Source organism: Sorghum bicolor, chromosome 7, assembly GCF_000003195.3.
Source record: "Sorghum bicolor cultivar BTx623 chromosome 7, Sorghum_bicolor_NCBIv3, whole genome shotgun sequence".
NCBI lineage: Eukaryota > Viridiplantae > Streptophyta > Magnoliopsida > Poales > Poaceae > Sorghum > Sorghum bicolor.
The window spans coordinates 51210281-51282369 of NC_012876.2; the positions used below are offsets into that span (position 1 = coordinate 51210281).

The 72089-nt window shown below is 42.2% G+C and overlaps 2 protein-coding genes and 1 pseudogene across 2 annotated transcripts; 2 read left to right on the forward strand and 1 right to left on the reverse strand.

Moving 5' to 3' along the window:
* Nucleotides 251–7165, forward strand: LOC8070017 (mitochondrial carrier protein MTM1). Its single transcript, XM_002444235.2, has 10 exons — nucleotides 251–698; nucleotides 813–887; nucleotides 1789–1917; nucleotides 2017–2076; nucleotides 2508–2678; nucleotides 2863–2956; nucleotides 3112–3203; nucleotides 3300–3449; nucleotides 3609–3667; nucleotides 6481–7165. The coding sequence occupies exons 1-10, from the start codon at nucleotides 459–461 to the stop codon at nucleotides 6608–6610; spliced, it is 1200 nt and encodes a 399-aa protein (XP_002444280.1). The 5' UTR covers nucleotides 251–458; the 3' UTR covers nucleotides 6611–7165.
* LOC8070018 (mitochondrial import inner membrane translocase subunit TIM17-3) lies at nucleotides 14854–15417 on the forward strand. The gene has a single exon (XM_002444236.1). It carries the CDS (start codon nucleotides 14854–14856, stop codon nucleotides 15415–15417), a length of 564 nt encoding a protein of 187 aa, XP_002444281.1.
* On the reverse strand, nucleotides 19038–22166 carry LOC8070019 (annotated as a pseudogene).

Below are 72089 nucleotides of genomic sequence, written 5' to 3' on the forward strand. Positions count from 1 at the left end.
TTAGGTAAAAGTTATTGCTTATCAATGAGTCTTTTTTTAATCAAAACAGCACAATAGGAATAATAATATCAAAAGAAATATATCTTGCAATCAATACCATCCTCTTCGTAAGTGCTGAGATCACACTCTGACCTAGCCTACAAAATTTTTGGAAAAAAGAAAAAACAGTCGCCGGAATTCAAAGGGATGAAAATCGAGACACGACTACACGATGTCTCCACACGAGAAAAAGAAAACCTAACGCCCTCACAGGACTCTCTAGAAAGCGACACCAACTGACCAACCCCAACCCTGCGCCTCCCTCCTCCCTGCGCCTCCTCTCTTCCAGGAGCCTCCTCTTCTAGAGAGAGAGAGAGGGAGGGACCATAGCCGTGGCCGCACCGCCAACCACGCCGCCCGAATCCCCCGATCGAGACCGGAGCCGACGTGGCCTAGGGTTTCCGAGCCAGTCGGGCGCTATGGTGGGCTGCTCCAGGGGCTCCCTCCCCACCTGGATGACCGCCGCCGCCGCGCGGGTCGACCTCTCGGGCGGCGTAACACCTTCGCACCAGGGGTCGTCCTCTCCGTCCCCCTCCTCCTCGGGTCCCGCTCCGTCCGCGGGGGCGGACCAGGAGCTCGGGATGTTCGAGCGCGCGCTCTCCGCCGCCGGTGCCGCCTTCGTCTCGGCTATCATCGTCAACCCTCTCGATGTCGCCAAGGTCGGTTCCCCGGGGGCACTCACTCCCTCGCTCACGCAGGTCTCTCCTCCCGGAGAGAGAGTGTTTGTGTGCGTCCTCTTCGGCGTCTAACGCGTTTCCTGTGTCTCGATGCAGACGAGGTTGCAGGCCCAGGCGGCAGGGGTGCTGTACCACCAGCCTGCCCAGATGGCGGCGCTTGGCCCGGATGCGGTGAGGAATCCGATTCATTCTGTTCTGCGCTGTGTGTCGTTTGGATTTGGCAGTGGCTAACTCAGTTACTGATCTCGGCTTCGAGTGCCTACGTGTAGGTTTTGTATTTTCGGTGACTAGGTTAGGGAGGAATCCAAAATGGAGCTTGTGTTTATAGATGTCTATGGGTAGTACTGGGCTGCTGGCATGGTCCCTGTGGGATTGGCCAGGTCACTGGTGTGATGCAAATGTTTGTAGCTATGTTCATCTGCCAGCTATTGCTGTTTTGCGGTTGGGCCAAAGGCATGCACATTTCAGGTCATGGTTTTTGTTATTTTCATGCTTGTCCAGGAAGGCAGGTAAGAAATGACAGATTGGTTTGTGTTTGCGCTAGTGATCAGCTGGCTATTCTACCAACCTGAACTGGGTGCATTGCATAGATTCTTCCGAGTTCATTTCCCTCAACTGCTTGTTCAACAAGCAGGTATTGATACTTGGATAGTTCGTCAGGGGTGTTCAGCTATTGCACAATGTGGCATTTGGCTGCATTTTGTTACTTTTTGGTAGATGTACTGATTATGTTATTTACCTTTCTGTAAGACCACTGGGGGTACTAAATTGTAGTGCTGATTGTTAGGATGAGGTATGCAACCAATTTTAGGACGTGTGTGTGTAGACAACCCATTTTTTAGTTGATATATAGATGGTGCTGATTTCTTAGTTAAAGCTATCGTCTTTGATGACCGCACTTTTATTGGAAAACTGCAATGCTTTTTATGTTGTAAAACAAAATTTCATTTCTTAAAATACTGTTGGTGGTACTGTCTTTTGTCAACAGTCTGATTTCATTCTCATGGATTTGATCCTCAAACCAGTGTATTAGACTTGAGGATTGTTGCTGATGTGTTTCAGCGTTTTCCAGATCCTATCTGAATTCAGATGCTCTCCTTCATGCACACGTGGTCTTGTATTAGGAAGTGAGCCGGTTTGTCCTCCTGATTGCTTTCAGTACAAGGGAACACTTGATGTATTCTTGAAAGTGGTTAGACAGGTAACAAGTGTTCCTTCTTTGTTATATTTTCTCTTTTAAGCAAGTAGCAATATATGATGGACAGATGAGCTCATAACATTGCTTAATTGGTTGTTTTAGGAGGGGTTCGTTAGACTATGGAGAGGAACAAATGCAGGCTTAGCATTAGCTGTACCCACTGTAAGTTCTCTGCTACATTCCATTTTTGTGGTCATTATCTTGTTTTTAAATGTTCTATGCTGCTCTGTTGCCTGCTGAACATCTGTTTAGTAGTTTCAATCTGTCCTATTTGAATTATTCGTATAGTTTTCACTTAGCTTTGAAAGCAAATTCAGCTTTTTTTTTGTCCTTTGTATGATGTGATATGTTTATTTCATTTTTTGTAGAAGAAGCTTTATGGGGTTAACCTCTTGGACTAATTTCCACCTGTCTAACTGATGCACGTAGTATCATAGTTTGTGTTGAGTTTTTAGCCATATCACTCAGCATCCTGTATAACTTGCTATCTCTGTTTCTTTATTGTAGTTTGTACAACGTAATATTCTGAATCTATATTACTTTGTATGTTCAAATCAATTGCACCTGTTACTAATTTCTTTGATCACAAACAGGTTGGGATATACTTGCCTTGTTATGATATATTCCGCAACTGGATTGAGGATTTCACAAGAAGCAATGCTCCTGGCTTGACACCATATGCCCCGCTAGTAGCAGGATCTGTTGCACGTTCGTTAGCATGTATTGCTTGTTCTCCAATTGAGTTGGCAAGGACGCGTATGCAGGTACACCTCCATGTGAAGTTCTTCTATATACGGGCTCATGCCATATGTATAGTTTATAGTTTAGTTATGTCTTATAATGCATTCATCTCAGATCATTGTTTCTGCACAAAAGTTAGTCTTATGTAACTCTTTTTCCATCCATTTAAAATCAAAATATCAAGTAGTCACTAGTCTATGGTAACAGGCATATAAAGAGTTTCGGCCTGGAGTGAAGCCTCCTGGAATGTGGAAAACCTTGGTTGGTGTCATCTCACCACTTGCAAGTTCAAGTCAGAATGGTATGTTGGTTTTAACTGTTTCTGTAACTAGTTGATTCTGCATATTCTTTTTAATTGGATGACATGTCAGCACCATCTTTACCATTTTGGCACCTGTCAACTTCTTGTGTTCTTGTCTTGATTCTAACAGCTTATTGCTTTGATTGGCGAAACAGTACAAAACTACCGTGTTCTGTGGACTGGGGTGGGTGCACAACTTGCTCGAGATGTTCCTTTCTCTGCTATATGCTGGTCAACTCTTGAGCCCGTAAGTTTCTGCCTTCTTGGTCATGGAAACTCATATTTGTTAAATTTATGGCTCACTTTCATGACATGAATCTCACTTTGCTAACACCATGTTCAGATGCGAAGAAAACTGCTTGGTCTTGTTGGAGAAGAAGGCAATGCAGCTAGTGTATTGGGAGCAAATTTTGCTGCTGGTTTTGTAGCGGGCAGTCTTGCTGCTGGTGCCACATGCCCTCTGGATGTTGCAAAAACAAGGAGACAGATAGAGGTTTGTGTATTATTTGGTACTCTTTATTATAATTCACGTTCCATTATTTTTCACCTGCTACTTGTTTCTTATGCGTGCATACTCGTGTGACTTTATTGCTGCATATTGCCATTTCTTGTTCCTGTTTCAGTTTCTTATTCCTTTCTTTCTAAATTTCAGAAGGATACTGAGAAGGCAATGAGGATGACTACAAGGCAAACATTAACTGAGATATGGAGGTAATGAAATACCTCATTCCCAAAATATAAAGTAGCATGTTTGATGGGCTGTACATTTTGCTATTGTGGTTGTGTTGGTTTTCAGTTTTGAACCCTACATATGGCTCATTCATTGGGCATATGAATTATGCTTTTACCATGTTGTCCTGCTGTACCCTGATAGAGTCGCTAAGTTCCAATTGCCTCTATTCAGTAGCAAGCTGTGTTCACATAATTGATTTCTTTTTACAGCCCAGTTTGCAAACCCTAGGTATATGCCATCCTAAATTAGTTCTTCATACATCCCAGTTTGCGAACCCTAGGTATATGCCATCCTAAATTAGTTCTTTATACATCCCAGTTTGCGAACCCCAGGTATATGACATATAGGTTGACCTGAGACTAGAATTCTTTTAAAACTCATCCCTGACTGTATGGCATTCTCATTTGCAGTTTCCATACAGTAATTAAATATAAGAAATCTGGCTAGTCAAATTTGTGTGTAAAATATTCCATGAATGTAAGCGGGGTCTATGGTTAGCCATTGAGCCAATGCACCTGACAGACTGACCAACACTTCAATATTGTGACCTATTTGACTATTTATAAAACAATCAGAAGCTTCTTTTTGAAATATATACCCTGACTGTTTTAATCATCATTACAAGAAATAACCTTTTGGAGATCTTCCATAATTTAAACTCCAGTTGATTTCTATCCTAAATACATAAAAAATCAGGACTCGCTGTCTAGTTTTAGATCATTTGCTTTTAATTGTTGTTTCTCTGTGTTAGATTGAATTGATAGGCTGACATAGTAGTATGTCTCAAAAGCTAGCGAGAGCAAGACCTTAGAAAACTAGATCAAGCTAAGTCAACCCCTCAATCATTCTGATTGTATTTGTTAAACTTAAGTACATTATTGTAGCAATTATTATGCATAATACACAAATAATAATTTTCTAAATTGATCTACTCCAATTAAACAAATAGGATCGTAGGATCAATATGATCAATGAGTATGCTTACTGATTGACTCGTTTGTAGGTTTTGCTTGAATTTGCTCTTGAGAGTTGCATCTTCTGAACATTTATGCGTGAAACATAGAAAACTAAAAAAATAGCAAAATACAAATATTCTGAAGCTAATAGAATATATGATACAAAATATTTGATTTTGGTTTCACATGAGCATTAATGAAGTTGATCGGAGTTTCGATGGCTTGTCAGTGGAAATCTGATATGCCTTGGGTGTTCATTTCATAATAAGCCAGAAACCAGCATTTTTTTCGCTGCTTGGGTTCATGGATCTTTTTTTGGGTGGGAGGGGTTGGGGGGGGGGGGGGGGTTAACTATATAATCCAATGAGATTGACCACCATGCACATGGAAGGTGAAACTGTTTATTAAAAACTTGTAATGTCAGGACCGCTCTTCTGTCTCATACCTAAAGGTTTGGAGCTGGGTCATAAGCTGAAATCCAGTAGGTGAATCCTGCTTGTCATAATATTCCAGAAACAAGTCTTGACATCATTTAGGTTAGTGGATCTAGTTTTTTTGCGGTTAGAACGATTTGTTTGTCATTTTTTATGTGAGACTGATCTACCCAAGGTTCTAAAAGGTGCTAGGCCACTGATTGGTGCCTAGGATGCCTAAGGGGAGATTAAATCCAACGAAACATTTGTGCTTTTTTCTTCTTTGTTTTGTTGCCGGTGTGTTTAAGTGCATCACTGCATCACAGATTCAGTCTAGACAACAACAGGCCCAGCAGATCAGCAGTAGTATTTCCCTTGGTCCAGAAGATGTTAAGGGGCACAGGCCCGGCCAGGTAGTCGCATTTCACAGACTGCAAGGTCTCTGCCCACACATCCAGCCGCACGTCACAAACCGCAAGGTCTGGGATCACTAGGGAAAGTGTGCTGGGGTGGCAGGTATGTGCTGCACCGGCGGCTACTTGAGGAGTTGGTGGCTGCCACTACGGTGCAAGTTTGTGTTTCTTCACGTGCTGCTTCCCACCGCACTCGTGCATGCTACTGCTGCTCATCTCTACACATGCTAGCTTGCCATCCTCCTGATTTCCTCTGATTCTACGCCACTTACACGTTGGCCGGTGTTTAATTGGATGCCTATGGCCTAGGTGAGGCCCCAGGGCTCTGTTCCGTGCTTAAGCATGCCTAGGCGAGCGTTTAGTTGTGTTTTTGTAGAACACTGGATCTACTACATTGGTGCCAAACTGAGCACCAACACAAGTCAACGCTGAGGCTCATGGTCTTTTAGCTGCCGCTGCTGAACCACTTGCAGCCCACCCATGCTGTTTGTGCATTTGCTTGTTTGATTCATGACCTATTCATTCCTACAAAATCATGGTTTGTCAACATGCTGCACTCCTTTCCCCCTTGTGTATATAAATCGTGCTGGGGTGAAATTCGCTGATGTTGAGCCTGCACTTTTTTAGCTTTGAACTTTCACCAAGATTTCTGAAAGAACTTTGTTGAACCTGCACATTGCTGCAGAAAATAATCTGCCATCTTTCATGTAGTTTCCTGCATTTTGGAATAGTATTAAGGAAGAATGTTTTAGCGACTTGCATGTTTAGTTTTGATATTCCTGAGAAATTGTAGCAGGTTGCAGACATTTGATGTAATTAGTTTCCCCAGACGATCTTCCTTAGTTATAGTTTTGCCAGACTTCAAATGTTATGGGCAAAATGAGAGATGCGGACCTCCCTGCTTCCATATTTCTCTCTTAGTTATTATAGTTTAGTAGTTGGTTTAGTAAGGGGCATCTATCATATACTCGTAATTGATTTGCTGCTTGCTTATATTGTTCTCTGGCAGGTCTGGAGGCATGAAAGGGCTGTTCACTGGCGTTGGCCCACGTGTTGCACGCGCTGGTCCATCAGTTGGTATTGTCATTTCCTTCTACGAGGTTGTCAAGTACGCTCTTCATCAAAGGAACACCTCATGACCCAGTTTTGTTGATAAGATGGGAGTCCATTCACTTTGTAAAAACAACACTGTCCGTGGTTTCCCAAAGTAGGCCTGGTTACTCTGACCTTCGGACGGGCATGGCTAGGTGTAACTTGGAAGATCAGAGTGCTCAGCAGTCAAGACTAAACAGGATTTTTCATGGACAATGTCCATTTCGGTCGAGGATGACATCAGTTTTGCCATGGAGCAGGCTCCAGTTTCGTCTGGCAGGTTTTGGACCATCGTCTAAGCTTATGCTTTGAGTGACCTGAAGCTGCTTTGGTTAACTTATTAGGTAGGTCCTGTAATTGAAGGTGTTAGTGCAGATCAATAATACCCTAGAAACTACAGAAGAAATTTTGCAGATCCTAGTCTCATGTCGATGCTTTCTCTAGACCATGTTCGGTTGATGAAAGAGCATCTTGTTGCTGGCTTAGGTTTAAGTTTGCAACAAGTTTATGTTGTCGGTAAGATCTATATGTGCGTGCACGATCGCTGTTCAACAAAGTTATATTGGTTAAAGAAGCGTTTGCAGCGAGCCTATGTGACATAAGTGCCATTGCATTGCACGAGGTGGCTTGGAAAAATTTCAATGGTTCCGTAATTTTTGTATTTGTGGATCTCTGATCGCAGATGCCATCGTGACCCGCTCATGTGATAGAAGTGCCTAAAAATTTGGCAACTCTCTACGAGAATTTTCTTATTGTAAAAGCCCACGGGGATCTCTCTAATTGGCGGAATCAATAATGAATGAGAAAACGGCTATTATAGGACTCCAATCGTTGTGGCTTCTTCTAAATAGGACTCGTAACGTTGGTTTCTCCCAAACAGGACTCTAAACGTTGTTTATAAGCTCTAATGATATTTTGGCTCTTTTTAATTAATTTTGGTAATTCAAAATACATGTATTTTCAGTTAATGACTGTATTGCCTTCAGCCTTTACACAGATTGCAACGTTGCAGTTTCTCTCTAAAAAAAATCGACGTTTCCACCATGAGTCTTCCGTCGCCCATCCTATTCGACTCCGCCGCCGCCCCACCATGGTGCCACCTCTCCCCGGCGATCCACCGTTGCCCGGCGAGCCCCCGGCGGCGGCAGGCGATCTGCTCCCTCCAACGACCGTCGAAGCCCCATCTTGCAGCCTCATCACGCTGGCAGGAGGCCAGACGGCAAGTGACCTAGGGCTTGCCTCGCCGGGCAGGAGACTAGATGACACCAGGAACAACGCGTTCGCGCACATGACCACGGTGGGGCTTCTGCTGCTGGTGTGCCTCGTTTTTCGTCTTGTACATGATATTGATGTCTTGTTCTGTGCCCAGCCCACACTGGAAGTTCTAGGCGTTCTCAGGGTAGGCAGTGACGCTGCTGGTGAAGACGACCAAGGTGGAGATGGCCAAGTACCCGATGTCCAGGTGGACCAATCCCTGCAAATAGATGTCGTTGCCCATGCAAGATCACTGTTGTCTACTTAAAACAGGCAGCCAGGGGCAAAAGCATTATTGCCATAGCCAAATACATGTATTTAGGACTTAAAACATGGTTAATTATATTAAAATGTCATTAGAGCTTACAAATAATATTTGGAGTACTATTTGGGAGAAACAAATATTTATAGTCCTATTTGGGAGAAACCACAACGATTGGAGTCCTATAATAGCCATTTTCTCATAATGAATTGAGCTTGTTTGTTTGAAAACACATAGCTGAGAGTATTTTTTGTAAGAGAAAAATACTGTTGTTGAACGGAGCCACAAAGGGGTTGGTGGTGTCGATTACCCTGGGTCCATGTCTGAGGGGATGTTTGGTTGCTAGCCATAATCTACCACGACTAACTTTAGGCAAGTGTGGCAAGCCACAAAAAGTGTGGCTAGCAAATTGGTTGCCACACTTTGCCATGCCTAAAGGAATCTTGCCACACTTTTTAACTCTATGACATGTGGAACCCAAAAGAATCATGCCTAAACTTAATTGTCAACCAAACACTTGCCAACTTGGTCAAACTTATCTAAGGTAAAGTGTGGCAAACTGTGGCTAGCAACCAAACAGCCCCTGAATCTCAACGACGGTTATCCCCATCACAGTAGAAAGAACGTCGTCGATTACCCTGTGTCCATGTCTGAATCTCAACGACGGTTATCCTCATCACAGTAGAAAGAGGTACTGTTCGAGGTAAAGGGCCTATAATGCCTACCTCAAACATGGACTCTGTTTATAGTCCATGTTTGAGGTAAATCGTTGTGGTTTCTCTCAAATAAACAGAGCCTATAAATCTGTTTATAGGCTCTGTTTATAGTCTATGTTTGAGGTAAAGGGCCTATAATGCCTACCTCAAAGTAGGCATGTTCGAGGTAAAGGGCTATAATGCCTACCTCAAACATGGACTCTGTTTATAGTCCATGTTTGAGGTAAATCGTTGTGGTTTCTCCCAAATAAACAGAGCCTATAAATAAACAGAGCCTATAAATTGCAACTAAACAATGCCTACCTCAAACATGGACTATAAACAGAGCCTATAAATCTAAACAGAGCCTTAGCCCAACTGAATGAGGCTGGTACTGTTGTGTGTTGGTAACCAAGCCACCTCAAACAAATAGGCTCGAATGAGGCTCTGATGGCTCACGGAGCCACCTCAAACTTTGGTGTGCATGGCAAGTTTGGTAAGGCCTTGTTTAGTTCCCACAAAAACCAAAATTTTTTTAAGATTTCTCGTCACATCGAATCTTACGGCATATATATGGAGTTTAAATATAAATAAAAATAAAAACTAATTGCAAAGTTTATCTATAAATTATAAGATGAATCTTTTAAGCCTAATTACTCTATGATTGGATAATATTTGTCAAATAAAAACAAAAATGCTATAATATTAAAATTCAAAAAAATTTCACAAATAAATAAATAAATAAGACCTAAGCAAGTCACCAGCGAGGCGCCGAGGGCAAACATGCTCAGGCCTTGTTTAGTTCCCTAAAAATTTTGCAAAATTTTTCAGATTCTTCGTCACATCGAATCTTTAGACGTATGTATGGAGTATTAAATATAGATGAAAATAAAAACTAATTGTACAGTTTGGTCGGAATTGACGAGACGAATCTTTTGAGTCTAGTTAGTCCATAATTGAACAATATTTGTCAAATACAAACGAAAATACTACTATTCCTATTTTGCAAAATTTTTTAGGCCTTGTTTACTTCCAAAAAAATTTGCAAAATAGGAATAGTAGCACTTTCGTTTGTATTTGACAAATATTGTCAAATATGGATTAACTAGGCTCAAAAGATTCGTCTCGTCAATTCCGACCAAATTATACAATTAGTTTTTATTTTCATATATATTTAATACTCTATACATAAGTCTAAAGATTCGATGTGACGCAAAATCTGAAAAATTTTACAAAATTTTTGGGGAACTAAAAGGCCCGGCCTCAGAAGAATGTCTCGCATCAGCATGTAGCTTGCCTGGAAGCTGACTGCACCTTGTTTTGTTGCAGACTGGTGGGTTGCCTGCCAATCTTAGCCCGGACTCCAGTAGAAAAACGGACGCTTAAAAATTTTGCAAAATTTTTTAGATTTCCCATCACATTGAATCTTTAGACGCATGCATAAAGTATTAAATATAAACGAAAATAAAAACTAATTACACAGTTTGGTCAGAATTGACGAGACGAATATTTTGAGCTTAGTTAGTCTATGATTAGACAATATTTATCAAATACAAACGAAAATGCTCCTAAAATTTTTTGGAACTAAACAAGGCGTTTGGCTCCTGCTGCTGCTTTGCCTGGACCGGTACTACTCGTCGAATGTCTGATTTGATTGCTTTAGCTATTTAGGCCCTGTTTAGTTTCCCACTCAAAAAATTTTCATCCATCCCGTCGAATCTTTAGACACATGCATGTAACATTAAATATAGATAAAAAAATAAACTAATTACACAGTTTGGTTGAAAATCGTGAGACGAATCTTTTAAGCTTAGTTAGTCCATGATTAGCCTTAAGTGCTACAGTAACCTACATGTGCTAATGACAGATTAATTATGCTTAATAGATTTGTCTTGCAGTTTTCAGACGAGCTATGTAATTTATTTTTTTATTAGTTTTTAAAAACCCCTCCAACATCCTTGACACATCCTATGTGACATTCAAAAATTTTTCATCTACAATCTAAACAGGGTCTTAACTACCGTGCATTAGCTAGTACTTAATTAAGGCAAACGTAAATTAGCTATTTTATTAAGGCAAACGTGTACCATTATTGACTTAATTTAATAGGAATAAATATTTTATTTCTATTTTACTATTTTATTAAAGAAGTGTTTGGTTGGAGGTGTTAAAGCTGTAGTATTTTCGTTTTATTTGAACTAATTAAGCTTAAAAGATTCGTCTCGCAAATTATTCTCTAGCTGTGTTATTAATTTCGTAAATAATCTATATTTATTACTCTGTACATGTGTCTAAACATTCGCAACCAAACATGGCCTTAAACAAGTTTAATTATTTATTAAATATAGTTAAAGATGTTTGATTAGAAACATTTTCTCAATTTCATTTTACGGAGAAAACTTTAATATATTTTTAAAATTGGATGCCTGGCTTCCGTTTCTTTGCCTGGCATAACTACAGTTGATGCATTGTTTATTGTTTATTGATACACTCTAATACTCTATTAAATTAAATGAGAGACATGCTTTTCATCCAAAAAAAGAGAGACATGCTATTATTGTTTTTCTATTAGTTTTCTCGAAACTAATCTGCCACTCATATAACATAGCTGTTCATTCAATAAACCATACTAGATTGTTTTTCCTCTCTTTAAGTAAACATAATTAATAGATAATTTTTTATATTTATAAATAATTCTCTATTTATTTAATTCAGAAAATATTTATACAAATATATTTACTTAGTAAAATTGCAAAATCTATATACTAATTATATACCACAAACATTAGTTAACACAATGATACATGAATATCTCCTCTTATTAACGTTCTAATGCACAGGCCTCCAACCAAATTGGCTTTTCTTCATGCTAGAAGCCTCGCCAGGCAAAAACCATTAACTTTTCAGGTAACTCCGAAGCATCACTCTTTACCACACAAGTTCTTCAGGCTTCCAACTATAGGCCCTGAATGTGTTACCAGAACCTGTACCGGAGAGCTGGAATAGAATAAATAATGGTCATAGCCTTTGGGGACGACGAAACTTGGAGGCAGCTGTGAGCCTGTGAAGGATAAATTGCACTTCCAACTCGGAAGATGAAACTCCTGTTAGCTTGGAAAAAATGCTCTAAACTAAAAAGAAAAGGTGGTCTGGGTATCATTAACCCCAAAACTCAAAACTCTGCTCTCTTGCTTAAACACTTAGATAAATTTTATAACAAGGAGGTTCCCTGGGTGAAATTAATCTGGCATGCACATTATTCTAAAGGCAATTCCCTCATGCTACAACCGAAAAATGTTCTTTCTGGTGGAGTGATATTTAAATCTTTGTGATCTCTTCAAAGATATTCCAAACTGCAACATTCGATGGATCTACTGTCCTATTCTGGTCTGACGTATGGAATGACAATGTAATGCAAATCGAGTATCCAAGACTTTTCTCTATTGCAAGGAACAAAAAGATCTTAGTTTCACATTTTTTGACAAACAACAAGCTGGACCAATTTCACCTCCCATTATGAGAACAAGCTTATCAAGAATATCAAAGCCTCCAGGGTTATATTGAGACTATCCACGTTCAGCCGAACACAAAAGATTTATGGCATTACATCCTCAAAATTCACGTGTTCTACCAAGAGACTCGGTTCACATTTGCTGGTTATTTCTCGATGATGAAAGAAACAGTATGCACTCGCTCATCTGGCCTATTCCATGTACGCGTACGTGTTCTAATATGACTCGGTTTCTTGGCCATCTCCAACTCTGACAACCGATCAACGACCCGAGTCGTGTTCTTGCCTTCTTGGAGCCGCCAGTGTTGGCGCCCACCTTCGCTTGACCCACGCTAACTCTGCCATCCTTCCCCATCAATAGGTTTATCACCTCCTTTGTTATGCACAATCTTCAGGGTCCCCGCAATCTTTGCCGGCGACATCTTCTTCTTTCCAGACTTGTCTCCAGGCTTGGCGCCTCCTTTGCTATCCACTTGTAGTCCACCATGGCCTTTGCACGCTGCAATTTTTCTGCCATAGTCCTTTGGCGTTGAGGCCAACATCATCCCGGGCAGAGCTAGCAGCATTAGAATTCTCTGTCGACCCTGGAAAGGAGTCTAGGCCAGACACCCTCTCTTTCTCTTGTGGCCCTCCAGTGCAGTGCCTGCCGAAACGCCAGTGGCTATCTCACCCATGTTGAAAAGTGGGTTATCTGTAACCTTGACGTGGGTCCCATCCACTGCCATGTCGTGGACTCCTTTGGCTAATTCTTCGGTCAGATTTTTATTCAGCTTGCTAACTGATTCTTCAATAGCCTGCGTATCTCGTATCAAAGTTGTGTTGCCATCTTGGTCAGGTTAGAGTCCTAGGCGAAGTTGAGTGTCCGGCTCCTCGCTCAATAGCTTCACTTCGCTGAACTAGCACCTGCAAGCGCCAACGCTTTAGGCATGGTTCAGTTGGCAAAATTTTTAGATTTTGGGTAATGTAGCACTTTCGTCTGTATTTGGTAATTATTATCCAATCATGGATTAACTAGGCTAAAAAGATCTATATCATAAATTACAGGTAAACTGTATAATTAGTTTATGTCTATATTTAATACTCTATACATGTGCCGCAATATTTGATGTGATGGAGAATTTTGAATTTTTTTGGCAACTATTATCCCTCTGCAAGCCTGGAAAGTTTAAGGCTCTGTTCACTCTACTACTAGAAGTTGCCCGCGTCCTTTCTGATGGGGGAAGGACGTATTGACATGTTCCTCATCAGCGAACTCATCCACGTTATGGCCAATCCTGCTGCACTCATAAAAGGCTTGTGCTGACGGTTGACATGTTCCTCATCAGGGCACTCATCCTCGTTATGGCCAATCCTGCTGCAGAGAAAGCAGAAATTTGGTACGTTCTCTTACTTGACTCGGAAAGCCATCAAGCCTTTTTCCCTTGAACGAAATTCTGCAGTGGATTTGCAAAGGGGAAACATCAATCTATAGCTCTCAGAAAGTCATCCACAGACGTCTTTGCTCAACTCTTTTGCTAGCTCCAGAGTGAAGTGAAAGCTTCATTCATCAAAACTTCAGGCACATCATGAAATTGCACTCATAATCCAATCCTGTCCACGGCAATCTCTGATGGACGCCGGAGGCCGTCGTACGGCATGACGATGGGAGCGTCGCCCTTGTGCCTCCATGGACAGACTTCAGCACAAAACGATGCTCCGTGAGCGGCCGTGCCTCCATTGTTTCCTTGATGCCCCAAGCTCTGCTCATGTCAGAGAAAAGAACCTTGACATTGTGTATGGCTTAATTACTGGAGTAGAAACACGCCATCGCAAAGCCACTTCCTCTTGTCGATCCCCCAGCCACTGCCTCCGGATTGAATTCATCATCATCCTCCGTCTCCGCAGCTCCCGCCAGGGGCTGTTGCTGCTTCATCAGTTCCAGGGATTCCCCGCCCGGGGACTTCCTCTGTCGCCGCTGCTACCCCTACCACTGCATTGTTGCCGCCTCTGCCGTCAGGTGATGCGTCACCTCCCATCTGTTCCTTGGTAGCATCAGCTGCAACCTTGCCGTGTCTCCCGCCATCGCTCGATCTTCTCCTGCCATGCCCAGGGGCGTCGCCAAAGAACACGTGAGTACACCACTCGTAAAAACGAGGCTTCGGGTGGGCAATCTCCTCACCAGAGATCCCTCCCGTATCGGGTGGGCCCTGGGTCCGCTGCCTGCCGTGTTCCTAAAGGAAGTCGGAGATTTACCCAAGTTCAGTCGAACACAAAAGATTTATGGCGTTACATCCTCAAAATTCACGTGTTCTTACAAGGGACTCGGTTCATATTAATTTGCTGGTTATTTCTCGATGATGAAAGAAACAGTATGCGCTCGCTCATCCGGCCTATTCCGTGTACACGTACGACTCGGTTTCTTGGCGATCTCCAACTCTTTCTACCGAATCGACGTCCGGCCCAAGTCATGTATGTATGTATGTATATATATATATAGACATCAAAGGCATCGCCTCTTTATATAATTATTATATATAATCAAACCAACCCGGGCTAGTTGACCCTGCCTAGGTCGAGATCGAGATAATAATGGCGATGTACAACGACATCCCGGACCATCGCTATCGCTTCATCAACTTCGTCGGCGACGCCTTTGTGGTCGGCGCCGGTTGCGGCTCTACCTTCCACTTCGTCAAGGGGTTCCGCAGCTCGCCGGCCAAAGGTGGAGGTGGACGCCTGGCGGCCGCCGTCCGTGCTGTCTGCGCCAACACGCCTCGCGTATCCGGGAGCCTCGGAGCCGCCATGGCCGTGATCTGCGCCTTGGAGAGTGCCGTCTCCCTCGCGCGCCAGAGGGAGGATCACTGGAACTCCATCCTTGCCGGCACAGCTTCCTATGGCCTACTGAACGTGCACCGGGGCGCCTCCGCCGCCGCCTTGTCCGCCTTGTTCGGCGCCACCTTTTTTACGGGTCTTGCTGGCGCCTATCTGGCAGCTGAATCGTGGCACGGCCGGCTCATTGTGTCCGGCCGCGAGTGGCGAATGAAGGACGGCTTGCCAGCGCTGGTACCCATCAGGCGTATCAGTATCCCAGCGGCAGCGACCGCCGTGGTTCATGAGGACCCAGCCACAGCCAGCGCCGGCACCGTCGAGTAGTATAGTACAGGTGAAAAGCAAGAGCTGTTTTGTAGCTAATTTCTCTTCGTTTTGCTTGCTATTGTTCCTTGAAGTTGAATTATCTATTTGTTTACTACGATGTTGATTTTGGATAACATGTTTTAGAATGGAATATTTATTAGTATGAATGTACTCCCTCCGTCTGTCCAAGAACGAATCAATTTCTAAAATCCGTGTCGATCGGTTGACTAACTTTATAGTTATATTATATAAAATGCACATCGATAAATCTAATGAGCAGTAATCCCAGCCCAGAGATCTGTACATGTCTCTATCTAATAATTTTTTTCATTATTTTTATTTACAACAAACAAATTAAAGGCAGTGATTTATATTTAATTAAGCCACATCTGCGAAAAAAACCAATACTCTGGGTTTCATCTTTCATGCAGAAACCATGAGATTACTGCTACCTGAAACGATCGATGTTGTTGTAAATATGGCAGTTAGTTGATTCGTTCACCTTTTAATCTTGTGTGATAAAATGGGAGGAGTTTTCGTTTTAGTAGACCCTACTGAAACTACAGGCCCTTGTTGGGTCTAGGCGTCTTTTGGTTGCACGGTTCATAAAAAAAAAAAATATGCGCATGCATACATTGGTTCAGATCCATCCATTCTGTTCTGTGTTTATAAAAGTACAATACATTTTTTTGAGGCAAAAGTACAATACAATGCGCCTATATTTGTGCATCTATCGACGGACTTGCGAGCATGCGTGAGAGCATGCATATTCGATGTGGCCTTGTGAGCAGGCCTGAGGCGCAAAAAGATGCCTGAGTTGGTGTCGCCGAGAAAACAAAATCTGACCCTTTTTAACTCGGCAACGACGGATATAGTGCAAACTCATCTCTCGTGCAAACTGTGCAAACACTAATTTGGATCCTAGGATGTTGATCCAAGGGGCACAGACATAAGATAATTTTGCACTTAACCGCCTGCTCTTAATCATACTTTTACAAATCCCTCCTTCCACCTCTCTCATGCGCCCCCTTGGATCAACATCCTGCGGTTCAGATTATAGTTTACACAGTTTGCATGAGAGATGAGTTTGCACTAGATCCGTTGCCATAACTCCCCCTCGCCCAATATATATATTACAAACAATTATAAGATTATCCGTTACATCGAATCTTATAGCACTTGTATGAAATATTAAATATAAATAATAAATAATAAATTACGCAATTTACCTGTAAATCATGAGACAAATCTTTTAGGCCTAGTTAGTCTATGATTGGATAATATTTGTCAAATACAAACGAAAGTGCTACAGTATCAAAATTCAAAAAGATTTTGGATCTAAACACACCCATAGTCGTTTGCTTTTTGTCCTAAACAAAATAATAGGATATATTTTTTGCATTTTGCATGTCTATATTACTGGGTGCTCCCATAAGTTTGCTTCAAAAAATGCTGATCTTTTTTAATTTTTATGACAATGCTGATTTGTTGGTGCAAGTACATCTTTACCTCAAGGATACATTCACCAATCACCAGTGCACTTAATCATTTAGAACTTAATTACCTGTGTACCAATGCAGAAAATGAGTTTCGTTTATGCCAATTGAACATATTGCTCATAATTGAATTTTTAGTAACTATCGATAATGTTTACAATAATGCAATCTAGCGATTGTGGTTTTTGAAAAAGGAATTTGCAAATATAATAATCTCTGCATAGATTAATTCTTGTGCCAGTGAGAGTTTGTGTCATGCTCGTACACTAGATTGCATCATCTATCGGTGCTCTGTTATTTCTTCTTCGGTAACACTCGTCAAGAGCCTTTACATGCTTGCGATTGATGTTTTATGTTTTGAGGATTGTGAATGTAAAATTATGTCACCTTCTATTCTGTTCATTCACCTAATATCTTTTAAGTATTTATTTATTTTGCCCTTAATTATGTGTAGGTCAAAAGATCATGGGACATCTAATCTTTGTCCCAAGGATACTTGAAGTATTTGCCAAAGGAAAAATTCTACATAACCCCCAAACTATTTAGGGTGGATATTTCATCCCTCAAACTGTAAAATCAGATATTCTACCCCCTAATCTTTTAAAACTAGTCAAATAACCCCCTAGAGTGGTTTTGTCATTTTCTTTTTTTATTTATTTCGGCTGAATCCTTAAAAAATCATAATAAATTGTAGAAAAATCATAAAATAAAAAATTTAATTTGTTAGACTCCGATGAGTAGATCTACACAATGAATATATAATATGGTATACTCTAGTACAAAGTTTTTGCTGTAGCTTTAAATCTATATTTTTCTATAATTAATTTGAATAATTCATACATGTAGTTCCTATGGTCCAATTGTGGTAAAATTTTTATGGTGGGCTCATTATTGTATGCTTGAACTATGGTAAAAATTTCATACTCATTGGATCATGTATAAATTAGTTATAGATAAAGCATATATTTAACAAGAATAAAGCTAAATAATTCTAGAACTAAGTTATACGTGATCCAATGGGTACGAAACTTTTATCATAGTTCAAGCATACAATAACGAGCCCACCATAAAAATTTTACCACAATTAATCCATATGAACTACATATATGAATTATTCTTATTAATTATAGAAAAACATAGATTTAAAACTACAACAAAAACTTTGTACCAAAATATACCTTATTATATTTTTGTTGTGTAGATCTACTCATCAGGAGTCCAACAAAATTAAATTTTTTATTTTATGTTTTTTCTGTGATTTATTATGATTTTTTCAAAGATTTAGGGAAAATAAATAAAAAAGAAAAAGACAAAACCACCCTCTAAAACCACTCCAGAGAGTTATTTGACTGGTTTTGAAAGTTTAGGGGGTAGAATATCCGGTTTTATAGTTTGGGGGATGAAGTATTCCACCCTAGATAGTTTGGGGGTTATATAGACTTTTTCCATTTGCCAAATGACATCAAAGCCAAATCATTCCCTAAAATTACTTAATAACTTTGTTATTACATATATTATTCTTATGAGTATTATTATAATAATGGTATGCTGTTTAGAGAGCAAAGCAACTCTGAATTATAGTGGTGCTTCTTGTAGAGGTCCAGTTTGAATCGGTCTAAACATTTTTCTGTTTTGCACAAGAATTCCCTCCATTCCAAATTATAGGGTGTTTTGGCTTTTGCTATGCGTTTAGTGTATACTAGGAGTCTGCCCGTGCAATCCCACAGGCACATAAAAGTATAAACGCAATTCATCTATATGCAAAGCGCAGATCTCAAAATTAAATACTACTTGTCCTTCAGTAAGCAAAGAATGAACTAAGTGTGGCTTTGTTTACAAAATTGTGTAAATTCTAAGTTGCAAATTTCATGCACCCTTGGACCTCACACTTTTGAGTCACAGACAAATATCACCTTCCCAAGTCAAAACAAACCAATTGAATTTTATGTAGAGTCGTTAGCCCCCAAGCTTCACCTGTTCACACCTCACACTACTATACCAATTATGTTTAGGAACATTGAACTTCTAAACAGCCAAACTGTTGTTGTAAGACAACCTCCTTACCTGTCCAACTATTCAATTCAAAGCGCACATGAAAAGACAGGCAAACAATTAAAGTAGCCAATGATCTGTTGTTAAAAGTACCAACAAACATGCCACATATCACAGTTGTGAATTAAGCGCTTTTTCCTTAGAGCTACGAACTGATCATCCCCATTTATAAGTCCAAGAAAGAGAGAAGATCAGGTTCTCATTCTCAGCTACAGCATTTCCATTCTCACGGTACTATCCAACACATAAGAAGAAAAAATGTTTACAAACCTAAGCACTGCACTGGAAACATCACACATATGTTCGAGGCTACGTAGACATTGCTCTTGCTGAGACAGAAACTTAGGACCTGGCCCCTCTAGAGACCATTCGATGAATTTTGAAAATCATGAATACACATATTGTAATGGGAAACTGAACAGGCGCAGGTGCCGAAGAAATGCTTTCAACCTAACTTAGAATATCGGAAATGTTGTGGTGCCATTCGGACGCCACGTGCCCCCACTCCGCGGCTCACTGTTGCCCCCTCTCCCAGCTGCGTGCCGGCACTCCTTGCTGGCTCCTCGCTCTCGCCCGTCCTCAACATAGGCAGAGCAATTAGATAATCTTCTTGCCCTAAAAAAAGGAGCACACATAAGTGCAAACAGCTTCAAGATTAAAGATACCAGCAATAATTAAACAGAATCCCCAAGTGATTGATTATGCTTTAATAGAAGCTAGAAATCCAAAAGTGGTTTTCATCAAGACTTTTCCTTCTTGGTCATCTTTCCACATTATTTTCCAAAGAAACAAAAGACGAATCACTAGTTGCTAAGAATACTGATATTTGTTAGGGGAAGTCTTTTATTATTTTCAGATGCATATATATTTTTTAGTTCATTTCAGATGGAAATTATAAACTGTCTAAATTCTAAATTCCTCTCCCAGGCCTTGTCGACTTGTCCTATACCAGAGTACACCAGCTACCAAGCTGTCTAAATTCCTCTCAAATAATATACAGTCTGATATTAATCTAGACTAAATTGTCCAATGCAGGTATCTAAATGTAGCCAGAAGCTTTACCACATTCCTTTCCATTTCACCGCATAGTTTCCACTGAAGGTCCCCTGAAGGGCACTGGGCACATAGAACTCGTTTATACCATGGTCTCATTGGTTGCAACTTCACAGACAGGCATTGTGTTGGCCAAGATAACAACAGTCACAGAGCAACAAACAGAACCAAAGGATGGGAAACTGGCAGGGAGCGTGCCTCACCATCTCGATGTCCTGCGCCATCTGAACACAGGGCCCGCACCAGGTCGCGTAGAATTCAACGATGAGCGGCACCTTCGTGTGCCCCCTCACCAGCTCCTGCACCTCCTCGGCCGACACCTTCCTCTGCAACCACGAATAAATGCAAAGCAGCGCTCAGACTCGAACCCACCGACTGCCGAGTGCCGAGGTGCACAAAGATTTGCGATCGAGTGAACCGTGCTGCGTACCACGAGGTAGTCCGGCGCTATGTACTTGCCGGAGCCCCGCAGGCCGCAACCACCGTCTCCGCGGAGGCGTTCCGTCGAAGGGTTGGCGCGCGGCGGGTGCTGCTGGCGCCTACGCCAACGAGGCTGCTGCGCGCGGGGGAGAGCGAACGGGGAGGAGAAGAGGCCCAGAGGTCAGGGAGGGTGCACGAGGAAGGGAACCAGCGGCGCACGCCGACGGGAACGCGGCGGCCGCCGGTCGCAGCCCGCAGCCATGGCGGAAGCGGATAGGGGCGGTGGAGGGAGACAAATCCTATCCGGTTGACTCGGATCCGTGGAAATGGTAGTACTGGCACTGGCCTACAGGGGTTTCAGTTCCACCTGAAGCGGCAAGGCGACAAGTACGCCTTTTACAAGTGGCTTTGTAACCAACGCTCTCTTTTGTAGAGATATTTGAGAAGTGAAGAAGATTCTTTTTTTGACACTTAAACTTTTGTGGTAGTTCAATTGTTTATCCTTACTTTATAAAACTGGATTCTTAACCCTCTCAACTTTTAAAACCATTTATTTTTACATCTTAAACGGTTTTGTCATGTCAAGTTAGCTATTGAAGAGGATAAATCAAACTTGTTTGACATTTAAGGATGTAAAATTAGACAACAACTATTTCTTTTGAATAATTTCTTCCTGGAAAATTTTGCACTACAAAAAGTTCTAAAATCTGGTTTAATCTTAAAAATCTATTGAAAATTTGTTTTGACCTAAAAACTACGAAGCTAATTTCATAGTTTTCTTAAAATCATGCTCGATCTTATCGTGTCAGAATCAATACTATTTGAGTATTCTATGGACATTTTTTGCTTTTAGTTTGCTAGTAGAAGTGCCAAAGAAATGCTTTTAACCTAAAATTAGAATGTTGCACTAGAGGAGAGGAACTGTCATTATATCTGGCTCTGTGTAGCCAGCCTGTTCACTTCTCTTTTCAGCCGTACTTTTTCTGTCAGCCAACAGTGTTTTTCTCTCACAATAAATCAGTCTGTATTTTTACATCTTCTAGGCATCGTTGGTCTGAAAAGTCATGACTGAAATTACTGTTGGCTGATTTATTGTGAGAGAAAAACACTATTGACTGACAGAAAAAAGTATGACTGAAAAGAGAAGTGAACAGACTACACAGATATTCTAAACACCATAAAGGTCGATCAAGTACGAATGTTAGACCATATCTAAGTACCACTCTTTTAGGAAGCATGGTGTTTCACAATATAATAATATATGTTCCTTGATAGTAATTTTTGCTAGATTTAAGCATAATATGTAACTTCATTTAACGGTTGAATTGCAAATCCTAAGCTAGATATGTCATAATACAATCAAACTTGACATGTTTTGACTCTTAAAAAAAGATAGCCGACATCTTTTAAAAAAAGAAAAACAGGCATCGTTTTGGAAAAAAAAAACAAAAAGAAAAAAACTGCACCACGTAGAAGTAGTACTAGAGAAGAGAGGGCAGTTAGGCGCTCATGTGCCAGCTGGCGGTCCGCGGCCCCACCGCTCTTGTGCGAGGCGCATGGGTTAGCCAGCCAGCCGGGTTCGGCGGCCTCTCGGGTCGATCGGATATAAGAGGGGGCAAGCGGCTCGCAGCGCCAAAAAGCAGAAGCGCTCCAGAGAAAACAGAAGAGCAGAACAAATAGTAGCAGTGCAGCGGAGGGCGCTCTCTTCTCCGACGAACGAGGGACCGTCGCACGCCCGGCGGCCATGGGGTGGTACTCCCGTTTTCCTCGTCCGGCTCCTTCGAGGTATTCCTCCCAACCCCCTCCTCATCATCCTCTCCTCTAGCTAGTTCTCGTCTGGTCCTCCTCTCAAACCTCCCGGTGTTGCCGTAGCACGCACCCGAACCGTGCTCCGACGAGCGCGTAGCCAACACGGGGAGCGTCGCCGCTCGCCGGGTTCGCTACCCGCTACTCGGACCACGAGATCCGGCGCGTGGTGCGACACCATCAGATAGTTTGAGAGGAGAGGCCGCGTGGTTGGGTATCGATCCGTCGTAGTCGCCGCGCCGGTACGGTCGCCGGAATTCTGCTTGTGGGAAATCGAGACGAGAATGCACGTGGTTGGGATTTCTTGCTGCACGCACTGGCGCATATGTTGAAAGCGAGGGAGGGGATGCGGCCGTATTGCCGTCGCAACACGCCCCGAACCCGTGCTCCGACGAGGAGTAGCGAACTCGGGGAGCGTCGCCGCTCGCCGAGTTCGGTACCGGCTTGTCCGAGCACGGGCTCCGGTGGCTGGTGCGACACCACCGGCACCGGCGCAGTTTGATTTGAAAGGTGAGGCGTGTGCTTAGCGACCCGTTGTCGTCGGCGCTCGTCGGTTGTTTAGGGTACGGTGGTGGGTAATCGAAACGAATGCTGCTTGTTTGCTGTTCGTCTGCACGACTAAGGGGCTCGCGAGCGGGGGCGGCGGCCATGCATGGGCGTGGGGTGGCGGTGGCGCGGGCTCGTGCGGCGTGTGGGGCGGTGGCCGCGGGCTGCAGGGTGCAGCGCGCGGTCGCGCGGCGGCGGTTTGTTGTTACATATGCGTGCTCCTGTTCAACGTACTAGGTACCAGCTTCTGATCGTACTATTGTGGATGCCGATACCACCAATTGGAGGACTGGGATCATGACTGATCCCCTGTTTAGGGGTCTAGAAAGATTGAATTTCATGTTTAGGATAGGGTCATAGGGAGTTCATTTAAGGATTTGATGGGTGTATATTTTATTCATACTTTCGATATCTTCAACAGCTGCATATCTAGACTGGTGTGCGATCCTTATGTGCCAGTAACTTTTACTGTTTATTAGGCATAAAATTGGTTTGTTATGGTATCTTGGCCAACTGTTAACATTTTAAAATGGTCAGCTATTTTTGCAAGTTAGATGACACAGTATGTGCTAGTTTCAGTCAAGATATTTATAGATGCTCTAGATAGTCACTGAAATGGCTGTATTTCCAATGTGCCACTATCTTTCATAACTCATTTACCCTTCCATCTAAAGAAAAGTTAGATTCACCACCAATTGTTATTTCTAAATCAGATTCACCACCAATTTTATTCTTACTGTATAAGGCTTTTGATATGATGCTTTTCTGGTTATGGATGTATACTCGGTGCACCTGCAATATTACACATTTTACCACATGGAACATTGTCATCAAATTGTCAATAAACACCAATTAGACATCCAGTTTGTGCCTTAGACTAAACTGGCTGAACAAGTCATCTGACTTGTATCGTTGACCTGGCCGTTTTGATCAAATGATTTGCTGCGATTGTTGAGCAATGTTAGAATCTCTTGCTACTGCATCTGACACTATGTTTTGGTATCAAAATGATTTGCTGCGATTGTTGAGCAATGCTTCTCTTGCTACTCTGCCTGACGTTCTGTTTTGGTATCCAGGATCAAAGATCTCCTCAAGAAGCTCGCGGAGACCCTCCTTCCCGGAGACATCCGGGATCTGCCTGCAATGAAGGACAGAGCAGTCGAGCTGTGGAGTACTGTAAAGAGCCGCATTGGCGTGAAGACAAACGAGGATGATGGGATCCGCACCGAGCCTGACGACGAGGATAACAACCCGTTCGTCTAATCAAGTTCACGACGTGGTGAAAGTTTTGTAGCTGATTCGTCGTCATCTTACCTGTTGAGTAGTGCACACAATGATCTTGGGAAGGAACCAAAGGGTTATGGATTTACTTCTGTCGTCTATAGTTCTTCAGCTGCGGCCGTATCGAACATGGTTTTTTCTGAATTCAGATTCTTATTGCTCGATAGTGCAACATACACTTCTGTGATATTGCGATGAAACTTTGTGCTGCTTGTTGCTGCCAAAGTACCATTTGCTGGTTCAGCTGTTGTACTTGCTGCATAAAATTTTGCTGAAGATGCTCAGTTGGGAGCTGTTGCTGTTCCAGACTCTGATTGTGTTGAGCATGCAGGTAATACAGTTGTTGCTGACAATATTGCCCCATTTGTGATGCATACCCTTGCATCATTTGGAGATACTGTTGGTTTCCATGATTCGACTGTGCAAATAATTGATTTGAACATTCTGAGACATTGTAAGCTCTTGCTGCTGCATGTTTTGTGAAAGGTTATTAGATTTATGTGTTTGAGCATTCCGCAACTGGTGTCGAATTGGAGCTTGAAAACCGACATGGTCCGATTTTGTTTTCGCTAAGTCCAAGCTCGAAGGTTTTGCACAGGCTGAGAGTTCATGAGACTGCGAAGATTGAATATAGACCAGTGGCAGAGATTTCCTTGTCACATTCAGTTGGATTTGGACAATCAAAAGACCTCTCTAGGTTTGCAGTACTGACAGACAAATCATGCTCTGAGTACCTGAACCTCCACATGTTGCCTTTCCTCCAGCTCCGGAGATATTTGTTGAATTAAAACTTAGATTAACAGGATCTTATCTTAGTCTAAATATGATCACTAACTAAAACTTATGCGGAAATTAATCTGATACTAACCAGAGTCCTCCGATAGAAGAATCGATGTAGATGAAGTAGATCTTAGTCTTCACCAGATGGACTTGATGCTCCTAGTTGGTAAAGAATGCGATGAAGATCTTGCATTACCTGGATGGACGTAGGTAAACGGCCTTCCTAAACCCTGCAACGCCTAATTGACCAGTTATGTGAAGAGTCACAAAAATTAGAGTCCATGTGACGCCAGGGGCGCCTCTCTTATTTATAATGGCGTTGTGGGTCAGTGGGCCGAACCCTTGGAACTCTAGGGGCTACCGTCGATCACGACAATTTTTATTTAGTTGGAAATAAATGATGAGTGGTTGGACGAAAAATTTAACGCTCAATTAATCTTGTAATTAAGTCACATTCCTATTGCCATGTAACTCAACTTCACCCACGTAGAGTATTAGGACAATAAAAATTTTCACCCTTTTTTTTTATAAGCATAATTGGTCCGCTTAGTAAAATTCTAAACCATAGTGGACTAGGTTTTTAATTTAAATTTTTTAAAAACTCCCTTTGAACTCGTGCTTAGAATTATAGACCCTTTTGTAGTCTAGTGGTTTGACTTCATCACAAAACTTATTAGCACCCACACTTATATATACTTATGGACCTAAGATCATGAAAATTGCTAGGTTTAGAATAACAAAATTCCTCTTCTGATGTGGTCATCATGGACCACAAGCAGTTTAATCACAATAGAGGTTTACTTATGTGCCTAATTATCCACTAATGATTGCTACATATATCTATCGTGGCACACTAATTGACTCTTGAAAATCCATAATATAAATTTTAGTAATTTAAATAGAGGTATACTAATGGTTTATGGCACAAACTGAGATATTTATCTCTTCTCGAGTCATTGATACAGAAAACTTAGTCCGTAACTCTCCAAGATGTTATCTTCCTCCTTTGTGAACTCCCACTAGCTCCCACTAATTTTTGTATTCTCTAGGAATACTTCTCTAGGAACACATTCATCAAATCTTAACGTAGTGAAATAGTTATAATAGTAGAAACACAGTCCCTTGAACTTTGCTCCCACTGATTTCTGTGTTCTCTAGGAACATAATTAGGAGAATCACAATCACCCGACTCAGCTATAGCCTCCGTCTCACGAGAATTTGTTTTCTCGTCATTTTGTTCGCGCAAAATTAGATCTTGATTAGTCTCTTCTTTGGCATGTGAATTCATTGTTGAGAATATGCTCTAGAGGTAATCATAGAGATAATGATATTACGGTATCCGTGACATATATTATGAGTTCAATGAATATCTATTATAGACAAACTTGTATCGATTGACAATTATGTGAATTTGTTTATGAAACTCTTTTACTTGTATGGTTATTCTAAAGTTACTCGTAATTAGAGTGCATGTGAGGACACACATAAATATTAGATTAGCACATGTATTAGTTGATGACTATATTTCACAAGTCATAGATATAGAGATGTCAAACTAATAATGTGGGCACGTGTATGACATATGGCTGGACTGACCCAACGTGAGATGTTCTTATTATCTCTTTATGCATCATGTATGTTATGTCCTTGTAACACCCAAAATTTTGATTTCAATTAATAGGAATTAATTTGATTTATTTAAGTATTTTTGTGAGCATTTGAATCTAGCAAATAAATAATTTGGTGAAAATTAAAATTCATCATAAGTTTAGAAACGTGATTTTGCATTCATGGTGGAGCATAGTTATTTTTGTACTGTTGCTTTGTTTTTATTTTAATTGTTTTTGTTTTAAAACTCCTTTGGAAAAAGAATTGAAAAAGAAAATAAAAAGAAAAGGGGGAAGAAGCCCAGCCAGCCCAATCCCCTTTCCCCCCCCCCCGCAGCCAGCGCTTTCCCCCTCCCCTGGCCAGTTTTCCTTTTCCCCCGCATCGCGCAAAGGCCCAGGGCGTGGCCCAGTGCTCCCCGCGGCCCAGCCTGCTTCCAGCCACCGGGCCAAGGCTCAAACCGTGCGCAGCTCCCTCCTCTCCCTTTCAGTCTCTGGCACCGGGGTCCCACGTGTCGGCGCCCTCCTCCGTCCTCCTCGCGTCGATATCAAACCGGACACCGTCGAAGGCAAGAACGCCCACCCCGATTTTCGGGATTTCTTTCACCCAAGCGTTAACCGAGTCCTTTTAAGCCCTGTGCTCACCTCTCAGATCTCGCCGAACTCCAAAATCGAGCCGCCACCTCGCACGCCATCTCCGCTGTCTCTCGGACCCAACCAAGCGCATAAACGGGATCGCGGTGAGCTCCTCCTCCGCCTGGTGCTTTCTCTTTGTCCCCTAGCGCTCGGAGTCGCAAGATCCGCTAACTCCGGCGAGCTCCGGGGTGGCATCCATGGCGTCCGTCGTGGAGCTCGCCGCCGGCCGGCCGCTTCCTCCCCTGAGCGAGTCTCGGCCGTAGATCGTGAAATCAAGCGCTTGGATTAGAAGATACCCTTTCGGGGTAACTTTGCTAAAGAGGCCCTGGGCAATTCCATATTAGAACCCGCCGTCCAAAGCGCTTTCCCGATTTTACGCCTTTTATTTTGAAAAACGTATTCTTCATCGGTTTGAACTAGAATACGCTTTCTGCTATTTACAAGTTTGTCACTGATTTTATAAGGCTCATAAAATATTCATTTTAAATCCGATTTGGTCTATTCAAATTGCGTTAGGTTCGTATTTTCAAGCTCTATAGGTTAGAGGAATTATTTTTCTGTTTTGAAACTTTTTATTTTCGCAGTAGCATTTAATTAGTTATTTATCTATAGAAAATCTTAGAAAATTCGTAACTTCCACGTTTTAATTCCGATTTTCGTGAACTTTACGTTTGTGTGATCGTAGCGCTGCGTAGAATATTTTTATAAACTTCTATATTTGATTTACCACTGGTTGGTGTAATGTTCTAATTATAGCTTGTTTGCTTTGTGTATGATTGCCTCATTGGATTGCGTGTTGTTGATTGATGTTTGGGAATAGACGGTGAGCCGTACGTCGGTGACCAAGACCCAGGCTTTTGACGACCAGCAGCAGGCTCAGGAGAGCTTTGATCAAGGCAAGTATAACTTGGCACTATCCTTGTTACCTATACACAATCAGTACAACATTTATCATATGCATGTGTCCACCTTGATGACCTTAGCAAAATCATAGATGATTGTTATCCTGAATTTCTTGTTACCTACTTGATATGCATTTGAAGTAGTTATGCTAGTGCTTGAAGTAATCCATGATCTTGTAAGATGATTAATAGCTATGCAATGAACGTAAAAGGATGACAAATAACTATATGAGATCTTGTCTGTACGTGATTACCCGGGACAACTGTGCAACCATGAGGGCTATATGGCTCTGGCTTTAGCTCAGTATGAGGACCTTTTTCTAGCTTGTTAGCGGTTACCTTAAATGGCGTAAGAATGGCTAGACACGTTGGGTATAGTGTGTGTAACACCCTAAAAATTAATTTTCAAATTAGTATTTAATTTGGCATAATTATATGAATTATTTGAGAATTGTTTAGGCAAAATAACAATTTTTGGAATTATTTAAAATAAACTATAAGGTCTAGAAACATGAAATGCTGCATTCATGCTGGTGCATAATATTTTGATTGTTTGTAAGACTAGGTTGTTTGGTTTAAAAATCAATTTGATAGAAATTTATACAAATTTACAGCTCTAAAAAATATAAAAGAGTTTTTCTTTTATTTTGTTTCCTTCACCTCTGGCCCAGCCCCAAACCCTGGCCCAACACACCCCCGCGCTCACCCCTGGCCTTGGGCCGTTGGCGGCCCAGCTCCCTGCCCTCGCTCGCGACGCGCACGCGGCCCAGTGGCGCGGCCCGCTCCGCGCGGACAGCCCGTGCGCCTCCCCTTTCCCCCTCTCACTGCGCAGTAGGGCCCGCCTGTCGGCGCTCTTTTCCCTCTCTCTCTCTCGCTGCACCGTGGGGCCCGCACGTCAGCGTCTTCCCCCTTCTTCTCCACCGAGCCGGGAACGCTGCAATGGGCATTCATCCCCTTCTTCAAACGCCGATTGATGGAGACCATCAATCGGGGCTCCATCAAGCCTCTTGACGCCGGGAGTTAACGCCCGCATGCGCGCCCCCTCGACGCCCCTGCTCGCCCTATAAAACCCCAGGCCGAGCCCCCTTTGCTGCCCCTAGCCACCACCGGAGCACGGTTTCTCTCCCCCACCTCGGTTTCCCCTTGCTCGAGCGACCCAGAGCCCGGAGAGCGCCCCGGGAGCTTGGTTGGGACTCGCCGCGACCGTAGGCACCTATCTCACCTCTGTTTTGATCTTGTATGCCATGAATTCGAGCTCACCGACGTTTTCTTCTCTCTCCAGTCCGCCCCGACCGTGGTCAAGCCGCTCAGAGCTTTTCCGGACGCCGCGAACGCCTCCAACGGAACCTCGGTATTCCCTCGATGCTCCCCGTGCCTTTAATCTCAAGTTTAGAGTGCTCTAACGCCGAACCCGAGCCTTCCGAGGGCGCGACAATGGCGCCACCACGGGGCCGTCGTCCCGACGTGCTCCCCGCCCTTTCTTTGTGCCCTATCGTGTTTGCCTCGTCGCGCTTGTTGACACCGTTTTTGGGCACGTGTCTAGGATGGCAGGATAAGGTGGCAGTACGATGTTTACAAAGCGGGTTGCCGATGAGGATGGTTGCTGATGAGGGAGAAGTTGAATGTGACAGGCAGTAATATGGTGCCGATGGCTAGATAAGAAAGTCTGCCGATGACTATGGCAAAGGATCTGCCGATGATGCAAAGGAGGAGTCTGGAAGCTGCCGGTCGTTATGTGGAGGAGTTTCGGTTTGTCACGAGGGATAGTTTTGTTATTTCCTTAATTATTTGCATCGTTTTGTATACGGATTCCGTGTAATTTGGAATTCGAATTCTAATCGTGTCTGGTTGTAGCTCTTTGAGCAGGGTATAAATATAGACCCTAGGGCCTTGTAATAATCAATCAAGAAATCAAACACACGTTTTTACTCATATTCCAGCATTTACTTTTCGACGACTTAGTCATACTTTTTCCTTTTGTTACGAGTTCTTAGGAATTCGTCGACTTAAGCTCGGCGTGTTCTCAAGTTCCGCGTGAGTACCTCTTAGCCGTGACATCCGGGCGCATCGCTGTTGTCAGGACTGAAGTATTCGAGTTATCACCTTTGCCGATAGCAAGGTCAAATCGGCTGGCACGCCTTAACGTTTGAATCGGGTATTAGCCCTTTGTGTTTGCAGACCAGTTTTGCATCAACAGCGCTGGTCGTTGTGGTAGCGTTATTTTTGTTTGGAGTGGCCGGGAACGAGATTCCGGCGAGCTCCGAGGAGCTCACCTGGTCGGCGACAATGGCGCCGCCGTGGTCGGCCTCGGCTCAGGCGAGCGCCCCGCCGCCCTTCTTCCTGAGCCGTCCGATCGGATTCCAACGGCCCAGATTACATACCCCTTCGGGGTTATGTAACCGGGCCACCGTGGACCATGGACGCGGTCCACGGGCGCTCGGCCGGCCGGTCCACGCGCACAGTGGTGGACCGAGCGAACCCCAGCACGCCACGTGGCCCCCCTGTCGGCCAGCGACGCGGTCAGCCGCGAACCGCTGGAGATTTTGCACTTTAACCCCCCTGTTTCAAACAAATCAACCCGCGGTCCAACCTAGTTCAAAAGTATTTCTTTTAATCCTGTTTTCTTCCGTTTTAAACCCTGTACTTGTATATAATAGTGCGCGCGGTCCAGACCCGTTAGAAATTCAGTTTTAATTCTTTTAAATTCGTTTTTAATTCAGTTTATTCACAGAAATGCCATCCATTTTGTTTTATGCATAACTTTCACGTTTTAAGTCTGATTAGAGTGATTCTTTCGCTCATGTGTTCGTAGAAATGCATAGAGTAGATTTATATACTTTTCAGTCACTGTTTTTACTGTTTGGTGTACTATTCTAATAGAACTCTATTTGTATGCATGTGATGATTGGACTGGATGCTTGATTGGTGTTTGGATCACGAATAGAAGGTGATCAGGTTGGGGTGGTTGAGGAACAGTTTGTGGAGCTCTACTAGGAAGAAACTTTTGAGGAAGGCAAGTGTAATATAGGCTTCCTTGTACCTATGAACATTATTTAATTCATACATATGCATGTGTCTAAATTGAAATACCTATAAGGATTTTACCTAGATAATTTTGTACCACAAATCCTTGATACCCATGGGAAGGTGTGCATTTATTTAGGTAGTTGCTGCTACGTTTAAAACCCAAGATTATAAATTAATCTGATTAATTGGTATATGCAATGTGATAAAATATGTTCTAGTAACTTGGTCAGGGGGCTAGAGCTTGGATTATGAAAGCTCTAGATTCCTCTCCATAAGGACTTAATCCTGAAGCGGCCACCCAGGAGGTCACGTACAATCCCGAGAGTCACATGGCTCTGACTTTAATCATATAACTAGTATGTCTCTAGCAAATTAGTAGTTACCGAAAGGCGCTAGAGGGGGTGCCTCGTGGTGTATAGATGTCACTCCTACCTTGGTGTGTACAGTGCCGCGACCACATGTGCCTCTTGAAGGAGGTCGTCTATGCACACTTGCCACTGAAACCTCGCGGCTACTATTTTGTTAAGGTGACTAGTGAAAGGTTAAGTAGTGGAACCCTGTCACACTTCCTCGGTAGAAGTGGTGTGGGCCTTGCAAACCCCGACACTAGGGAACCACGGCTCGGGGGTAAAGTTGTACAATTTCTGCAGAAATCTAAAACCTGTTATAACAGCCGAGCTCTCGGTCATGAGCGGCCTGGATCCTTCTTGGTTAGCGGTTACTTGGCTATACTTGGGAAATGTGATAACTTTGATTAATACTTATGTAACCAGGGTTGGTCTCTCATTAAAAGTAGCAAGTCTTGGATAATAAAATATGACCAACTAAAATGCTAATCGCTGTTAAACCGAGTCAAGCCTTTGAGCCTTCATATACCCCTATGTTATACTTGCTAAGCATGGTGCACTTACACTTGTTTATATTTCAATGAAAATTCCGGATGGGTAACAGATGTGTGTACTGAGGAGTTCCCCGAAGATGTCCATGACTACTAGAGAGCTGGTGTTCACCAGTTGGTGTCCCTGTGGCAACAAGGGCTTAGCTTTCCGCTTTATGTAATAATGTTGCCAATGAGCAAGACTATGTGAGATGTTTAAGTTGAACATGCGATGTAATAAAGTACTTTACTTTGATATATTTACAATTTGTGATAATATATGTGTTTGGACATCCTGGGCGCACATATTTGAGTACTTGGTTTTGTTATCAAAACTGGGTGCGACAAATTGGTATCAAAGCTTAGCCTGACTGTAGGACGAACAACCTAGTTAGAATTGGACGATCTTAGGGTCTTGAGCACTTATTTTATTAATTATTTTCTTATAAAATTATTGCTTACAATCTGCCTAATATCTATTGAGAAAATTATTTTGTTCTAATCCTCATATCTTTTCTTATAGATGGCCCGTACCAAGTGGACAGCTCGCAAACGTGTCATCATGCCCAACAAGAGGACAAGGTTCACTCTAGGCAAGCGTGTTCCCCCGCATCTGGTTGAAGCACTGAGAGACATGGAGGAGGATCCACAAGAGGAACAAACCATGGATGTACCCATGGATGAGGATGCTGAGGAGGAAGTCATGATAGAGGAACCTGTTGAAGATGAGGACACCGAAGAGGAGCCCATGGAGCAAGATAAACAAGAGGGTGCTGGTGATCCAGATGATGGAGATAGTTCTGACAGCTCTGACTCGGACGACCATGACAATTGTGGTGATAATGGTGACAGTGATGGAGATATCCAAGATCACCATGCTGCGCTTCTGGCAAAGGGATGGACAGTGGTGATGCATTTTGACTTGCATGGTGACACCTACTACCACCGGAAGCTCCTTACTCTCGCACGTCGTTATCACGCCCGGTGTACCGTACAGTACCGCACCGAGCATTGGACCCACCCCGACTACATCGGCTTTTGGGAGACTGAAGCTTACATCCGAGAAGGAAGTCGGGTGTGCTACATCCACCGTGCGATCACCGCCAGGACCACCCACGCAGCAGCTATCCGGGACGCTGCCCGGCAGGCCTCGGTGGTGAACCGCGACCGCCACTTTGCTGATATTGCATGGGAAGAAGATCGCTATCTACCTCGCCGGCGGAGTGGTCAGACATCCTGCAACATCGCTGCACCACTTGGGGTAGGGAACCCCAGAATTCGACCCACCTTGGCATGTTTGGCTCAAACCAACACTGACTTAGATCGAGTCTCATATGAGCTAGATGCTCTGAGGAAGGCCTACCTCGAGTTAGCTGTTGAGAACGCCATGTTGAAGCAACAGCAGGGGAGTCATGTTGAAGAAGTACCACTCATCCTCGCAGAGTCACCCCCAAGGAACCATGAGGACCCCAACACCGGCACCAACCTTGACCCTTAGGAGGATTTTCCCCATTTGTAATATGTACGCATAGAGATGCGAGAGTGTGTTTTTATTTTCTACTGATTGAACAATTGCTACTACGTGAATGCATGCTTGTAATAATGCTTAATGGGTGAGTTGGATTTTTGTCATGATTTCAATGATTGTGGGCCTGTCCACAGTCATTTAGGTTAGGGCTAAGGTCTAAGGATAATATGAATAAATAGTTGGGTTTTACTTATATCTTGCTGTCCACCCATGTTTTTCCCTCTGAGCAGTCTGCCTTAATATCTGAACATTCCGAGTTCTGGATGGTCTAAAAATACAAAAAAATTTTGGAATAAAATAGACTTCTATATCTTTCATCTGGCTCTGGAACCACCTCAATATCTGTTACCGTTTGAGAGATAAAATTGTTACAATGTGACCTCTCTGCGCAGTCAGAAATTCCAGAACAGTAAAAGTTGTCACTTGTTTTTACCTATGTAAACGCCAGAAATTGAGGAAGTGATCTGAATGAAAGTTGTAGGAAAATTTCCGAGCTTTTCAGAAAGTTAAATTTCGCAGTGAGACGTTAAACAGAGAGATGCTTGTTTTACTCCACTGTAACTTTAGTGAGGACAGCAGAAAAATGCAGAATGCATACTACCTTGTACTCACAACATATGTAATTCCGTACTTGATCAGATGGTATAAATTTCAGCATGTTATATCTCTTGAAAATTAAGTATCATAGACATATGAGACTCATATTATGTATCTGGTACAGATGGCCAACACCAGGAGGAAGAGGAGGGGTGAGGACTTGCCACCACCACCACCACCTCCTACTATGGAGCAGCTGATGATGATGCAAACACAACTGCTGCAGCAGCTGGCTCAAAATATGCAGAACAATGGAAATGGAAATGGAAACGCACCTCCTCACGTTAGGGACAAGAGAGGAGAATTCTTGAAGGGACATCCACCTGTTTTCAAACACTCCACCGACCCTCTCGAAGCTGATGACTGGCTTCGTGCTATTGAAAGACAACTAGAGATTGCACAGTGTGATGACAGAGAGAAAGTGTTGTATGCAGCGGGGCAACTGCAAGGAGCTGCCCTTGATTGGTGGGATTCTTTCCGTTTTGGCCGTACAGATGCTGACCCCATAACCTGGATGGAGTTTCATAATGCTTTCCGCTCTCATCATGTCCCTGCCGGACTAATGAAACTGAAAAAGAAAGAATTTCTCTCCCTCAAGCAAGAAGGTATGTCTGTTGCTGAATATCGTGACAAGTTCATACAATTGTCACGATATGGTCCCACTGAAGTGGAGAACGATGAAAAGAGGCAGGAACTATTCATGGAAGGGTTGAATGATGGGCTCCAGTACCAACTGCTATCCCACACTTTTGCAAGCTTTCAGTATCTGGTGGACAAGGCTCTGGTGATTGAAAACAAACACCGTCACATGGAAGATAAGAAAAGGAAGTTCCAGGGACAACAGTCAGGAAACAACACGCGTACTCGTACCTGTTGACGGTCCTTAAGTATCAAATTTAATTATCAAATAAATAAAGAAAAGGATCCAAATGAAATCAACATCTAGACTTAGGGTTTTATCTGACAGAATTCCACGAGTTTTGGTGTTTGTCTATTTCTGCAGGGGGTTATCAGGAAATATGGAAGAAAGGCCCACACGTCGGGATTACGTAAAGATATTAACGTGCCGCGCAATTATCTTACATCTAGAAGACTCCAGAAGCCACGAGACCGAAGCGGAGGCGAAACGGGGCCTGACCCTGGGCGCCCGCCCAGTTGGTCAGGGCGCCCGCCCTGCCCCTAAGTCCAATCAGGACTCTGCTTTGCGGGAGGTTTCCACCGACCTAAAGGATGAATCTAAAGCATACAATCTATGTCGGTTTGATCCAACGGACCGTATTCACTTGAAGGGACTATAAAACCAGACCCCCTGGCCCCTGGAGGAGAGAGCCTCTCAACCCTAATTCATTGTTCCATCAAGGGAGAAGAAGCCTCTGATCAAGATTAGAGCCACCACATCAATTAGATATCTAGATTAGCATAGCTACATAGGATTAGAACTAGAAGGAGTCAATCTTCGATTGGTTTCCGGATCTGTCAGGAGGATTCTTGGTAATTCTCTAATTGTGCTTCTAATTGCTTTCTAATTATCTTTGTTCTTTAATATTATGAATATGACTTTGTTCTACTTCAATATATTGCTTATGACTTTGCTCTACTTGCTTATATTCAAGATTATATTGTTCTTAGTTTATCATAGTTATGTACTTGGCTTAGTTAGATTGGATCTATATACATGCTTAGGATCGTATAGCGTTTATCCATCGGATCCATGGGTAAATGATAGATATTGTGTAGGCGTGGTGCTTATACCGTATTTATCTGCGATTGTACCCAATATGCCAGATCGTGGGGTGGTTCGTGATAGTGACAGCTTCATTGATTCTTATATAGTCCCCCTCTCGTGTATTGGGCTGGCAGAGCAACATTATTACAGGGGAGTGATTGCTATGTTTCTCATATTCCTTGCTAATATCACTATGCATGGGCGTAGTCTTGTCTCACAATGATTGCTAAGTATGCTTGCACTAATTATGATAATGCTAGACTATATAGTTGAGAATAACTTAGGGAATATTCTTGTTGTTCGTTCTAATACCATGCTAATGACTTTCTAGAGTATATAATTGAGGTGCTTATAATATTTATTATGTGGCTAGATCAGATTAATTATCCTTGTCACTATTATTATCTCATATATCCTTTATGTGACACTTATCCCTGTATGAAGAGTTAGATATAATGTTCTCAATTATACATGCAATGATAGATGCTCAATCTCATATTCTATTCTGTAATCAATATTGATGATTGCTAATCCCTTCCCAGTGGTAAAAATATAAATAACGATACCTGGAATACTTCCCGGTTAAAATGCTGCATCGGTATTAATCTGTGCGCTTGCAGACCCCATTCATTATTTATTTAGAAGAGCAATTGCATATTTCAATACCGTGTCTCTTATATCATGCTGGGGATGACAACTTGGCTTAAGTGGTGTGAGGGATAGGTTTGGCATTTTTGGCACCGTTACTAGATTTAGAGAACTTAGTCTACTTTTGGTAATGATGTTAAGAATACCCAACAAGCATTTTTGGCGCCGTTGCCGGGGAAGGTTGATTACTAATCAGGAATGGAATAAAGGATTTTGAGTTATCATTCGCATCACTAATATGATTGAGCTTATCTATTCTCTCATACAGTTTTACCCCGATATTTTTCTATTTTATCTTATGCAGGGGAATGTATGAATAGAAGACATCTTCTAGGAAATTTTGTTGACAATCCCGAAGCATTATTCAAGAAGACGAGAGCAAAGCTCAAGAAGAAATCATCAACACTTCAGCAAGAAGCTTCATCCAATCAAGAAGATCACCGGAACTTGTCTTCAGAGTTCGAGGACATGGCGAACAAATCAATCCGCGAGTTCTCAGCTCCCACTACGGACAACATCCGCACTGGACCTGCTGCAGAGATCGATGGCAACTTTGAGCTCAAGCCTGGACTTATCAACATGGTGCAATCCAATCAGTTCTGTGGGAAGGCACACGAAGATGCTAGTGCTCATTTACAACACTTCCTGGAGATTTGCAACACATTCACCATATCAGAAGTTTCCAAAGATGCTATACTACTTCGCCTCTTCCCATTCTCACTGTTAGGAAGAGCGAAGCAGTGGTTCTACGCTACAAAGGAGAAGAATACTACGTGGGCACTCTGCTCAACAAACTTCCTGGCAAAGTTCTTTCCCATGGGCAAGACCAATGCTCTTCGTGGGAAGATTACAAGTTTTCAGCAACAAAATGATGAATCTGTTCCAGAAGCATGGGAGCGCTTTCAAGACTACATCCTAGAATGTCCCCATCATGGAATGGAGAGTTGGCTATTGATGCAGACGTTTTATCATGGGCTTGGCAATAGTGCCCGAGAAACCATGGATGCTGCAGCTGGAGGAGCATTCTTATCACTTACTATACCACAAGCCACAGCTCTTGTGGAGAAGATGGCGTCCAATCAAAGTTGGAATGAAGAGAGGACCCAGACACGCAAGAGAGGTGGAGGTATGCATCAGCTGAAGGAGGTAGACATGCTGTCTGCAAAGCTAGACCTGCTCATGAAGAAGCTCGACGATAGAGCTGGAGACAAGAAAGAAGTTATGCACATCTACGACTCTCACATGACTTGTGAGGAGTGTGGAGACACTAGACACTCAGGCAACCACTGCCCTGAGATACTTGAGGATGTGAACTACATCAACAACAACAACAACAACTACTACAACCGTCCTCAACAAAATCAAGGTTGGAATCAACAGAGGCCTAACTACTCAGGTAATTATCAAGGTAACAATTCTTATAACAATAATAATAATTTTCCACCTTTGAGAGAGTTAGTGTCTAATCAAGGCAAGCTAATGGATAATCTATCTAAGAAGTTGGCATCTAATGATAAAATGCTAGAAAATATAAATAATAGAATGGATAATTTCTCTACTGCCATCAAGAATCAAATTAGCTTTAATAAAATGATTGAATCCCAGTTAAATCAAATAGCTGCTGCTGTTCCTACTACTAACCCTGGTATACCATCACAACCGGAAGGATTAGAATCTGCAAATCTTGTAGACATGTTTGATGCAGGTAATTGGAGTAACCCCATCACTGAATTTTCTACTGACCGTCTGCCGGTCAAGAGAGGCGATCCAGGACGCCCCGTCATCCCGATCTCCATCGGCATGGTGGACTTCCCAGAAGCACTCTGTGACTTTGGCTCCAGCGTCAACATTATACCCAGGGTACTCTATGAAAAATTCTTTACATATCCTTTATTAGAGACAACCATGTGTTTGCAGTTTGCAGATCAGACGATAACTTTTCTGAAAGGAATAGTGAAGAACCTTTGTGTCTGAGTTGGTACCTTGTATGCCCCAGCAGACTTCGTAGTGGTAGAGACCGGAAATAATGAGAGAGCACCTATCATCTTAGGGAGGCCATTCTTGAACACCACGGGAGCTATCATCTACGCTAGTGCTGCCAAGATCAGTTTCTATGTCAAAGGGAGGAAGGAGACATTTTTCTTCAAGAACAAGACTACACAAATTCCAAATCAATCCAGACGTGAATCAAGGAAGAGGACCAACAGGAGGAACAGGAACAAGCAAGTGTGGACCGAGTCAGCGAAGATGGTCACTGTAGTTCATAGAGGTCAAGATCATCAACTTAAGTCACCGTTTTTGACCAAGAAGGACGACCCAGGAATGCCAAGCATCTACTGCTCCATACATGGATATAGCTTCTACAAGACAATTTGCGACACCGGATCGGGCGTCAACATAATGGCCGCAGTCACCTATCGGCTCTTTTTCGGGACCATGCCACTAAGACCAACATACATTCAGCTCCAGATGGCAGATCAGACATTTCGAGAAGTTAAAGGAACAATAACTGATGTCCCAGTCAAAATAGACGATCACTTTATCTACACAGACTTTCAAGTTGTTGACATGGGAGAAGACGAATACGATCCACCCATCATCCTTGGAAGACCGTTCCTCAGCACCGTTAAAGCAATTATCTACATTGGAACCGGAGAAGTCCATATGCACTTCCCCTCAGAGAAGGTACGCCGTTATTTTACTGACCCTAACTATATCGTTGAAGAATCTAAGCAGGTCAGAAAGAGACGCAACCACAACCAGAGGAGGCAGATCATCAAGGACGGATGGGCAGACTATGAAGGAGAAGTTGTAAGGTCAGAAGACGTTGAGTTTAAACAGAATTATCCAGAGGAAATTGAAACACCGAGTCAGGTATGGAAAATGAAGATAACTATACAAGAAGAGGAGGCGCTGCCGGAAGTACCGACTACGCCACCCAACGAACCTCAGGACGATTAAGAAATTGGAGAGTCCCGTTCGGAGGACTTAAAAACACCGAACGCCTTGCCAAGAGGTAAACTTGGTAGTTATCCTTTCCCTTTCAGTTATTTCAAATAGTTTATTTAGTTAATCATGTTCGTACTATCCTAAAAAGAAAATAAAAATATGAAAAACCAGTAAGCCCCATGTGAGTATACGGGTGGCATAAAACCCATAAGTACATTCACTGTGGTGGCATAAAAATAAAATAAATATTTCTTTTCTGCTTTATAAAAATGAAAATACAAAAAATAGGGAGTAACATTTACTAAGGAGTCTCAACATGATAAAGGCTAGATATTTATGCTAACACTTAATCAGTTCCACAAGCTTTGTTGTCTATTTGAGCTCCACAGAATTTAAGAATCAAGAAGACTAGCAGACGGAGGACATTCTAATCGCTGGCAGAATGCTGCTGACTTTCAAATACACCTCTGCCACCTGCTAGCTACATCAAGAGAAATTACGTCAAAATTCAGCTTGGGGGAGAGCACTCCCATTTATCTCGATAAGTATTTCTATCTATCTTTACATTCATATTATTTTAGAATATAAATATACATAAATATGAAAAAAAACAAATAAAGATTTTGTGCTTATATCTTTTGCTTAGTGTGTTTAATAAATAAATAAAGTGACTATGCTAATCTGTATCTAAATAAAACTTAAGCATGGATATGATGAATAGTTGCTCTGCCTAATATGCAAATTTTAAGTTCTCTCTCAAGTTTAGATATAACTGTTATAATTTAAAGCTTGCTCTAGACCTAAACCTGTGGGATGAAAACTTGATCTAAAGTCTAAGTTGTTAACGGATACGATATAGGAAGGTTGAGCTGCTGTTTATCTGTTCCTAGAGATGCTAGAATTCTGGAGAATTTTATCTTTGAAAATCTTTAAAATGTTGCATGATATGTTCCTGTATGATGAGAGTTTAAATTCCTACCACAGCCATATATACATGCTTATTAGACTTTGAGCCACACATTTACTATTTACTGCTTATGAGCATTGAGTGTGGTCAAGCTGTGTAGACCCTTAGGAGCTTATCATGTGGTTAAATCAAGATTCACTTGCACGTTCACTCATATATGCTACTTCTACTCCAGAAGTACCATCCATATATATCCATCCATTTCCATCTCCAGAACCACCTAAAAATATTCTACTCCTAATCCGGGAGAGAATAACCAAAAATATTTCTGTTTTTCCCTTGTGAAATAAATGCTCAAGTTATCTTGTTACTACCACTTGCTATCTTATCTCAAGAGATGAGTGTTCTAGAAAAAAAAGAAAAAAAAGAAGAAAGAAGAAAAAAAATACGAGGAAATAAAAAGGAGCAAGTGCTCGGAACCTCGAAGGAAAAGAAAAAGTGAGACGAGAGGTAAAAATAGACAAGTGTCCGACAGTAGAATTAGGGGTACAAGATGCCCACCTGAGAGAAAAAAAAGAAGAGCATCTCATTCTCCTCATAAAGTTTCTAAAGCAAGGAAGGTATGTATCCCCTCAAAGAGCAAAGTAGAATTAGACTTCCACCACCATTGTTTTCACCATTGTTATCACCATCATCACCATACATCATTCATTCGCCACACATGCACATCTTGATTTGGCTTATTGATTTGTTTCTTTGGATCCATGGTTTGACTATGCAATAAATGTCTTGTAAGTATGTATACTTTATCTCCCACCTATGAGCTCCAGATATTAAAGCCTTATTAGTGTAGGGTGAGAGAGAAGGCAATGTCACTATGCCTTATACCACAAATACCACATATCTTGAGAGAAGGCATATACCATCACTGCCTTGGTAAGGATCCAGAAATACCACAAAAGAGAGATCTGAGAGAATCATACAAGGAATCTCTGAGTTTTATTTGAAAATCTGCAAAAAACCCCAGAGCTATAGCTGATCAAGAATAAGAGACATGGCACTTGGCTAGACTGTTCTATCTTTTAACTACTCAAGACAGAAGTGACAGTTACAAGTCCCATGGTGAAGGTAAAGTAAGTAAGTTTTAAGTCTTGACAGTTTACTCTAACTCAGAGATGAGATCTTATTTAAAAGCATGTGTACCGTCAATTTTTAAAGATATTGCAACAACTTATGATCCATAGCTGAGTCTATCCTTGCTCAGGGACGAGCAAGAGGTAAGCTTGGGGGAGTTTGTTGACGGTCCTTAAGTATCAAATTTAATTATCAAATAAATAAAGAAAAGGATCCAAATGAAATCAACATCTAGACTTAGGGTTTTATCTGACAGAATTCCACGAGTTTTGGTGTTTGTCTATTTCTGTAGGGGGTTATCAGGAAATACGGAAGAAAGGCCCACACGTCGGGATTACGTAAAGATATTAACGTGCCGCGCAATTATCTTACATCTAGAAGACTCCAGAAGCCACGAGACCGAAGCGGAGGCGAAACGGGGCCTGACCCTGGGTGGCCGCCCAGTTGGTCAGGGCGCCCGCCCTGCCCCTGAGTCCAATCAGGACTCTGCTTTGCGGGAGGTTTCCACCGACCTAAAGGATGAATCTAAACCATACAATCTATGTCAGTTTGATCCAACGGCCCGTATTCACTTGAAGGGACTATAAAACCAGACCCCCTGGCCCCTGGAGGAGAGAGCCTCTCAACCCTAATTCATTGTTCCATCAAGGGAGAAGAAGCCTCTGATCAAGATTAGAGCCACCACATCAATTAGATATCTAGATTAGCATAGCTACATAGGATTAGAACTAGAAGGAGTCAATCTTCGATTGGTTTCCGGATCTGTCAGGAGGATTCTTGGTAATTCTCTAATTGTGCTTCTAATTGCTTTCTAATTATCTTTGTTCTTCAATATTATGAATATGACTTTGTTCTACTTCAATATATTGCTTATGACTTTGCTCTACTTGCTTATATTCAAGATTATATTGTTCTTAGTTTATCATAGTTATGTACTTGGCTTAGTTAGATTGGATCTATATACATGCTTAGGATCGTATAGCGTTTATCCATCGGATCCATGGGTAAATGATAGATATTGTGTAGGCGTGGTGCTTATACCGTATTTATCTGCGATTGTACCCAATATGCCAGATCGTGGGGTGGTTCGTGATAGTGACAGCTTCATTGATTCTTATATAGTCCCCCTCTCGTGTATTGGGCTGGCAGAGCAACATTATTACAGGGGAGTGATTGCTATGTTTCTCATATTCCTTGCTAATATCACTATGCATGGGCGTAGTCTTGTCTCACAATGATTGCTAAGTATGCTTGCACTAATTATGATAATGCTAGACTATATAGTTGAGAATAACTTAGGGAATATTCTTGTAGTTCGTTCTAATACCATGCTAAAGACTTTCTAGAGTATCTAATTGAGGTGCTTATCATATTTATTATGTGGCTAGATCAGATTAATTATCCTTGTCACTATTATTATCTCATATATCCTTTATGTGACACTTATCCCTGTATGAAGAGTTAGATATAATGTTCTCAATTATACATGCAATGATAGATGCTCAATCTCATATTCTATTCTGTAATCAATATTGATGATTGCTAATCCCTTCCCAGTGGTAAAAATATAAATAACGATACCTGGAATACTTCCCGGTTAAAATGCTGCATCGGTATTAATCTGTGCGCTTGCAGACCCCATTCATTATTTATTTAGAAGAGCAATTGCATATTTCAATACCGCGTCTCTTATATCATGCTGGGGATGACAACTTGGCTTAAGTGGTGTGAGGGATAGGTTTGGCATTTTTGGCACCGTTACTAGATTTAGAGAACTTAGTCTACTTTTGGTAATGATGTTAAGAATACCCAACAGTACCAATCCTCAGCAAGCTTATCCACAACAATGCTATCAGGGACAGTCAACCCTGGTCAATCGTAACCAGTAGCCACAGCGTGCACAGCAGCAGCAGCAGTACAAAGCTCCTAACCAACGTCAGCAGCCAGTCAATAATGCTCCCGTGAAGACAAATGTTCCCAATGCTCCACCAAAGAATGGTGCACCAAAAGCACCAAATGCCAACAATGATAACAAATGTTATAGCTGTGGTGAGCCGGGACATTACTCCAATAGGTGCCCCAAGAAGATGGCCCAAAACAATATCAGAGGCAGGGTAAATCATGTGACAGCCGAGGCGGCACAAGAGGCACCGGACGTGATGCTCGGTATGTTTCCAGTTAACTCAAGCCCTGCTACAGTTTTATTCGATTCCGGTGCATCACATTCCTTTATTGCTCAGTCATTTGTCAAGAAATATGATATACCCATGATTGCTATGAAAAATTCCATGATAGTTAGCTCACCTGGAGCAGAAATGCAAGCTACCCTTAGATGCCCTCTAGTAAACATCACCTTACGGGGGGTAGAGTTTACAGTTAGCCCAGTGGTTTTGAAAACTTCTGGTATTGATGTTATCTTGGGTATGGAATGGTTGAAACAGAGAAAGGCAGTTATACAATGTGATAGCAAAACAGTTCAGTTAATGACACCTTCAGGACAGCAAATTGAGATAGAGGTTAGTATGTCAGCTAAACAATACTACACAGTTAATCAACTGAAGGGGACATCAATAGAAGACATATGGATAGTGAATGAGTATCCGGACGTATTCCCTGAGGAACTGCCAGGTATGCCACCTGACCGTGACATTGAGTTTATAATTGAACTTTTACCTGGAACTGCAACCATGGCTAAAAGACCATATAGAATGGGAGTGAATGAATTAGCAAAACTTAAGAAGCAATTAAGAGAATTGCTAGATAAGGGTTATGTTCAACCAAGTTCCTCACCTTGGGGAGCACCAGTGTTATTCGTAGAAAAGAAAGATGGGACACAAAGAATGTGTATAGATTACAGATCGCTTAATGAGGTTACAATTAAGAACAAGTATCCACTCCCTAGAATCGATGACCTGTTTGACCAGTTGAAAGGAGCTTGTGTGTTTTCTAAGATAGACCTTCGGTCTGGTTATCATCAGTTAAGGATAAGACGATCTGATATCCTTAAAACTGCTTTTGTGACTCGATACGGACTATATGAGTTTACAGTCATGTCCTTTGGTTTGACAAATGCACCTGCCTACTTTATGTATTTGATGAACAAAGTATTCATGGAATACCTTGATAAGTTTGTGGTTGTGTTCATTGATGACATACTTGTTTTCTCTAAGAATGAGATAGAACATGAGAAACACTTGAGATTGGTGCTGCAAAAGCTTAGAGAACATCAACTTTATGCTAAGCTTAGTAAGTGTGAATTTTGGTTAAAAGAGGTATCTTTCCTTGGGCACATCATCTCTAACGGAGGGGTAGCAGTGGACCCGAAAATGGTTCAGGATGTGCTAAGCTGGAAGCCACCTAAAGATGTGAGTGAAATTAGGAGTTTCCTTGGAATGGCTGGGTACTATAGAAGATTCATTGAGGGTTTCTCTAAGTTAGCCAAACCAATGACTGCTCTGTTAGAAAAAAATGCTAAATTTATATGGTCTAAAGAGTGCCAGGCTAGTTTCGAAGAGTTAAAAAAGAGACTGACTTCTGCCCCTGTACTCATTTTACCTGACATCACTAAGAGTTTCTCTATCTACTGTGATGCCTCTCGGCAAGGTCTTGGTTATGTGCTGATGCAGGAAGGCAGAGTTGTGGCCTATGCCTCTAGACAGTTGAGGAAACACGAGTTAAACTACCCGACCCATGATTTGGAGTTAGCGGCCGTGGTGCACGCTCTGAAAATATGGAGGCACTATCTAATTGGTCATAAATGTGAGATTTATAAAGATCATAAGAGTTTGAAATATATCTTCACCTAGTCTGATTTGAACTTAAGGCAACGAAGGTGGTTGGAACTGATTAAGGATTATGACCTGGAAGTACACTATCATCCGGGTAAAGCTAATGTAGTGGCAGATGCCCTGAGTAGAAAGAGCTATGTTAATATGGCTTATGTGACTCAGTTACCTAGGGAGTTGTGTGAAGAGTTTGAACAGCTGAACTTGAGTATAGTAGCTAACACTATGGGATTGGAGGTGGAACCCACACTAGAACAAGATATCCGTAAAGGACAACTGGAAGATGAGAAAATTAAAGATATTGCTGAACGGATAGTGATCGGTAAGGCACCAGGTTTTCACATGGATGACCAGGGAATAGTATGGTTCGGTAAGAGGATTTGTGTACCCTAGATAAAGTCTATTAGAGAGACTATTCTGAGAGAAGCTCATGACTCAGCCTATTCTATACACCCGGGTAGCACTAAAATGTACCTCGACCTTAAAGAAAGATATTGGTGGTATGGCTTGAAAAGAGATGTAGCAGAATATGTGGCTATATGTGATACGTGCCAAAGAGTAAAAGCAGAACACCAGAGACCAGCAGGATTACTTCAACCCATGAAAATACCTGAGTGGAAGTGGGAAGAAGTTGGAATGGATTTCATAGTGGGACTACCTCGAACACAGAAAGGATACAATTCTATCTAGGTTATTGTAGATCGATTAACCAAGGTAGCTCACTTCATTCCTGTCAAGACTACCTATTCCGGGGCAAAGTTGGCAGAATTGTACATGGAAAGGATTGTGTGTTTACATGGGGTGCCAAAGAAAATTGTTTCTGATAGAGGGACACAGTTTACATCACACTTTTGGCAGAAACTACACGAGTCCATGGATACAAAATTGAATTTTAGTTCGGCCTACCATCCTCAAACAGATGGGCAGTCAGAAAGAACAAATCAGATACTAGAAGATATGTTGAGAGCTTGTGCCCTGCAGTACGGGACAAGTTGAGACAAAAGTTTTCCTTATGCTGAGTTCTCCTATAATAATAGCTATCAGAAGAGTCTCAAAATGGCACCTTTTGAGGTATTATATGGCAGGAAATGCAGGACACCACTGTTTTGGAGTCAAACTGGGGAAAGTCAAGTTTTTGGGCCAGAGATTTTGCAAGAAGCAGAGAAACAGGTGCACACAGTAAGACAGAACTTGAAAATAGCACAATCTCGACAGAAAAGTTATGCAGACACAAGGAGAAGGGATTTGGAAATTCAGATAGGAGATTATGTGTATCTCAAGGTCTCACCTATGAGAGGAGTCAAGAGATTTCATACCAAGGGGAAGTTGTCTCCTAGGTATGTAGGTCCCTTTAAGATCATTGCTAGGAGAGGAGAAGTAGCCTATCAACTGGAGTTACCTGAACAACTCTCTAGTGTTCACAATGTCTTCCATGTGTCACAGCTTAAGAAATGTCTGAGAATACCCGAAGAACAGTTACCTCTAGAAGAGCTTGATGTTCAAAAAGATCTTTCCTATAAAGAATATCCTGTAAGAATTTTGGAGACAACAGAAAGAATCACCAGGAGCAAAGTCATAAGAATGTGCAAAGTACAGTGGAACAGGCATTCTAAAGATGAAGCAACATGGGAAAGAGAGGATGATTTGAGATCTGAGTACCCTTATCTTTTTGAGCCATCCGAATCTCGAGGACGAGATTCATCCTAAGGGGGGTAGGTTTGTAACACCCTAAAAATTAATTTTCAAATTAGTATTTAATTTGGCATAATTATAGGAATTATTTGAGAATTGTTTAGGCAAAATAACAATTTTTGGAATTATTTAAAATAAACTATAAGGTCTAGAAACATGAAATGCTGCATTCATGCTGGTGCATAATATTTTGATTGTTTGTAAGACTAGGTTGTTTGTTTTAAAAATCAATTTGATAGAAATTTATACAAATTTACAGCTCTGAAAAATATAAAAGAGTTTTTCTTTTATTTTATTCCCTTCATCGAATCTGGCCCAGCCCCAAACCCTGGCCCAACACACCCCGCGCTCACCCCTGGCCTTGGGCCGTTGGCGGCCTAGTGGCGCGGCCTGCTCCGCGTGGACAGCCCGCGCGCCTCCCCTTTCCCCCTCTCACTGTGCAGTAGGGCCCGCCTGTCGGCGCTCTTTTCCCCCTCTCTCTCTCTCGCTGCACCGTGGGGCCCGCACGTCAGCGTCTTCCCCCTTCTTCTCCACCGAGCCGGGAACATTGCAATGGGCATTCATCCCCTTCTTCAAACGCCGATTGATGGAGGCCATCAATCGGGGCTCCATCAAGCCTCTTGACGCTGGGAGAACGCCCGCATGCGCGCCCCCTCGACGCCCCTGCTCGCCCTATAAAACCCCAGGCCGAGGCCCCTTTGCTGCCCCTAGCCACCACCGGAGCACGGTTTCTCTCCCCCACCTCGGTTTCCCCTTGCTCGAGCGACCCAAAGCCCGGAGAGTGCCCTGGGAGCTTGGTTGGGACTCGCCGCGACCGTAGGCACCTATCTCACCTTTGTTTTGATCTTGTATGCCATGAATTTGATCTCACCGATGTTTTCTTCTCTCTCCAGTCCGCCCCGACCGTGGTCAAGCCGCTCGGAGCTTTTCCGGACGCCGCGAACGCCTCGAACGGAACCTCGGTATCCCCTCGATGCTCCCCGTGCCTTTAATCGCAAGTTTAGAGCGCTCTAACACCGAACCCGAGCCTTCCGAGGGCGCGGCAATGGCGCCACCGTGGGGCCGTCGTCTCGACGTGCTCCCCGCCCTTTCTTTGTGCCCTATCGTGTTCGCCTCGTCGCGCTGGTCGTTGTGGTAGCGTTATTTTTGTTTAGAGTGGCCGGGAACGAGATTCCGGCGAGCTCCGAGGAGCTCACCTCGTCGGCGACAATGGCGCCGCCGTGGTCGGCCTCGGCTCAGGCGAGCGCCCCGCTGCCCTTCTTCCTGAGCCGTCTGATCAGATTCCAACGGCCTAGATTACATACCCCTTCGGGGTTATGTAACCGGTCCACCGTGGACCATGGACGCGGTCCACGGGTGCTCGGTCGGCCGGTCCACGCGCACAGTGGTGGACCGAGCCAACCCCAGCACGCCACTATTGACGGTCCTTAAGTATCAAATTTAATTATCAAATAAACAAAGAAAAGGATCCAAATGAAATCAACATCTAGACTTAGGGTTTTATCTGACAGAATTCCACGAGTTTTGGTGTTTGTCTATTTCTGCAGGGGGTTATCAGAAAATACGAAAGAAAGGCCCACACGTCGGGATTACATAGAGAAATTAACGTGCCGTGCAATTATCTTAAATCTAGAAGACTCCACAAGCCACGGGAAGGAAGCGGAGGCCGAGAGGGGCTAGAGGCAGGGCGCCCGCCCTGTTTCCCTGGGCGCCCGCCCACCTCTGGAGCCCAATCGGGACTCTTTCTCTCGGGAGAACTCCACCGACCTAAAGGATCAAGGATAACCGTTCAATCTATGTCGGTTTGATCCAACGACCCATATTCACTTGAGGGGACTATAAAACCAGATCCCCTGACCCCTGGAGGAGGCACCCCTTGATCATTATTCATTATTCATAGACAGAGCAAAAGCTAGGGTTTAGAGATGAGAGCTCTCCTCTCTTCTCTACACTAGAGTAGATCTAGATAGTAGCAAGATGCAGAGCGAAGGAGGATTAGAGGAGAGGTCGGCCTGTCGGTTCTTCCTCCGGTTGTACTTCGTCATGATCAAGCTCTAATCAAGCTTGCTCATGGGATGACTCTGGTAATCTACTTCTAATTCATTATGCAATTACTAATTATGTATGTTCTGGTTCACAACTCTTTTGAGTACTTCTAATCTATAGGACGCTATAGGTTAGAGTTGTAGTATAGGTGTAAGCGTGGTGCTTAGACCTAGATTACTTGTGGATATCCCCTGTCTAGCTGGATCGTGTGGTAGGCCGCGTAGGTGACAGTTACGGTGGTCCTCTGTAGTCCACCTCTCGTTAGCAGGACAGGTAGGGTTTATCGGCCTATGGATAAGCATCCTTTGTGGTGTAATCTTATCACGTGGTTCGTCCCAGACATAGACATACCCCTTTGAAGTAGAGAAGCCATAGTTATTCTCTCTATTCTGCTACCATCACCCATATACTAGATTGCTCTACTCTCTATTCCCATATTATCACTCACTGTTATCTTGCCTTTAATATTGTTCTTATTCGATTCTACCATCTTTCCTATTTACACCTATCTATTTACCTTGGTTAAGTTAGAGCGTAGTTGGTTCTCCCGTTTCCCTGTGGATACGACAAAACCTTTAACCGGGTAAAAGCTTCAACGGTATCCGTGCGCTTGCGGATTATCTATGTGCGTATAAATACCATAGTACACTCTTGTGCCATGCTGGGGATGACAACATAGTATTCAAGTGGTGTTAGCAAGTGTCAACAAGCATTTTTGGCGCCGTTGCCGGGGAAACGGTTGCTGAGTTGACTACGAACTAGCTTAATCATTTTCTAAAAAAAAATAAAAAAATATTTTATTTTTATCCTTTGCCTCATCTCTGCTATTCTTTCGTCTTATCTAATCCTTGATCTCTGGTCTATCATGAATTCAAACATGTCTATCTATGAATTTCATAGACCTACTTGCACACATCTCGAACCACCAAAATCTTCAAAGCCTATCATAGCATCTAGTTTTGAGATAGACCCTGAATACATAGAATTTGTTCAAAAACAACCTTTCTCAGGAGAAGGTGAGGAAAACCCATATACACACCTAAGAGAGTTTTATAGAGTCTGTGACCTCCTTCGCATAGAAGGCATGTCCGATGAGACCCTTAAATGGAAGCTCTTTCCGTTCTCTTTAATGGGAAAAGCTAGACATTGGTATAAACTCAAAGTAGGGAGTGTTCATGGAGATTGGAAGGAGTTACATAGTAGTTTTCTTTCTAAATATTTTCCAATCTCCAAAGTGGTGGAACTTCGGCGTGAGATTCTTTCTTTTTGACAACTCGAAGAAGAATCTCTTGGCAAATCATGGGACCACTTTATTAACCTTACTCTCACTGGCCCAAAGCTTTCTATTCCAAAAGAAGTTCTTCTAATTCACTTTTTTGAGGGCCTTAGTGGGGAAAATAAGCAAACCCTTCATGCAGCCTCTGGAGGATCTTTCCACCACCTATCCGCTAGTGAAGCTTGGAATTTGATTGATTTAATGAGCGGAAAGTCTCCTAGCTTTTATATCCCTGAGAAAGAGACAGAACCAGTTCCTAGACAAGAAGAAGAAGTTTTGATAGCCAGATCACAACCACTTCAATTCCAAACTTTAGCTATCGATCCTAAACCATCAATACCCCAAAATTCTCCAAGGGAGGAAGGAATTCCGACCTTAAATCTTTCAGATGCTGATGGTTTAGACTTCTGGTTCCATAAGAGACCTTCAAGCAGGGATAATTCAAATCCTCGCAATAATGGTTCTCTTAGAGAATGTCCTGGTTCCTGTTATGAAGAAGTCGAGGATGACATATCAAGTGAAGGAGAGTAAGCCATATTGAAAATTCTAACACCTCCCCTTTCCTGATCACAAGTTCTAAATGGCTAGAATGTGTAGAATGGATGGATAAGGAAGAAGCCTTAATGAATTCTGACTTTGGCTCAATTTCAAATGATGAGTTCTTGACTCCCTTTGAAGATGAGATTCATCCAACTACAGAAGAGGACATAGGTGAGACCAATCCAGGAGAAACTCCAAATATTCAGATTGGAGACGAAGATAACATTAATGAGCATGGAATTTATTTCATAGCCACTTCATTCACTCCATGCTCATATGCAACATCTTCCCAATCTATTGGTCTCTCCAACTTCACCACATTTGAGATCTCCAACCCCCTCTTCCTTTCTATTTATAAAAACTTTAAAAGGGCGGTTGTCGATGCATATGTTTATAATAAATATTGCAGATCTCGTTGAGTTGATCTTGATTTAGGTCAGCGTTGGAAGGGAAACCACTTCGCCGACATAAATTGATGGTTTCCCAAGGACAAGCTTGGTGTCCTAAAATAAGCACTGATCAGATCATAACATGAGTTTTTAATTATTTGCAACATTACCTTGTGTATTGAGCATATAAGGATAATTGTAAAAATATTCCTTCGGGTATTCTTGTCACTAACCTTTCCAGGATTGGAACAAGAAGATCAGATGAATGACAAGCAAGTACAAGGTATGTCCAACCAATCATCATGCAACACCGAATTAAATTCATCCAAACTTGAATTCTGCAAAATTCAAGCTTGGGGGAGTACTTTACATAAAAACATCCTTTGCCTTGTTGCTATGTTGGTTCTCCCTACCTTTAAGACATGCTCAGTTTGTTAAATACTAATCACACTACTTCATCTCCACTTAAGTAGATCTCTATAAATGCTGTCATGCTACCTTTGTCTATTTACTAGTAAGTGTTAGTTTGGAAGTACTGCACATACTTCTATTGGCTTTTAAATTAAGCATGGTGCTTAGGTTAAACAACCTTCCTTAATCTGATTAGACATGGAGTCTAGTTCGGTTATTGAACTAAAAACTACTTGTGTAGACATTGGTATATTTTTGTCGGACTAACCCCTGCAGAGAAACTTTCAATATCGATTTGGGAAGTCCTGAGATAAACTCACATCAGAGACGAAGAGAGTGACACATGAAGTTTAACAATTTGCACAAGAAGGACATATCTCATTCATCATAGAGAGATGATCCATGGAGGGTGCCACAAACACGATGCACAACCGCTAAGAAAGGAAAGCTTCCACAAGGTGATACTGTACCATCACTCTTCAAGCAAGGTAACATCTTAAGGTACTTGACTATCACTTTTATAAGCTTCTCCTTGGTTTTGGCGTTCATATAAATAAAAGAGACAAACATGTATGATTTACAACTCTAGATTAACCAACCCAACTGATTCAACATGTTTAGTCCTTTAATCCTTGTTCTTAGTACTACCTCCATGATCCCACACTCCTAATCATATGAGCTAAAATGTTACACATTCAATCTTTGAGAGATATAAAGAAAAAGACATATACATATATAGATTATCTTTCCATAAGGTTGAGTGATCTGATCTGACAAATGTTATAAGTGCTGCACTCATGAACTTTTCATCCATCAACTTTGTCTTGCTCACTATGCTTAGGGTTAGAGAAGAACAAATACACTTTAGGTTCTGTTGGTGTTTTCCACCAACAGGACCCATGCACTTGATCTCTGCCTTGTCTCTATGAGTAGGTACACTTCGAGCAAAACACGGAGGAGTTTTATAACTCTCAGACTCTACCAAGTGAAGGACCTGGATCTACGAGCACAAACACACTGAGCAAGACACTGCCAACGCCGCACTTCAAACTGCTGGGCAAACGAAAAGGTGCAGATGTAAAGGTCCGCACCTGAATCAAATGACGCACCTAAAGAATGAACACAGTGAGAAGTCTTGTTTAGAAGACTTAAAACATTGAACCCTCGCCGAAAGGTAAGATCGGTAGTTATCCATATTTATCCTTTCTGCATTCCCTTTTCCCTTTAATTAATTACTTTCCTTAAATAGATTATTAGTTAATCATGCTATCTTGAAAAGAAAATAAAAATGTTAAAAAATACTAAGCCCCATGTGAGTATACGAGTGGCATAAAACCCATAAGTACCTTCACTGTGGTGGCATAAAAATAAAATAAATATTTCTTTTCTCCTTTATAAAATAAAAATATAAAAATAGGGAGTAATATTTATTGAGGGAGCTCAACATGATAAAGGCTAGATATTTATGCTAACACTTAATCAGTTCCACAAGCTTTGTTGTCTATTTGAGCTCCAGAGGATTTAAGAATCAAGAAGACTAGCAGACGGAGGACATTCTAATCGCGGTCAGAATGCTGCTGACTTTCAAATACACCTCTGCCACCTGCTAGCTACATCAAGACAAATTACGTCAAAATTCAGCTTGGGGGAGAGCACCCCCATTTATCTCGCTAAGTATTTTTACCTATCTTTATACTTATATTATGTTAGAATATTAAAATACATAAACTATGAAAAACCAAATAAATATTTTGTGCTTATATATATATATATCTTTTGCTTAGTGTGTTTAATAAATAAATAAAGTGGCTATGCTAATCTGAATCTTAATAATAAAACTCTAGCATGGATATGATGAATAGTTGCTCTGCCTAATTTGCAAATTTGAAGTTCTCTCTCAAGTTTAGACATAACTGTTATAATTTAAAGCTTGCTCTAGATCTAAACTTGTGGGATAAAAACTTGATCTGAAGTCTAAGTTGTTAACGGATATGATATGGGAAGGTTGAGCTGCTGTTTATCTGTTCCTAGAGATGCTAGAATTTTATCTTTGAAAAATCTTTAAAATATTGCATGATGAGTTCCTGTATGATGAGAGTTTAAATTCCTACCACAGCCATATATACATGCTTGCTAGACTTTGAGCCACACATTTACTATTTACTGCTTATGAGCATTGAGTGTGGTCAAGCTGTGTAGACCCTTAGGAGCTTGTCATGTGGTTAAATCAAGATTCACTTGCACGTTCACTCATATATGCTACTTCTACTCCGGAAGTACCATCCACATATATCCATCCTTGTCCATCTCCAGAACCACCCAAAAATATTCTACTCCTAATCCGGGAGAGAATAGCTAAAAATATTTCTGTTTTCCCTTGTGAAATAAATGCTCAAGTTATCTTGCTACTACCACTTGCTACATTATCTCAAGAGATGAGTGCTCTGAAAGAAAAAGAAAAGAAAAGAAAAAAAATAAACGAGGAAATAAAAAGGGGCAAGTGCCCGGAACCTCGAAAGAAAGAAAAAGTGAGACGAGAGGTAAAAATGGACAAGTGTCCGACAGTAGAATTAGGGGTACAAGATACCCACGTGAGAGGAAAGAAAAAGAAGAGCATCTCATTCTCCTCATAAAGTTTTAAAAAGCAAGGAAGGTATGTATCCCCTCAAAAGAGCAAAAGTAGAATTAGACTTTCACCATTGTTATCACCATCATCACCATACACCATTCATTCGCCACACATGCACATCTTGATTTGGCTTATTGATTTGTTTCTTTGGATCCATGGTTTGACTATACAATAAATATCTTGTAAGTATGTATACTTTATCTCCCACCTATGAGCTCCAGATATTAAAGCCTTATTAGAGTAGGGTGAGAGAGAAGGCGATGTCACTATGCCTTATACCACAAATACCACATATCTTGAGAGAAGGCATATACCATCACTGCCTTGGTAAGGATCCAGAAATACCACAGAAGAGAGATTTAGAGAGTCATACAAGGAATCTCTGAGTTTTATTTGAAAATCTGCAAAAACTCCAGAGCTATAGCTGATCAAGAATAAGAGACATGGCACTTGGCTAGACTGTTCTATCTTTTAACTACTCAAGACAGAAGTGACGGTTACAAGTCCCATGGTGAAAGGTAAAGTAAGTAAGTTTTAGTTCTTGACAGTTTACTCTAACTCAGAGATGAGATCTTATTTAAAAGCATGTGTACCGTCAAATTTTTAAGATATTGCAACAACTTCTGATCCATTGCTGAGTCTATCCTTGCTCAGGGACGAGCAAGAGGTAAGCTTGGGGGAGTTTGTTGACGGACCTTAAGTATCAAATTTAATTAACAAATAAACAAAGAAAAGGATCCAAATGAAATCAACATCTAGACTTAGGGTTTTATCTGACAGAATTCCACGAGTTTTGGTGTTTGTCTATTTCTGCAGGGGGTTATCAGGAAATACGGAAGAAAGGCCCACACGTCGGGATTACATAGAGATATTAACGTGTCGCGCAATTATCTTACATCTAGAAGACTCTAGAAGCCACGGGAAGGAAGCGGAGGCCGAGAGGGGCCAGAGGCAGGGCGCCCGCCCACCTCTGGAGCCCAATCGGGACTCTTTCTCTCGGGAGAACTCCACCGACCTAAAGGATCAAGGATAACCGTTCAATCTATGTCGGTTTAATCCAACGGCCCATATTCATTTGAGGGGACTATAAAACTAGACCCCCTGACCCCTGGAGGAGGCACCCCTTGATCATTATTCATTTTTCATAGATAGAGCAAAAGCTAGGGTTTAGAGATGAGAGCTCTCCTCTCTTCTCTACACTAGAGTAGATCTAGATAGTAGCAAGATGGAGAGCGAAGGAGGATTAGAGGAGAGGCCGGCCTGTCGGTTCTTCCTCCGGTTGTACTTCGTCATGATCATGCTCTAATCAAGTGTCACCCATATTTTAAGAACAAAATAGGATGCATAAAAGACTCATATGTGCCCCAGGAATAGTCGCACACATAAGTAGACAAATCTCAAATGTACCATTGCAGTGTTTATTACATAGCGGAACAATAATAAATCACATAGTCTCATACAAAGATGATAGCATAGAGTAAACAACGCTCTCGACGGAAGCTTCACACAGGGACAGCATTGCCTGGTTGACTCCAAACCTAGTACTCATAACGATAGTCCTCATTCCAGTCATCTTCATTATCATATCCTGAGGTGTTGGGAAATTGCAAGAGTGAGCACATATCGTACTCAACAAGTATAACTAGGGGCTCATGAGGCTCAAATAGCTGACACTGGTTTGACTGCATTTAGCTTTTAATAGTTGATAGCATGTTTAATTATTGAATAGCAAATGTCAAGGTAGCATAATAAATTCCATAACCACATGATCAATGTATACAAGAATTAAGAATAACACATATAAACAATATAATAAACCATCATTTATCATCATTAATCATGTTCGTCAGAGTCCATCTATTCCGTCAGTTTTCCGGGCCGCCCGTATCCGTGGGCACGGCTAGTATACCAGATTTAACACTCTGCAGAGGTTGTACATCTTTACCCATGAGTCGTGATTTACCCTTTCGCCCGAGGTGATCAGCCTCTTAACCCACTACAAAGGAAGGTCGGCAGGGATCACTATGAAGTCTTTCAAAGGTTCGTCTAACATGTTAGGGCCACAAGGTTTCCTTTGCGCGCAGATATAGATACGCCCCTTCCGAATGGCACAATGACGCGCAGCCTATACACATAGGGACAGGGGCTCGCACTATACCCAAAACGGTTCAGCCCCTCCGCCCTTTCGGGTAACCTCTAACAAGCTAGAAAAGCTTACTCATACTTGACTAAAGCCAGAGCCATATAGCTCTCATGGTTGTACGAGTTGTCCCAGCTTTTGCCAAGGGATAAGTCCTTATGGAGGGTCAAGATCAATCCAGCAAAAGCCAGAGTTCTTTCCACCCTTTATATTCAAGTTGCTAGAAAGCTTATTTTATTGTTTATTGTATATTCAAATATTCATGTTACAAGATCATGGATTAATAATCAAGCATTAGCAAGAACTACCCAAATGGATATCCAAATAGGTAACAAGGAATTCAGGATAACAATCATCTATGATTTTGCTAAGGTCATCAAGGTGATAGCATGCATATGATAAATGTTATATTAATTGTGTATAGGTAACAAGGATAATCCCAAGTTATACTTTCCTTGATCAAAGCTCTCCTGAGCCTGCTGGTCTTCAAATGCTTGATCTTGAGCACCAACGTACGGCTCACCGTCTAATTCCAAACATCAATCAACAACACGCAATCCAATGGAGACAATCATACACAAAGCAAACAAGATATAATTAGAACATTACACCAAACAGTGGTAAAACAAAGATAAAAGTTTATCAAAATATTCTACGCAGCGCTACGATCACACAAACGTAAAGTTCACGAAAATCGGAATTAAAACGTGAAAGATAAGAATTTTCTAAGATTTCCTATAGAGAAATAATTAATTAAATGCTACTGCAGAATTAAAAGTTTCAAAACAGTAAACTAATAATTCTAACTTGTAGAGCTCGTTGAAACGAATCTAACAAAATTTGGATGGACAAAAATGAAATTAAAATGAATATTTTATGGCCTATAGAAACTCAGTGGCAAACTTGTAAATTCACAAAACGTATTTTCGAAGTCAATCTGGTGCTTTTCCGTTTTCTAAAAGAGAAAGCGTATTTTTGAACTCCGCTTTGGATTGCGGGTTTATTCTTAAAAAGAGCAGGGGCTCTTTAGCAAGATTCACAGGCGAAGGGGTACGAGGCGATCTGATACGTTGGATTAGGCGCGGACGGCTCAGATCGCGTCTGGGTGAGTGGGGCGGCCGGCGGCCGGAATTAGGCGCGCCCGCGGTGGAGCTCCATTACCGCCGCTGTGCAGTTCACCGGCGAAGCCCAACCCAGTGAATCCGTGCACCAAAATCAAATATAAAAGCACAGGGAGGTGGAGCAGAACCTGGCGAACTCTCCAGAGGCAATTTCGGAGGTAGAGAAACCCCCGAGGACGGCCGGCTTCGGGATTTGGCGGACGCGAGGCTTCCGGGAACTTCGGCGACCTGAGGCAGGTGAAATAGAGCATGAAATTGCGAGAGAGAACGCTCGGTGGCTTCGCAAACGCAGAGCGAAGCTCGGCGTAAGATTACAACAGCCTGGAAGCAATGCCATCGGAGAAGGGTGGCGGCGGCTGGTTTCTGTACCTCGGCGAGATCCCCAACTTGCGACTCGGCAGCTAGGGCGACCTCGGCACGACGTAGATGAGAAAAGGAATTGCGAGGGGGAAACGTTGGGTACTTATAGGGGCTTGGCACGCTAGATGGCAAGAAGATCACGGGATTGATCTCCTCCCGGGAGTCCTGCTCGGCTTCGAACAGGGAAAGGAGAAGGGGCGCTGCGCAGTGGGGCCGTATGGCAGAGAGAGAAGGGGAGGGGGCCCGGCTGCCAGAGAGGGAAGGGAGAAGGAGGGAGGCGCGCGCTGGGCTGGTCTGCTGGGCCGGTCTGCGCTCTGGGCCGCAGTGAGGAGGAGGGGATGCTGGGCTGCGGTGTGGGGGCTGGTTTCCAGGGGCTCCTCCCCTTTTGTTTTTTTTTCAATTCTTTTCCAAAACATTTTTCTAAAGACTTTTTAAATAGAAATTTGAGAGCAAATAAACCCCAACAAAAGCCAGCAGCACAATTAAATGAAGACGCTCCAGCATGAATGCACAATCAAAGTTATTAAACCTATGATGAATTTTATTCTCAACAAAAAGTATTTAAGTGCTAAATTTAAATGCTCACAAAAAAATACTCAAATAAATCGAATTAAATCCTTTTATTTGAAAATCAAATTTTGGGTGTTACATCAAGCTTGCTCATGGGATGACTCTGGTAATCTACTTCTAATTCATTATGCAATTACTAATTATGTATGTTCTGGTTCACAACTCTTTTGAGTACTTCTAATCTATAGGACGCTATAGGTTAGAGTTGTAGTATAGGTGTAAGCGTGGTGCTTAGACCTAGATTACTTGTGGATATCCCCTGTCTAGCTGGATCGTGTGGTAGGCCGCGTAGGTGACAGTTACGTTGGTCCTCTGTAGTCCACCTCTCGTTGGCAGGACGGGTAGGGTTTATCGGCCTATGGATAAGCATCCTTTGTGGTGTAATCTTATCACGTGGTTCATCCCAGACATAGACATACCCCTTTGAAGTAGAGAAGCCATAGTTATTCTCTCTATTCTGCTACCATCGCCCATATACTAGATTGCTCTACTCTCTATTCCCATATTATCACTCACTGTTATCTTGCCTTTAATATTGTTCTTATTCGATTCTACCATCTTTCCTATTTACACCTATCTATTTACCTTGGTTAAGTTAGAGCGTAGTTGGTTCTCCCGTTTCCCTATGGATACGATAAAACCTTTAACCGGGTAAAAGCTTCAACGGTATCCGTGCGCTTGCGGATTATCTATGTGCGTATAAATACCATAGTACACTCTAGTGCCATGCTGGGGATGACAACCTAGTATTCAAGTGGTGTTAGCAAGTGTCAACAGCCACGTGGCCCACCTGTCGGCCAGCGACGCGGTCAGCCGCGGACCGCTGGAGATTTTGCACTTTAACCCCCCTGTTTCAAACAAATCAACCCGCGGTCCAACCTAGTTCAAAAGTATTTCTTTTTAATCCTGTTTTCTTCTGTTTTAAACCCTGTACTTGTATATAATAGTGCGCGCGGTCCAGACCCGTTAGAAATTCAGTTTTAATTCTTTTAAATTCGTTTTTAATTCAGTTTATTCACAGAAATGCCATCCATTTTGTTTTATGCATAACTTTCACGTTTTAAGTCCGATTAGAGTGATTCTTTCGCTCATGTGTTCGTAGAAATGCATAGAGTAGATTTATATACTTTTCAGTAACTGTTTTTACTGTTTGGTGTACTGTTCTAATAGAACTCTATTTGTATGCATGTGATGATTGGACTGGATGCTTGATTGGTGTTTGGATCACGAATAGAAGGTGATCAGGTTGGGGTGGTTGAGGATAAGTTTGTGGAGCTCTACCACGAAGAAACTTTTGAGGAAGGCAAGTGTAATATAGGCTTCCTTGTACCTATGAACATTATTTAATTCATACATATGCATGTGTCTAAATTGAAATACCTATAAGGATTTTACCTAGATAATTTTGTACCACAAATCCTTGATACCCATGGGAAGGGGTGTGCATTTATTTAGGTAGTTGCTGCTACGCTTAAAACCCAAGATTATAAATTAATCTGATTAATTGGTATATGCAATGTGATAAAATATGTTCTAGTAACTTGGTCAGGGGGCTAGAGCTTGGATTATGAAAGCTCTAGATTCCTTTCCATAAGGACTTAATCCTGAAGCGGCCACCCAGGAGGTCACGTACAATCTCGAGAGTCACATGGCTCTGACCTTATCATATAACTAGTACGTCTCTAGCAAATTAATAGTTACCGAAAGGCGCTAGAGGGGGATGCCTCGTGGTGTATAGATGTCACTCCTACCTTGGTGTGTACAGTGCCGCGACCACATGTGCCTCTTGAAGGAGGTCGTCTATGCACACTTGCCACTGAAACCTCGCGGCTACTATTTTGTTAGGGTGACTAGTGAAAGGTTAAGTAGTGGAACCCGGTCACACTTCCTCGATAGAAGTGGTGTGGGCCTTGCAAACCCCGACACTAGGGAACCACGGCTCGGGGGTAAAGTTGTACAATTTCTGCAGAAATCTAAAACCTGTTATAACAGCCGAGCTCTCGGTCATGAGCGGCCTGGATCCTTCTTGGTTAGCGGTTACTTGGCTATACTTGGGAAATGTGATAACTTTGATTAATACTTATGTAACCAGGGTTGGTCTCTCATTAAAAGTAGCAAGTCTTGGATAATAAAATATGACCAACTAAAATGCTAATCGCTGTTAAACCGAGTCAAGCCTTTGAGCCTTCATATACCCCTATGTTATACTTGCTAAGCATGGTGCGCTTACACTTGTTTATATTTCAATGAAAATCCCGGATGGGTAACAGATGTGTGTACTGAGGAGTTCCTCGAAGATGTCCAGGACTACTAGAGAGCTGGTGTTCACCAGTTGGTGTCCCTGTGGCAACAAGGGCTTAGCTTTCCGCTTTATGTAATAATGTTGCCAATGAGCAAGACTATGTGAGATGTTTAAGTTGAACATGCGATGTAATAAAGTATTTTACTTTGATATATTTACAATTTGTGATAATATGTGTGTTTGGACATCCTGGGCGCACATATTTGAGTACTTGGTTTTGTTCTCAAAACTGCGTGCGACAGTGTGGCCACTGTCCGTGTGTATAGGCTGCGGGTTATGTGCCATGGAAGGGGGGCTCTATATCTGCCTGCCGAGTGAATCTAATGGCCCTAACTTGTTAGACGAAACCTTTGAAAGGCTTCATAGTGATCCCTGCCGACCTCTCTTGGAAGGGGGTTAAGAGATTAGCTACCTCGGGCGAAAGGGTAAATCATGACTCATGGGTAAAGATGTACAACCTCTGCAGAGTGTTAAAAACTAGTATACTAGCCGAGCTCACGGTCAGGAGCGGCCTTGGGGACATCTACATTAAGATGATGAGCTTGTTATGTTATTATGTTCATTTGATTATCGTTTATGCTAAGATTTAATTATGCTTACATTTGATCATGTGATTATCGGATTATTTATGCTACCTTGATATTTGCTATATAATTAAGAACATGCTATCCACTATTAAAAGCTAAATGCAGTCAAACCAATGTCAGCTTTTTGAGCCTCATGAACCCCTGGTTATACTTGTTGAGTTTGATATGTGCTCACTCTTGCAATCTCCCAACACCCCAGGTTATGCTAATGATGATGATTGGAATGAGGACTATCGCTATGAGTATTAGGTTTGAAGTCAACCAGTCAATGTTTGTCCCTGTGTGGAGCTTCCGTCGAGAGCGTTGTTTACTTTATGCTATCATTTTTGTATGAGACTATATGGTTTGTTATTGTTCCGCTATGTAATAAACACTGCAATGGTACATTTGAGATTTATCTACTTATGTGTGCGACTGTTTCTGAGGCACATATGAGTCTTTTATGCATCCTATTTTGTTCTTAAAATATGGGTGTGACAAATTGGTATCAAAGCTTTGTTGACTGTCGGATGCAAGCCTAGTTAGAAATTGGCCATCTTAAGGTTTTGAAATTGCTATAAAATCTTTGTTCTATAAACCTTGATATTTTCTCCTATACTATATCCTTTTCATTGCTATTCATCTTCACCTTGTTGCTTATCTTAAAAGTACTTGTTCTCATCTTCACTCCTTGATTTGTTATGCTTTTGGAACCTTCTCTTACCACCTGCTTACATAGTTGAAAGAGAATCTTAGGATCTTTGCCTTTAATAGGAAGAGGACGATAGTACCGCAAGTTGAGTCAATGCTTGAAGTGTGAACCTTTGATGCTTGGTTTGGTTTGTTGTTATGCCTATGCTTGATTTGGATCTTTGTATTGAATGTAATGATCTTGTGGAATTTCTCTACAATTTCATTTAGTTATAGGCTTAAGGCATAAGGATTAATGAACTAAATAGTTGGGGTTGGTTAAAATCCTGTTTCTGTCATCTGCTGTTTTCTAGAGTAGTCTGCAATAAATCTGGTACATCTCAAATTCTGTTCGTGCAAAGTCCATCAAATTTTTCTGGTGACAAGTAGACTTTCATATCTTTCCAATGCCGCAAGAATGACCTTAGAATCTGTTATGAGTTGTGAGATATGACTGTTCAAAGTTGAGGTTTCTACGCAGTCTGGGATTCTGGAACAGTTTGGTTATGCCCAGTTTCGACTAATTTAACCACAGAATCTGTTAATATGGTCTAAATGAAAGTTGTAGATAATTTCTTTAGCTTTCCAACGGTATACAGTATGTCTCCTTTCGAGTTCTGGAACTCGAGATAAGACTGGTTTTCCGAGCTGCTGCTGTTGGTCATCGCCCAGAAAAAAATTCAGATTCAATTATCTCTTGTATTTGTCATGTTGGATATTACTGAGATCTATTTCTGTATCTTAGAATGCAGATGGCAGCAAGAGGTAGAGGCAGAGGTAGAGGTCATGGAAGGGGTGCTAATGCCCCAATCTCTGTGGAGGAACTAATGCATACACAGAACGAGATGATGCATGCATTCCTACAACATCTTCAGCAACAGCCTATAGCTCCACCACCACCACCACCTGCCTATGTGATGGATAAGCGTGACGAGTTTATGAAGGGACGACCTCCAGTGTTCATTCATTCTGCTGATCCTATGGAAGCAGATGATTGGTTGCGTGCTGTGGAAGGACAGTTAAACATAGCTCAGTGCAATGATCTAGAGAAGGTGCTATATGCTTCTGGACAGCTACAGGGAGCAGCTCAAACTTGGTGGGAATCATACCAAGCTGCTCGTCCTGATAATGCTCCCGCCGTCACTTGGCAAGAATTTTGTAGAGATTTTAAGGCACGTCACATCAATGAAGGGATGATAGAGATAAAGCAAGAAGAGTTTAGATCACTCAGAATGGGCTCTATGACCGTTGCAGAGTATCATGATTCCTTTGAGCAGCTGGCACGCTATGCTCCGAATGAGGTCAAGGAAGATCTTGATAAGCAGCGTCTATTTATGAAAGGCCTTTATTATGATCTCAGATTGTAGTTGGCTGGAAACACTTACCCTACTTTCCAAGCTCTGGTAAACCGTGCCATTGTGCTGGATGATATGCGCAAGAGTCAAGATCGGAAAAGGAGAATGCAAGGACAACGTCCGGGTAGTAATAACCGCCAGCGTTTCGGCTCTCAACAAGTTTTCCATCAGAGCTATCAGGGACCAATTAGTCAGTGGGACCATGATTAGTATCCTCAGCAATTCCATAATCAACAGCAGAGTGGGAATCAACGCTTTCATTTTCAGCAGCGTAACTCTTATCAGTAGCAAGATGGTCGACAGTCATCTCAATCAAGGAATCTTAATGTCACCCCTAGGAAGAACAGTGCTCCCAACACTCCTGACAGGTGTTTTCGCTGTGGAAAAGAGGGACATATGTCTTATGATTGTCCAGAGAACTTCAACCCACAGAACTCCCAAGGGCAAAATAGCAACCAGGAGAACAACCAAGCACCCAACACTGGAAGAGTGAATCATGTGTCTGCAGGGACAACTATGGAGGAACCTAAAGTTATGATTGGTATATTTGATGTCCATTCCACTCCTGGTACCGTTCTTTTTGATTTTGGAGCTTCGCATACATTCATTTCACAAGCTTTCATTAGGACACATAATATACCTGCTCGTGCCATGAAAAACACTATAACTATAAATTCACCAGAAGGAACTATACTAGCTTCACATTGTTGCTTTCCAATTAATTTGACTCTAAGGGGGTAGACTTTAAAGTGAGCCCCATAGTGCTGAGGACAGCTGGATTTGATCTCATACTGGGTATAGATTGGATGATGCAACAGGATGCAAAGGTTAAGTGTGAAGGGAAGGTAATGGAACTAACATCACCAACCGGGGACCGACTCAAGGTTGAAGTGCAGGAACAAAGGACAGCCATAGTGAACCAGTTGGATGATGATGCTAATCCTCAGGATCGTGTTGTGAATGAATACCCAGATGTATTTCCAGATGAGTTGCCGGGTATGCCACCTGACCGTGACATCGAGTTTGTAATTGAATTACTACCTGGTACTGCATCTATAGCTAAAAGACCATATAGAATGGGGGTTAATGAACTAGAAGAACTTAAGAAACAAATAAAGGAATTGCAAGATAAAGGGTTCATTCGTCCTAGTTCTTCACCATGGGGTGCACCAGTTATCTTCGTTGATAAGAAGGATGGTAGTCAGAGAATGTGTGTTGATTATCGGTCACTTAATGATGTTACTATCAAGAATAAATATCCATTGCCTAGGATTGATGACTTATTTGATCAGTTAAGAGGTGCATGTGTGTTCTCTAAGATTGATCTGTGATCTGGTTATCATCAGTTGAAGATCCGCAATTCAGATATACCAAAGACAGCTTTCACAACAAGGTATGGTTTGTACGAGTATACAGTTATGTCTTTTGGTTTGACCAATGCACCAGCTTACTTCATGTACATGATGAATAAAGTGTTTATGGAGTATCTTGATAAGTTTGTGGTGGTATTTATTGGTGATATACTTGTATTTTCTAAAACAAAGGAAGAACATGCTGAACATCTGAGATTGGTCTTACAGAAACTCAGAGAGCATAAGTTGTATGCTAAGCGTAGTAAATGTGAGTTTTGGTTGGAAGAAGTTTCTTTTCTTGGTCATGTTGTCTCTAATGGTGGTATTGCAGTGGACCCTAGTAAGGTGAAAGATGTGCTGAAGTGGAAACCACCTACAGATGTAAGTGAAATTCGCAGTTTCCTTGGTCTAGCTGGTTACTATCGTAGATTCATTGAAGGATTCTCAAAACTTGCAAAGCCTATGACTGTTCTGTTAGAGAAGAATGCTAAGTTTGTATGGTCTGAGAAGTGTCAGGCTAGTTTTGAGGAATTCAAGAAGAGATTGACTACTGCACCTGTGTTGGTATTGCCAGATCTGAGTAAGAGTTTCTCTATTTATTATGATGCCTCTCGTCTGAGATTGGGTTGTGTTCTTATGCAAGAAGGAAGAGTTATGACATATGCATCTAGACAGTTGAGAAAACATGAACGGAATTATCCCACTCATGATCTAGAATTAGCAGCTGTGGTCCATGCACTGAAGATTTGGAGTCACTATTTGATTGGGCATAGGAGTGACATATATACTGATCATAAGAGTTTGAAGTATATCTTCACCCAGACAGATCTGAACTTGAGGCAACGAAGATGGTTGGAACTGATAAAGGATTATGATTTGGAGGTGCATTATCATCCTGGAAAGGCGAGCGTCATAGTTGATGCACTTAGCAGAAAGAAATATGCTAATGAGCTTCGGGCGACACCTGAATCTGAGGAGTTGTGTGCTGAATTTGCATATTTGAACTTGGGGATTGTAGTAAATGCTATGGAAATTGAGGTCACTCCTACTCTAGAGGAAGAGATATTGAAAGGACAGTTGAAAGATGAGAAACTAAAGGAGATAGCACAGAACGTGGTACTAGGCAAAGCACCAGGATTTAGAATAGATGACAATGGTGTACTATGGTTTGGAAAAAGGATATGTGTTCCTGAAGTAAAGGCTATTCGTGATATGATTCTGAGAGAGGCTCATGAGTCAGCATATTCCATTCATCCTGGTAGCACTAAGATGTATCTAGATCTGAAACAGAAGTACTGGTGGTATGGCTTAAAGAGAGATATGGCTGAATATGTTGCTATATGTTATACTTGCCAGCGAGTGAAAGCTGAACATCAGAGGCCAGCTAGACTGTTGCAACCAATGAAGATTCCGAACTGGAAGTGGGAAGAAGTCGGTATGGATTTTATAGTGGGTTTACCACGTACACAGAGAGGGTATGACTCAATATGGGTGATAGTAGATCGTTTGACTAAAGTCACTTCATACCTGTTAAAACTAAGTACACCGGAGAACGTCTAGCTGAGCTGTATATGGAGAGAATTGTTTGTTTGCATGGGGTACCTAAGAAGATTGTGTCAGATAGGGGTACTCAGTTCACATCTCACTTTTGGAAAGCAGTGCATGAATCCTTGGGAACAAAGTTGAATTTTAGTACAACGTATCATCCACAGACAGATGGACAGACTGAGAGGATCAATCAGATACTGGAGGACATGTTGAGAGCTTGTGCTTTGCAGTATGGGACTAGTTGGGACAAGAGTTTGCCATATGCAGAATTCTCCTACAACAACAGCTATCAACAAAGTCTTAAGATGGCACCGTTCGAGGCACTGTATGGTCGTAAGTGCAGGACACCTTTGTTTTGGAATCAGACAGGAGAAACTCAGGTGTTTGGTACAGATGTGCTTAGACATGTGGAACAACAAGTGCGGACTATTCGGGATAACCTGAGAGTTGCTCAGTCTCGTCATAAAAGCTATGCAGATACACGTAGGAGAGAACTGGTTTTTGAAGTGGGTGATTATGTCTACTTGAAAGTATCACCAATGAGGAGTGTGAAGAGGTTTATATGAAGGGAAAGCTAGCTCCAAGGTATGTGGGTCCGTTTAATGTTTTGCAAAGGCATGGAGAAGTAGCATATCAGTTAGAATCGCCTGAAAGTTTATCTGGGGTGCATGATGTGTTCCATGTGTCACAACTTAAGAAGTGTTTGCGTGTACCTGAGGAGCAAATACCATTGGAAGAGCTTTCTGTTAAAGGTGATCTCACTTATGAAGAGTATCCGGTTGGAGACAGCTGAGAGAGTCACCAGAAGTCGGGTCATCAGAATGTGCAAAGTGTAGTGGAATCGGTATTCAGAAGCTGAGGCAACTTGGGAAAGAGAGGATGATCTGAGGAAATCATACTCATATTTGTTTGAGTAAGCACTGCTCAATCTCGAGGACGAGATTCTTTTAAGGGGGGTAGAGTTTGTAACACCCAAAATTTTGATTTCAATTAATAGGAATTAATTTGATTTATTTAAGTATTTTTGTGAGCATTTGAATCTAGCAAATAAATAATTTGGTGAAAATTAAAATTCATCATAAGTTTAGAAACATGATTTTACATTCATGGTGGAGCATAGTTATTTTTGTACTCTTGCTCTGTTTTTATTTTAATTGTTTTTGTTTTAAAACTCCTTTGGAAAAAGAATTGAAAAAGAAAATAAAAAGAAAAGGGGGAAGAAGCCCAGCCAGCCCAGTCCCTTTTTCCCCCCGCAGCCAGTGCTTTCCCCTCCCCTGGCCAGTTTTTCTTTTCCCCCGCATCGCGCAAAGGCCCACGGTGTGGCCCAGTGCTCCCCGCAGCCCAGCCTGCTTCCAGCCACCGGGCCAAGGCCCAAACCGTGCGCAGCTCCCTCCTCCCCCTTTTAGTCTCTGGCACCGGGGTCCCACGTGTCGGCGCCCTCCTCCGTCTTCCTCGCGTCGATATCAAACCGGACACCGTCGAAGGCAAGAACGCCCACCCCGATTTCCAGGATTTCTTTCACCTGAGCGTTAACCGAGTCCTTTTAAGCCCTGTGCTCACCCTTGTAAACCCCTTTTTCCCATCTGCACGGTCTAGCCAAGCCCTAGCCGTCCCGACGCGGTTTCTCAGATCTCGCCGAACTCCAAAATCGAGCCGCCACCTCGCACGCCATCTCCGCTGTCTCTCGGACCCAACCAAGCGCATAAACGGGATCGCGGTGAGCTCCTCCTCCGCCTGGTGCTTTCTCTTTGTCCCCTAGCGCTTGAAGTCGCAAGATCCGCTAACTCCGGCGAGCTCCGGGGTGGCATCCAAGGCGTCCGCCGTGGAGCTCGCCACCGGCCGGCCGCTTCCTCCCCTGAGCGAGTCTCAGCCGTAGATCGTGAAATCAAGCGCTTGGATTAGAAGATACCCCTTCGGGGTAACTTTTGCTAAAGAGCCCCTAGGCAATTCCATATTAGAACCCGCCGTTCAAAGCGCTTTCCCGATTTTACGCCTTTTATTTTGGAAAACGTATTCTTCATCGGTTTGAATTGGAATACGCTTTCTACTATTTACAAGTTTGCCACTGATTTTATAATGCTCATAAAATATTCATTTTAAATCCGATTTGGTCCATTCAAATTGCGTTAGGTTCGTATTTTCAAGCTCTATATGTTAGAGGAATTATTTTTCTGTTTTGAAACTTTTTATTTTCGCAGTAGCATTTAATTAATTATTTATCTATAGGAAATCTTAGAAAATTCATAACTTCCACGTTTTAATTCCGATTTTCGTGAACTTTACGTTTGTGTGATCGTAGCGCTGCGTAGAATATTTTTATAAACTTTTATATTTGATTTACCACTGGTTGGTGTAATGTTCTAATTATAGCTTGTTTGCTTTGTGTATGATTGTCTACATTGGATTGCGTGTTGTTGATTGATGTTTGGGAATAGACGGTGAGCCGTACGTTGGTGACCAAGACCCAGGCTTTTGACGACCAGCAGCAGGCTCAGGAGAGCTTTGATCAAGGCAAGTATAACTTGGGACTATCCTTGTTACCTATACACAATCAGTATAACATTTATCATATGCATGTGTCCACCTTGATGACCTTAGCAAAATCATAGATGATTGTTATCCTGAATTTCTTGTTACCTACTTGATATGCATTTGAAGTAGTTATGCTAGTGCTTGAAGTAATCCATGATCTTGTAAGATGATTAATAGCTATGCAATGAACGTAAAAGGATGACAAATAACTATATGATATCTTGTCTGTACGTGATCACCCGGGACAACAGTTCAACCATGAGGGCTATATGGCTCTGGCTTTAGCTCAGTATGAGAACCTTTTTCTAGCTTGTTAGCAGTTACCTTAAATGGCGTAAGAATGGCTAGACACGTTGGGTATAGTGTGGCCTCTGTCCGTGTGTATAGGCTGCGGGTTATGTGCCATGGAAGGGGGGCTCTATATGTGCCTGCCGAGTGAATCTAATGGCCCTAACTTGTTAGACGAAACCTTTGAAAGGCTTCATAGTGATCCCTGCCGACCTCTCTTGGAAGGGGGTTAAGAGATTAGCTACCTCGGGCGAAAGGGTAAATCATGACTCATGGGTAAAGATGTACAACCTCTGCAGAGTGTTAAAAACTAGTATACTAGCCGAGCTCACGGTCAGGAGCGGCCTTGGGGACATCTACATTAAGATGATGAGCTTGTTATGTTATTATGTTCATTTGATTATCGTTTATGCTAAGATTTAATTATGCTTACATTTGATCATGTGATTATCGGATTATTTATGCTACCTTGATATTTGCTATATAATTAAGAACATGCTATCCACTATTAAAAGCTAAATGCAGTCAAACCAATGTCAACTTTTTGATCCTCATGAACCCCTGGTTATACTTGTTGAGTATGATATGTGCTCACTCTTGCAATCTCCCAACACCCCAGGTTATGCTAATGATGATGATTGGAATGAGGACTATCGCTATGAGTATTAGGTTTGAAGTCAACCAGTCAATGTTTGTCCCTGTGTGGAGCTTCCGTCGAGAGCGTTGTTTACTTTATGCTATCATTTTTGTATGAGACTATGTGATTTGTTATTGTTCCGCTATGTAATAAACACTGCAATGGTACATTTGAGATTTGTCTATTTATGTGTGCGACTGTTTATGGGGCACATATGAGTCTTTTATGCATCCTATTTTGTTCTTAAAATATGGGTGTGACAGTCCTTAGACCTGAGATTGTCGTATGTTCTCAAGATGTGAAACGACCTACTTAGGAACTATTAAACGCTAGTCCGTAACATGGTAGTTATAAAGGTGGTCTTTGAGTTTGTCAAGAAACATGCTGTGAGACATAGATAATCAAGATGAAACCTACCCCTCTCTATGTGAGAGAGATATCACCAGATCACTCAAGTGATTGGATCAACAAATGTATGGTCGTGCTTGGGTTAAGTGTTAATCCACGAGTTGAACAAAATATCGTGTGGCAAGGGAATAACATGCATGTGTTTGTAGGGGTTCGTCTGATATGATCTTTGCGCGTGTATAAGAGTTATCACGCCTTGCTAGAGGCCACTGTCAACTATTGGACGAGAAGGAGTACTCAGCCCATGTCTATATGTACGTGAGCCCATAGGGTCGCAGGCTTAAGGGGCCAGAAGCCTAATTCAGGTTGGACCCGAATTAGACAAGGCTTAGGGTTTTCTAATTGGGCCTCCAGCTCAGGACTGATTAGGGGACGCCTATATAAGAGAGGGAGGGGGCCCGATCAGGGTTAACTCATGCCATTAGGCAGCTGCCGCCGCTCACCCACGCTCACGCCTATTGCTCCTCGCGGACCTAGCAGTCTGGAGGTGCGATGCTTCTTCCCCGCATGTGGGAGATACCTCGGAGGTGTTGCATCTAGAGCACAAGGACGAACTGCACGAGAGGGATTGATGTGGTGGACGACCAGACAACTGCACGACACTGCTACTATGCGCACGACTACATCAAGTCGCTTCCGCTGCACTTACGCGTCTAGTGGTATTCCCGTGATCTATAACTAGCAGTTGATCCTATTTTATAAGGTCAAAATTTTTGTTTCCTGGCAAGCATAGCGTCTTCATAATCCTTCATTCAATTGCTTATGCATTCCATTTTGGTCCAATATATGTTCACTCTACATTCCTATTTCCTTTTCATGAATCCACAATGTCATTGCCCACTTGTGGTTCACTCTCTTTATGAACTGTAAGAGAAAAATCATTAGTTTTTGGTGGCTATTTTAGTTTGATTGTATCTTCTAAGGAATGATCATGAGCAACCATCATAGGTTCTGTTTTTATCTCTTTTTAGTCTCTTGAAGGATATTCCCCATACTAGAATAATGCTGTGAAATGTTCCCAGTGTTGTGAGGAAACAATTTACTATGCCGAGCCCACGCCTTTCTAAGTTCTTTAATACCACCATAGAGGTCAACAAACTGTGAGCAGGAAAACAAATGAGGCATGCATATATAGTATATAGGAGACAATGTATTTTAGGGTGCATTTGATATAGGGTAAAATGGGTGGCCTAAGCTCCCCAACTGCAACTGGGCCTGTTTGATTTTTTGGCCCAGTTTGCGGCCTAGCTTCGTAGCTGCAAAACACACTCCCTCTCCTATCTCCTAGGGAATGCTCCTAGGGTTCATTTTTTGGGAGCCAGGCTTTCTCCATCCTCATGCCAGACCCTAAAACTTCCTCCTGCGCTCCACCTCAGCAAAACCCATTGCCTATATATGGCGCCCTCCTCCCTTGCTGCCTTCTTCTACTTCCTTGTTCCCCGTCTTTTCCACTGTGCACGTTGAGTGACCGGAGGAGTTGGTGCGGTGGTGGTGTGACGTGGTGGGCTTCATCTCTGAGCTTCTTCTCAATTAGCGAGGACCAGATCCGGTTGGCGACGAAGCTGGTGGTACTCTTGCCGGGCTCCATACAAGCGGTCATCTTCCCCCTTCATCTTCTTCCTCCTTCGTTGGTGTGAATGCTATCGGTGTGGTGGATCTGTGTCGCATGGACTTGACCTACTACTGCTTGTTTGTGACTTCGTCGACTCCCTCGAGGTGAAATCCCCCCAAATCCCCTCTGATTTGATTATAGGGTTTACTGTTTGGTCGTTCTGCTTTAGGATTTGATGTGTCAGGTTACTTGTTAGGGTACATGATGCTTGTAGTGATCATAATATTATTTTGTTATTATGTTGCCTGATGATTTTTTCTATCTTTTTGCTGAATTGTTCACTATTTGATGGTCAATGATGAAAATGTCCACTTTATGATGCAATATTGTTGCTTAAATGGTCGATGCTGATTCTGTCCATTGCACTGGATGCATTTTGTTTATGCAACCATGCTCCTTTTTAACTGAATGTCTGCACTATATGTAGAGGCCAGCTAGGGTCTACTTAGTCTGAGTGTTGTCTTTGAATGTG

Coding starts and splice junctions, on each gene's coding strand:
- LOC8070017 (XM_002444235.2), top strand. CDS start 459: ATGGTGGGCTGCTCCAGGGGCTCCCTCCCCACCTGGATGACCGCCGCC. Junction 2,679..2,862: donor TGGCAAGGACGCGTATGCAG/GTACACCTCCAT, acceptor CTATGGTAACAG/GCATATAAAGAGTTTCGGCC. Junction 2,957..3,111: donor TGCAAGTTCAAGTCAGAATG/GTATGTTGGTTT, acceptor TTGGCGAAACAG/TACAAAACTACCGTGTTCTG.
- LOC8070018 (XM_002444236.1), top strand. CDS start 14,854: ATGGCGATGTACAACGACATCCCGGACCATCGCTATCGCTTCATCAAC.